Genomic DNA, 62,377 nt, shown 5'->3' with positions numbered 1-62,377 from the left:
ATTCTTCCTGTCGTACTGAAGGCTTGTTCGGATGAAATAGTGGAGACTGGGATCGAAAATATATCCATTACCAATCGAGTTAGGATTGGCCAAGTTAATGCCCGTGCCCTCCACCATTGAAATAAGTCAAATGATTCTGCTACATTGCCGACTACTAAGCCTTCACTGAGGTATGCCATAAGCTCATTGAAGCTGCTGCCGCCACTGCCACTTGTTGATGAAGATCCACTTCCACTCAGAGCTTCCGTTTGAGTTGTCTTCTTCTTCTTCTTTAACCTGAAAACATTTAAGAATGAATGTGGGTTTTCATCTTGTTGTTGCGGTTCCTGTACTCTAGAGTTTGTGCTTCTAAACCTAATCTCATATTTACTATAGATCTCATATATTTTTGCCTTTATTATTGAAAATTGGTCCGTACAAGTGATGCCTAAAAATTCACCTAAGTTTTCTAAACCACTTTCTAATCCGTCTAATTTTAATCTAGGATCAAAAATTGTACCTAAACCATATAACAAAGGCAACTTAGACCAATATTTTTTAAATTTTTTTTCCATAGACTGAATAGGAACTCCTAAGATTGGGTCCTCCCTATATTCGTGAAATAAAATACTAATTCTTAAAAGTTCTCCTAAAGCTAAAGGTGATGTTGGGTAGTATGTTCCACTAAGTTTTAGAGTAACTTCATGAAACCTACCTAAAAATTGATACAAAACTTCGGCAATTTGCCAATCAAATTCATCTATATGTCCTACTCCTAATTTTGCACACATATAGTTTGTTATAGCATTCTTATAAGGGATGCATTGTTGAAGCATAATATAAGTTGAGTTCCATCTTATAGGCATATCTAACGCTAATGCTCTAGGAGGTATATTTAATGCTTGTAAGAACCTAAACCAATCTTCTTGTCTTTGGTTACTACCTTGAATCCATGCAAGACTATCTCTAATTCTTTTAATGTGATTACCCATTTCTTTTAAACCGGATTTAACTATTAAATTGATTACATGACATGCACAACGTTGGTGGAAAATAGTACCGTCACCGAATAGACTTAAATCATTTTCAAAAAATTCAATTGCTTTTGTATTGGCACTAGCATTATCTAATGTTATAGCCATTACTTTATCTCTTAAACTAAATTCATCAATTACATTTAAAATTGTGTTATATATTAAATCCGTGCTATGTGATCCTAAAACACATTTAAAACCTAATATTCTCTTATCTAAATCAAATCCTTTAAAGTAATGTCCGGTTACAGCTAAATAATCTTTATTGGCAATGGCAGACCAAATATCTGCCGTTAACGCAACGCACCCGCTAGTCGAGTGTAAAAGGTTTATTAATGCATCTTTTTCTTTTTTAAATAATTTTAATAAATCTTTCCTAAGAGTAGTTTTTGAAGTGAACTGTGCATTAGGATTGTGTACAACCTTAATATATCATTGCCAATTAGGATGCTCTACAAAACTAAGTGGTTGATCTAAAGCAGCTATCATTCGCGCAACTTCCATACGATCTACTTGCGGATCGTATTTCTAAGTGGTTAGACCACCGGTTGCGTGATCAAAAGATAATTGTGTTTGGCGGAGTTCGAGTCCGCTAGATTGGCTAAGCTTTTGAAGACACTTTTCGGAGTGTCGTCTCAAGTGTGCGGTGTCGTGAATAGTATTGCCTTGTAATTTAGATAAACAATATTTACACTGAGCTATATGTTTAGTGTTACCTTCATTATCCACCTCGTCAATTATGTCAAAGTGATCCCAAACTGTCGAGGTACGCTTGCATTTCCTCCTGGAGGTTGCAACCCTTGCCGATGCAGACGCAGACGCAGTCGCACTCGCTGCTTCTCCACGCCCACTATTGCGACTACGACCTCCAGTACGTCCACCATGGCTCCGATTAGTAGATTCCTGCATAACAAACTCATTAGTGGGAAATTGCCCTTCTTCTACATTGTGTTGGGCATCAACGGGAATACCACTATAACCAAAAGGATCCATTATAAAAAAAATAAGATGAATTTGAGAGAGAGAGAGCTTTAGGATAATGTGATAGTTTTTAAAAAAATTGTGAGAGAGATTGAGAGAAATTGAGAGAGATTGAGAGAGATTGAGAGAGTTTGAGTGAGAAAAATGTGGGGGGGATGGGGGGTATTTATAGGGAAATTTTGGGGCCGGGCATGCAAAGGCCAACACTAAGTGAGAAAAAAAGGACTTTTTTTTTAGTTTTTGTTAATCTTGTCTGGTATGATATATAGAGGAAAGAAAAAGAGTGATCAAGTAACTTAATGCCTATTTTTCAAATTATTCATTAATATTATTTAGTTAAAAAATAGATTAAAAATGTATTGACTCTTCACGAAAGTTAGTAACAAGTTTTCTTCTTAAAAGTCTCCCCACTTTTGAATGGATAAGAATATGGTTGACTCCTGGGTCAATTTATACCTCCACATTTTTTCTTCAGTTTTCTCCCCTATGAACTGCCTACAACTTTATTTTCTTTAAAAATAAAATAAATAAAATCTTCACTCTTCTCTTTCATCCGATTGTTTACCTTGATTTACCAAACATATATACATATGTGAATTATTTATGCATTTGCATTGTGGCAATACAAAGCTCAAATATTTCTCTCTCCTATGTCAATGGAAATCCCTATTAGACGCCTTGTCCTTAATGTTGTTCTGATTATGATCATCACCATATTCCATGAAACCAGTCCTATCTCATCTTCTTCTTCTTCAGAAAAGCCTCTTCGCAATTGTTCTTCTTCCTGTGGTAATATCCCTAATATAACCTTCCCTTTCCGACTTACAACCGATCCTCAAAACTGTGGGGATCCACTTTATAAGCTCTCTTGCGATAACAACATTACTACAATGCCTGGTTATGCCAGACCATGCTACGTGAAGGCAATCGATTAGAGTCGCGTTGCGCGATGTCCAACAGGATGATCACTGCTCGTCATTCCCTTCAATTACATATTTCGCTGAAGAAGATACATATCCTTTTGAAACAGAAATTAGTTTTGAAAACTCTAGTGTTCTACATATTTCGGAGCGCATATTGTTCTTGAGCTGTAAGAAACCTGCAGTGAGTCCTTATATAGACACGGCTGCTTGCATAAACAGCTCTTCTTTGTTCCCAGAAAATAAAGGCAATAATTACTCTTATGTGGTGTATACTAATGGCTTCAAGTTCTCTGATTTGGAAGAGTCCTGCCAAGTTTACTACTCGGCTTTCGTATCACCACCGCCACAAGGGAAGAAGAAGATCACTTCCTACAAAGATATCCACAATGAGCTTGTCTATGGCTTTGAGCTTTCTTGGGTCTACGCTTTCGCGGAAGAAGATACATGTGGTCCTTGCTACGTGGATGAAACTTCCAACCAGGTTCACTGTACAAGTTGCTCCCGATCAATAAATTGTAAGGATTTCTAAATCTACTTAATACTTATGATCACTGAATCATTCCGCAGCACATAGTAAGCAAGATTGCTGCTAGCCCTTTTTCTTCGATACTTAATACTTATGATCACTAGATTGCTGCTAAAGCCCTATTTTCTTGTAGTGTTGTAATAACTTTTCCCTTTCCTAATAGACTTTCTTTTGCTTTATACACATATACATATATATAAATAATACATATATATACATGTATTTCCTTATTGTGTGTCATGCTTGGTTTGAAGAAACACTGGCAAAGATTGGCAGAAAAATTAGAGATTGTAAGGATTTCCAAAACTACTTAATACTTATGATCACTGAATCATTCCGCAGCACATAATATTTTCCCTTACATTTTTTCTTTTTTCTTTTTTTTCTCTTTGAACAATTTGTATTTTCCTATTTCATTAATAAAAGGTGCGGGCCCTTAAAAAAACCAAATAAAATAAAAGGAGAATGTCATAAATAGCATATTTTTTAAAATAAATTAAATAAATAGTAAATTTTAAAATTATTTGAAATAAATAGTAGTTTACCGTGTGAATATAACTGTTTCATTTACGGTCAATAATTTTGCCGCTACCGCTCTTTTTTTCTTGTAGTGTTGTAATAACTTTCCCCCATTTTTCTCATTTTTTCCTACAAGACTTTTTTTTTTTTTGCTTTATTAAATAATACATATATACACACATGTATTTACTTATTGTGCGTCATGCAGGGTTTGAAGAAACTCTGACAAAGATTGGCTACAAAATTGGTGATACATGTGAGAATACTCCCGTACTCAATCTCATCACTCCATGTTATTTCTTAAGTATACTTTAAATTTGCTCAGTTTTCTCTTTCTTTTTTCCCTAGGCGACTCCTCGTGGAAATGCTTACATATTCCAGAATATATCGCCGCTGCATACCAAGGGACAAGTAAGACCTTTTCTTTTACACATGACGTTAATTAGAGAGACATGAAAAGAAGGAAACAAACTATAGATTTTTAATTCTTATTATTATTTTTTTAAATGCAAAGAGAAGACAAAGAGTATCAAAGTAGACTTAACAAATTCCAACCATCATGCTGTCACCTGCGTACTAGAAACATCTTATCCCGTACTGAGGCCTCACCCAATATTATTAACATAAAACAAAATAAACGCAAAAGATTCTCAAAATAAGAAGAAAAAAAAAAAGAGAGAGATAGTAGTAATAAAAAAATCCAAAAAAATCTAAACAAAAACGCTTAAATTTAATAAAACTTAGTACAATAATTGATGTATTAATTATAAATTTAATATTTGAGTGTAAAAACATTATCTAATGCACTGCTATATGTTGTGCCAAATTTCTCATATGCTATAGTGATAAATTTCCCACTAGAACATCTCCAACCATGCTAGTTATTTCATGTTATTTCATGCTAGAATTTAGCTTTTCTCCACTCTAACCATTAGCTAAATGGTTAGCTATTTTAGAAACTAGCAAGAAGGGGCTAAACATTTAATTTTTTTCATTATTTTATTCTTTCAAACCATAACAAGTGCAAAGGTTCTTTATAAATTCAATAAAGTTATTTATATTTTTAAACTCAAGAAATATTAATATAATCTATGCTTAGCTAAAATAAAGAGTGTGGTTGGAGTGTATCACCCAAAAATTACTAGCTAAAATAGCTTTCTAATTAGCTAAAATTTAACTACAATTTAGATAGTTTCCTTAGAGATGCTCTAAGCATAGCATATGGGAAATTTGACATTTGATTGTTATTGATTAAAATGTTTACTTTTTTATATAATCATTACAACTTTTTCATTTTCCAATTATTTTAAAAATAAATGTTCACTTTTACAACTTTTAAAAGATTAATTGTGATTATGAAAAAAAGATAGATTTAACATTTTAAATAGCATTATACATTAGAGCAAAAATAAACATAACATACCATATCATATTTTTTTTAATGTTAAATATACAATTAGATCAGCATTTTTATTGAAAATGGTCTTAACTTAGGTGGAAAACGCTGAAAGGTAAAAGAATCGCCAACTACTCAACAAGACAGTCAACATGAACATCCCTGGCAAAATAAGCCTTAAAAATATAAAATTATAAATGTTGTTTATATGATTATAGATTGCTGTTATAGGTTTTGGCTATATGTAGAACAAAATGATGTTTATCTTGTGACTAGAGTAAATCCAATAGTGTACTTTTGTATATTATTAGAAATTAAATATGCGTAAGGAAAACACAATATCTTATTTATACGCGCCCAACATGTGGTTTTACCATGAATTGCCTCAACAAATAATGTTGCTAGTAAATTTTCACAACATAAATCACTTTCTCCGAAATCGGAACTAGCTGATATGAACTATATATATGAGAATCCCCAAAGGGCCAGATAATATGATACTATATGTTAGATTTCGGGTTAAAACAAAAAACAAAAACAAACGAAAACTTATGGCTCATCATCTTCTGTATTAATTTTTCCAGTTGGATTGCTAATAGAAGAAATGGGGAGAAAATTTGGAGACAACTGGTATAGCATGGAAATGCAATGTATGATGAACATATTTTCTATTTTTATTGTGTTAGTATTTACAGTACTTTAGGTTTTCTTGGAAAAAGAATAAATATTTTCCTAATTTAATTTACAGCTGTAGTGACACTACTGACAATACTAACACCAAGAACGATTGCTGGGATCTCCTTTCTGATTGGCCTTGTCATCTATAAGTGGAGAAGGCGAAACTTATCAATAAACAAGGGCATTGAAGAATTTCTCCAGAGTCATAATAACCTAATGCCTATAAGATATGCATACTCGGAGGTTAGAAAGATGACGGAAGGCTTCAAGACTAAACTAGGTGAAGGAGGCTTTGGCTCTGTGTTTAAAGGCAAACTTCGCAGCGGCGGTTTCGTAGCAATTAAAATGTTGGGCAAATTGAAAGATAGTGGACAGGACTTTGTCAACGAAGTCGCAACCATTGGTAGGATTCACCATATTAACATGGTGAGACTAATCGGTTTTTGTGTTGAGGGTTCAAAGCGCGCTCTTGTATATGACTTTATGCTTAATGGATCTCTCGAGAAATATATCTTCTTAAGAGAAGGAACAAATTGCTCTTTGAGTTTTGAGAAAATATTTGAGATCTCACATGGAATCGCTCGTGGTATCGAGTATCTTCATCGAGGTTGTGACATGCAAATTCTACATTTTGATATCAAACCTCACAACATTCTACTGGATGAGAATTTTATTCCAAAGATTTCTGGTTTCGGACTAGCGACACCATGTCCATTAGACAATTGCATAGAGTCCTTAACTACTGAAAGAGGAACTATTGGATACATGGCTCCTGAGTTGTTTTACAGAAACATTGGAGGAATCTCTCATAAAGCTGATGTCTATAGTTTTGGAATGTTGTTGATGGAAATGGCAAATAGAAGGAAAAATGGGTATGTGGGGGAGGATTCAAGTGCAACTTATTTTCCTTTTTGGATTTATGACCAATTTAGCCAGGGGAAGGACTTAGAGATCATAGAAGATGCCGCGGAAGAGGAATTGAAGATGATAAAAAAGATGGTAATAGTTGCATTATGGTGTATCCAGATGAGGCCTTGCGATCGCCCTTCCATGAGATTAGTCATAGAAATGCTGGAAACCGATGTTGATCACCTACAAATGCCTCCAAAGCCTTGCCTATATCCACAAGAGAACCACAATAGATCAGACGATGAGAGGGAGACAGCAAATGCAACATGCTCTTCATCACCAGAAGAGGACTCCACTGACGCTAGTTTAATCTCAAATGCAATTTAAATGATACAATGTATTGTAGGAATAGTACTTATGGTATGTTTCAGTTATTTGGAGTTGTTATTCTCTTTGGCTTATTGCTTGTAGCCTTCGGGCAGTAACTCAGAACTTCGTTTCATTTGATTTCCTTCGTTTGATAAGTTTAGAGTAGGAGGTTTAGTACTAGATATGAATGGATTTGAGTGCCAATCTAGTTGTAATGTTTTTCATTTCTTTGATGCTAGTTTTCTTCTCTCATCGTTTATGTAGAAGACAATGATTATGTTTTACAGCCTCTGATCTAAAATTTAGTTGTTTTTCTTTTAAATGAGATTAGAGATTGCAACTAGTTGTTTGGATATGAAATCTAAACGCATTGGAATGAGATTTTAAAACTTTCATATATAAAAAATATTGAATCAGATCACGACTGCAGCAAGAGGAACCATTGGCGACATAGATCCATAATTGTTTTACAAAAACATTGTGGAACACTTGAAGGTGTCTCCAACAAAGCTAATGTCTATTGTTTGGGAGTATTGTTAATCGAAATGGTGAATAGAGGGAATATCATGAACACATTAAACAGTTCTGGGCCGGGACGAGTTTTTGCCGTGCCTGCGGTGCACCAAAGCCTTGCATCTGTCTCCAAAGAATCATGATGCAGATGGCATTTTAGAGATATTAGAAACATGGTCATCAACACTATTTGACGAGAAGTCTAGCGATAATTATCTGAAATGCATGTCAAAAGATTTAAAAATTTTTCTATTTCTTAGTTTATAGGAGAAGGCTAAAATCCATCAGCTCCATTTTATTCACTAGCTTAATATTCTAGCTATTCGTTATGTACTTTATGCTTTTCTTTGTATTTATCAATATACTTTGATTCTAAGTCTTTAAGTTTGAAATTCTCTTAGACCTTCCTATGCTTGAAAAACAAGTTAAATTTGCTTCTGGGATGATAATTTTTTTATCAGCAATTATTTATAGTAGCATTTCCCCTGAAGTTCAGCAGAATAATTCTACTAACAACCAAGGCTGCAAAAGGAATTCCGCTTCAAGGGCGGGCCAAGATGGGGGTAATTTTTGTCTTTGTTATCGGTTTTTACCTAACACCAACTACTGCCTTTAACTGTTTTCTATCTTTCTTAAACCTACACAAGCTAATTAACTCCCCTGGTTCAGTTCCTCACAATATAATGGATACAATATACTAAAAAAATCCTTCCAACACATCAATTTCCAAGCATATGAATTTCATCTTATTTGAACTAAGTACTAATGAACTGATTCTATTCATTTGCAGCCATCTCCCAATTCACATCTGCGGAGTTCAAAATCGGCAAGGGTGTGTTGGATAATAATGGCATCGAGTGCACAGCGGAATTTTAAAAATTTAAATCAATGCCAAAGCCAATCAAGAACATGTTCATGATGCTATATAACATAAATACTAAAGATCTAAATCATACATTTTGAGATTTACGAAACTGCACGTCTGACAGATCAAAGCGTTCCAAACAGCAACCAGAAGAGCCTTAACCAACTGGTCTTCTTTGCTATTCTCGTTTCCATGATCGGAGTGCAGGTGGGCACACGTCGTTCAATCTCCTCTTGGTATCATTGATCTCCTTCCAATCACAAGAGAGCCAAAGAAAAAATTGTTCTTGAGAATTAAACAATTTTTCCTCTTAGAAATCTTATATCAATAGCCTCCAAAAAGTCTCTCAAGTGATCTAATGAGTAATGTGACTTAATAGGCTATTTATAGTGTTTAGGAAGTCATACTTCCATAATAATTAGGTTTCCTAAAGTTATAATCGCATCCAGAGTCAATTTTGCCACGTCAGCATGCATTTTACGTTACAACCGGTTGACCGGTGACAGAGACGTTATAACTCACCGGTCGACCTGTCCTTCATGAACCGGTCGACCGGACCGGTCGACCTGTGACCGGTCTACCCAACCGGTCGACCTATCTACACTGACGAAAGTTGTTTTCCAAGTTTTTTCAACACGGGAAACTTGCATAGAGCCTCAGTTTTGATTCAAGCAACCCAATAGAGAAATTGCTTGATCGAAACAGTCATATAATAGTCTTCCCATATTAAACAACTCTTAAAACAATAATTCAACCAATTTATCTAGAAATAATTTATCAATTAATTCACCCAATAAATCACCCATGAATTAACTTTGAACTTCTTTTACGGAAATAACACAAGTTACCAATGTGTAGGAAATATGCAGTATCGTTACAAGAAATTATGTGAGTTAGCAAAGGGACCCAATGGACATATATAGATCAAGCTCCTATAATCACAACGCTACTTGTAAACCAACAAGTCTGTCTCATGATTATAAAACTCTAGCGCTATTCCACTAAAAGCCTAGAGCTGCACTCTCGATTTATATAGCGTATTTACAAAGCTCTGATTAGCTCTAGTCCATGACTCAATATATTAGTGTATCATCCCCATAGGATATCCATAATCGACTTGAGGTCAAGTTCCGTTTTACTTTCCCGATTACATTTATCTCATGTTCCATTATCATACCATCAGAAAAATACTATTCATACCATTACAAACAGTAAACCATTAGATAACACAAAGTAGTCTACTGGCCGCGCGCTCGTATTTTCCAATCCATTGATAATGCATAAGAGGATATCATTGACTCTTTAGAGGAGCTATGGATTCCACTATCTATGAATAACGAATCTACGCATACACGAGTCATACCCCCAATGTACCGGCAAGCGTACCTTTACATAATGTCAGGATGTCTCCCTTTAGTACATTAAAGGATACAACTCAAGCATACGGGTTCATCATCCATCTCAGTATTAAGATGACAACATATAATTCGTCAAAAGTGAATTGTTTTATTCAAACAGAATTATTAATTAAAACAATTTAACTTTGGTCTGATCCAATATAGATTTCACCATTAAAAACTATATCAATGTCTCCACCAATACAGTTCTACCTCCGACGACCAAGACAAGCCGTCTCCGTTAGGAAGTAGATAACATAACAATCTTAACATGAATAAAGCGCCCAACTTTATTCACTCGATTGTGGATCATAAGATTTAGACTATCATCTTTAGATTCTTGTCTTCCGCATGTTCTTCACATTACATGCATGACCTAAAGATTTAGAATGACAGTCTCAGACTTTCAGTTTGCTTAAATAAATAAATCTTTATTAATAGTCAAAAATTTTGTTCAATATCTCTTGCAAGAACCGAAAAAGAACATTCAAAAGATAAAAAATCTCAAGAAACCAAGAACTGTGAGAATACATCCAAATCATGGTCCATAAATTTACACAAAGGTCTACTATGGCTCTGTTTTGGTATACTGGTTTGAATTGTATTACTTATTAGGGCTGCAAAGAGAATCTCATTTCAAGAGCAGACAAGTTCAAAAATCCAGAATTGTTTTACAGAAACATTGGAGAGATCCTCTATAAAGCTGATTTCTATAGCTTTCGAATGTTGTTGATTGAAATGGAAAATAGAAGGAAAAGTGTAAACGCATATGTGGAGAATTGAAAGCGAAATTTCTTTCCAACATGGAAAAGAAAGGGGATTGAAATAGATGGTGCTTTTGAAGAGGAACCGGAAGAAAAAAAGGGGGAAAAAAAGAAGAAAAAGATGAACCTAGTAGCATTATGGTGTAAAAGACTCAAACCTAGTAGATGAAAAAAGTGACAGAGATCATGCTGAAAAATAATTTGAATGCCTACAAAAGGCCTCAAAAGCCTTATATATATATATATATATATCCCAAGAGATTCATGATGTTAAAAGATATGAAAAAATTTTCAATTTGTGAGTTTACAGAAAAAATTGAAGCTAAAATCTAGCTCCATCTAATTATCCACTAGTCTAATATTCTAGCACCTAGTTTATGTACTTTATGTGTTTCTTTGTTTTTATCAATATACTCTAGTTCTGAACATTCTCTTAGAGCTTCTTATGCTTGAAACGTAAGATCAATTTGGTTTCTGAGATGATAATTTTGATTACCAGCAATAATTTATGGTAGCATTTTCCCAAAACTTCAACAGCATATGCTTATCTTGATAAACGTAAAAGTAAATTAAACTAATTTCCCTATTCATAGAAGTATGGTTAAAACGAGATACAAATTATAAACAGTAAAAAGTAAATTAAACTTATTCTCCCAAAGAAAGACAGTTTCATCTCCCGAAGAACACAATAAAAAAGATTCTCTCGAAGCCATTGGACTTGGATCCTCTGTCCAAAAAAAAAAAAAAAAAAAAAAAAAAACTGTCCTAAACCATGTCCACGAATCAAAACAAGCCATGTCATTCAATGTAGGAGAGTTTAACTCCGTCTGTTGTCTTCTCTCTCCTCTTGGCCTTTTCGTTTTCTCTTATTTTCCGTTTTCTCCTCCTGCCAAGAGCATACTTCCCCTATTTTTTTGAATAAAAATTTTTGAATCTCGAATCATCTTGGGCGTAGGAGAGAGGAGTTCATCGGACTGAAAGTATGAAATCATTTGCTTTTAGTTTCACATTTATGTGTTAATTAGATTATCACAGAGAAAAGGGTCACAAAGGGTTGAGTAGATTATCATCCATTTCCAGACGTTTCAGAGGGAAATAAAGAGAGAGAGAGAGGGAAAAAGTACATGGAAAGTCGGTTTGAGATAGCCTTTTTTGGACAGAGGATCCAAGTCCGTAAGAATTAGGCTCCGAAAACTGTTTTGCGGCCCAGGTTTTATAATGGAAAAATAAAACGTTTAAACCACAAAAACTCATATAGCAATTCTCTTTTTTTTTTTTTTTTTTTTTTTTTTCACGTAAGGCACACCACCTTCACGTATCTACATATTATTATATATACTGAAATAAAATAAAAGAAAGATTCACTATTTACACACTCACAATTTACTATTTATTATATACTAACATTCTTAAAATTCTGTTTCTGTCATTTTTCTTTTGAGTGTAAAATTGGACACAAATTATGCAAACAGGATTTAAATCTTGAATACCAAATCTTCAGGAAAATCTGATTTCAGATCTTCAATGTATCTTCAATGATCGTCACCTGGAACTCTAAAAGGTGATAACCTGTCATTAAAGGGTAGATATTATTTCTTAGTGGATGTCGCAAAGGGTTGTCATTTATTTTTACAAAATCTTATCAAAAAACATAAGAATGTTTATTTTTAATGTGTTCTTATTTTAATTTTAAAAGTTTGTAATAGGAAAAATTATATTTTAGTACTCTGTGTACAATGTGTCTTTGATAATTTTAGAATGATACATTAGGGCTGTTTTTGGAGACATAATGTGACGGCCCTAACTTTTGATCATCATCCTATGTTCATACTTAACATTTCTTAACCTCTACTACTCACTAGTTATAACCTCATAAAAATTCAGGCCGATTTTTTTTTTTTTACCATGTACGTTTAAATGCTGTAGCGGCTAGCATTCTATTTTCATTCGTAAAATGCTGCAACATTCTGTTTCAACTATTCGGGAAATGTTGTAGCATTCTGTTTTCAACTATTCATGAAATGATGTAGCATTCTCATGAAATACTGTAGCATTCTGTTTTCAATTATTCATGAAATGCTGTAGCATTCTCGTGAAATGTTGTAGCATTCTCGTGAAATGCTTTAGCATTCTGTTTTAACTATTCATGAAATGTTGTAGCATTCTCATGATATTTTTTAGCATTCTGTTACATTAACCATACCTTATGACTAGAGGTTGCTATACATAACCTCATTGTCTCATGAACTGTTCTTTTGTTACATAAGTCATCTATATTCATAAAACACTATCTCATTTTACACATAAAGTTCCGCAGCGTTCCTAAATACATGATACATCCACAACCCACTTGCCCACATTCCGCTGCTACATCCTCTCTACATGCCCCGCAACAAGTTTCAGGGAGCCGGTGCCTTACCCGAGCTTCCTACAGCACGAACAAACTTAATGAGCTTTCGTTCAGCAAATATCAATAGGTCATAATAGATGCCATAATTATGCATACCCATATATGCATTCATGTCATAAATCCTAATACATTCTGTACTACTAAAACATGTATCATTTATGTTCTTTTCATTCTTCTTTACAGATACCGTACCTTTATATGGAATGGTTCTGTGTTTCATTTTCTTGTCTTTTACTTCTTATGGGCCATGTCCTGTTGTACCATAGCGCGCATAACTAGTGAGGAGTGGGGTAGCTAACCAATCCAACTCAATCACAGTTTTATTTCTTTCATAGTCTCATATTAACCTTTCCTTCGAAGGCTGGTACAAACAGGATGTTTGGTCTCTTATCGTTTATCAATTTTCTCATTGAAATGGTAACTTTAGTTAAATCTTATGAATTTGTGCATTATTGAGCAATTTATCATGAGATTAAGTTTTCGTTAAAGTTTAACTCTTTCTCGTAACTTGACATTGACTTAACATCGATACAAACTAAACATTGTATCTATCTAACATTCACATTGTATCTAACATTCAAAATTCTAGCATATGCACAATTTTTGTGCAACATAGAAAAATAAGCTTGTTTGTGATATAGCCATAGAGAAACTATTGTACTTACCCAAGTTTCGCTAACGACGCGTCCGTTGTCTCACTTGACGCTTTCCGACTTCAATCGTTAATCGATCCTATTGCATAAATTTTTTGATCGTTAGATTCAAAATCTAAGATCAATAATTACATTAAAATTCACTTCGGAAAGGTCTACAATCCTTATGTTTGGTATTCTATCCCAAAATATTTCTTATCTCAAGAATTTGCACTAAAACCGTGCACTTTCCTCAATCATGGCCAAATTTTCAGTTTCAGTCCAAAACTTTGAATTCTCGTTGTGTTTGATTTCTATACCTCACCGATTATCAAAACACCTTCCCTTTCACACTTTAATCCTTTTTTCCTCTTGAGACCCGGTTTTACTTCAAATTACTCAAACTAAATTCCGGCAGAGTTCCGCCTATTTCTGCATGTTTCCCGAGCTAACCTTAGCTTATTTTATCTGTTGTTTCCACCACCAAACACCATTCACATACTTTCTCTTTCAATTACACAACAATTTCTAGGGTTTCCTCATATTTCCATAAATTTTCTCCATACCAAAAATTGATAGAAACAAAGATCAAATAACCTAGAATCTATCATTGATTCATCCATTTTAAGTTCCTTAACCATTAAAGACTAACCACCATACTTAAGTGAAATTTTCCTCATGCTTTCTACAACCTCCACGTGCAGCCATAGTGAAGAAATGAGAGGAAAAATTGTAAATCTCACCTTAGAGAGTGAAGAACAAGCTTCGGTGTTGCTATTCCTCGGTAGATTCGACAATTTCTGCTTAAATCTCGTTTCTCCTTCACTTTGGAATTTTTTTTTTCCTCTTTCTCTCTTGGCTGATGCTCTCTGTTCTTATGCATGAGAAATAACCATTTCTCACATAATATGCCTTTAACGAACCGACCATTACCTAAAGCAAAAGCCAAAAATGCAATTTTGACTTTTCCAAGGACCTTTGTGCAAAATTCCACAAAATATCCCAAAAATATCTTTCATTTTCTTCTCCATTAAGTCTTGGCCGGCCACCTTCTAATTTTTCACTTTTAATCTCAACCATTGATCATTTAATAATTATCCTATTTTGGTTCAGTTTAATTCCTATCCGGTACACGTTTTATATGCGTTTTTCGAACAGTTGGTCAACTTAGTCAACCTTGACCATTATTGACTAACTTTTCAAGAGTGATGTTTTGGTCAACTCTTGGTCAAAAAATTTTGAATTGGTCAACTCAAATCAGTCGAAACCCTAATTTTCTTGGTTCGGCCTTCCGAACCCCTTTTTCATCCGTTTTTCATTCCGATCGTTTTGAAAACCTTATAATTGATGTCTTTCAATTCGTTTCTATTTCTTAAACTTATCATTCATGTGTTTACCCACTTGTGGGCTTTACACAACATTCCATACTTCTTTCTTAAATACAGTCCAAAAATCGGTAACTGCATCGTAGTTCAGAAATTTATGAACTTTAACTTATAACTTGCTATTTCATACTTATATCAACAAATAGTTATCATGAAAATATTTATATTAATGATACAAAGGATTTTAAGAAATATTATCCTATACAATAATTTCGATAAATTTCTCGGTCATGACACGTGAAATGTATCTGCCATTATTAATAGTTTCTCATTTAGTGGACCAGAAACTTAAGGAAAAAAAAAAATACTAAACGTATGGGGTAAAACTTAAATATCTGAGAGAAAACTTGGAGAAAGTAAAAACAAAAAGAAAAAAAAAATAAGGTATGTATAGGGATGAGAATCGGGCAAGACGAGGAGGGCTGGAATACTCCCCCCACCCCCATACCCTACTCTTATTTTATCCCCCATACTTGCCTTCATACCCTTCTAATTTTAAGTAGGATCGGGGTCGAGAAATCCTTATTGAGGGAACTATTCCCATACCTTACCCAGAAAGAAAAAACTCAATGCAAACATCATTAAATTAATTATAAAATTTAGTAGCATACTCATTAATGTCTAATAAAAATTTGTTATTTATAATAGAAAAATATTATAATTTAAAAGGATTATTTCTCTTTTTCTTTTTGGTAGTTTCCCTTTTCTTTATTATTATTAGTTATTATACATAAATTTTAGGATTTTTGTATATGTAATATAAAATAAAAGTACGTAACATTCCCGATTCGGGGATTAGAATTAACCCCATACCTGCCCCCACTCCCCATATAGTATCCACCATATCCGCTCTTTTAGGAGCAGGTACCCATACATGACCCATTCCAACATAAAGTCAATCTATTGAAAAGTTGTTGATACGTAATAAAATCATGGACCAATTCTTGTAGCATAAATTGACATTTTGTTGATACGTATAAAATCAAGAGCCAATTCTTGTAGCAACGCTCTCTACCTGGCTTTCATGATACACCAATTTGCTAAAGAAGATATTGCGGAAGACCTGAAACGATTGTAATTTGTATATATGATTAATCAATATTAGATGTAAATCATAAGTATCGACTAAGCAAATTAAATATACAGAGGACTAAAAATTATTATTATTATAATTATTATTTTGCTGAAACTACAGAGGATTATATCATGCATTAATAGATAGGGTTCTTACCTACTTTTCTTAATGGGCATTTGAGACCAAACTCGGCTCTTTAGAATTCTATTATGATAATGTTGATGAAGATGATTTGTCCGCAGCATCCTCAACGTTGTGCCTCTCTTGTTCTTCCTCTTGCGGATATAGGTAAGGCTTTGGCGGCATTTGTAGGGATTCAAGTTCGACTTCGAGCATTTCTATGACTCTGTTCATTGAAGGACGATCACAAGGCTTCAATTGTATGCACCACAATGCTACTATGATCATCTTCTTTGTTGTTCTTGATTCCTCCTCTGTTGCGTCCGCCACTTCCATGTCTTTTCCTTTACTAAATTGATCATATATCCATGAAGGAAAGTAAATTTGGCTTGAATCCTCAGCATTTGCATTTAAATTTTTTCTTTTATTTGCTATTTCCATTAACAACATTCCGAAACTATAGACATCAGCTTTGTAAGAGACTCCTCCAATGTTTTTGTAAAATAACTCTGGAGCAATGTATCCGAATGTTCCTCTTGCCGCAGTTAAAGACACTAGACTATCTTCTAGTGGGCACATTTTTGCGAGTCCAAAATCTGAAATCTTGGGAATAAAGTTCTCATCCAAGAGAATGTTGTGAGGCTTAATATCAAAATGCAGAATTCGCATGTTACATCCTCGATGAAGATACTCAATTCCACGAGCAATGCCGAGTGAAATCTCAAATATTTTCTTGGAATCTAAGGAATAATTAGTTATTCCTGATTTTGGGAAAATGTACTTGTCTAGAGATCCATTAGGCATGAATTCGTAAATAAGAGCTCGCTTTGATCCCTCAACATAGAAACCGATTAGCTGCACGACGTTGACATGGTGAATCCTTCCGATAGTAGAAACCTCATTGATGAAGTCTTGCCCGTTTGCCTTGGATTTACCGGCCAACACTTTTATTGCTACGAGGCGACCATTAGAAAGGTTTCCCTTGTATACAGACCCAAAGCCTCCCTCGCCTAATTTATCCTTGAAGCCCCCGGACATCTTTCTAATGTCCCATGAAGAGTATCTTACAGGTATCAAATCACTATAGCTATGGAGAAATTCCTCTATGCCGTCATATACCGATAGATGCCGCCTTTTCCACTTGTATATCAAATAGGAAATCACAAGCATGGCAGCCATGATTCTCGGTGGTATTAGTATCTCTGTAAATTTACGAAAACAATTATGAACAATTTGTTCAAAAAAAACTATTGAAAGAATTATATACATACATATACGAATGTGGACGCGTGATATTGTGTTTCTTTTTTAAGTCTTTCAAAATTAAGGTGCATTCATGAAACCATAAAAGAATGTAATGGGAAACGTAATTGGATTAGAAAGAAAAATAAAGTAGTAGAATTAAGGGTCATTCATTCCCTTTCTAGTATTACTTTACTATTAGATAGTGTAATGGGAAACAATGCCATTCCCTTTCTTTGTTATTAATATAATCACTAAAATGCCCTTTTACCCAACTTAGTAATCATTATTCGTATAGTAATTCATTAAGACTGGGTAAGTAAATCTAGCATTCATTCCCTTTGACAAGGAATCAATACTAAAAGAGACGCAAGGATTGACATTTTTTTTTCTCATTTCCTATATTGTGTGGGGCTGTCACACCCTTCTAGATTGGCTATGGTCCGCGCGCGAGTGTGGACCAAGTGAGTGTCATGCCAAGGGGAGGCATGGCACTGGCATAGTGCACAGATAGTGCGCGCTGGCAGGAGGCAGCGCGCGCACATAGGCAAGACTGCACAGGCAGTGCGCGCTGGCAAGAGGCAGCGCACGCGCGCAAGGCAGGCTGCACGCACAGGTAAACCTCGGTGGGTTGATTCAGACAAGGGCTGAAATAGGCGCAGGTAGGCCACATGGCGTGCTGACTGGGCACAGGCATGGACCCTTGGTGCTGGTGCGAGATTTACGAGTGTGGGGACACTTGGCGGGAGTTGGTGAGCCAACTAAACCTAGGTGGCTAGGGTTGTCAGCCATATTCCGGCTATAAATAGCTAAGTTGAGAAAGGCAGAGGACACATTTTGAGCTTGTGTGATCCCTGCAGCAGACTTGTATTCCTTTTATGTGTGGATTAATAAAAGGTTGGGAGTTTTTCGTATATGTTGTGTTGCTTTGTGTTTCTTTGTGTTGCCTTTTGTGAGTTTGCTTGTTCTTTTTTTCTAAGTGTTGGGATTGGTTCTGAATACTTAGTGAGCGAGCAAGGTTTGAGTGGCTGGCTTTGTCTTGGTGACTTAGCGCCATCATAGGGCGAAAATATTCCGCTGAAAATTTGACCCTGTGACAGTTTGGTATCAGAGCCGCGTTCGAGGGAGGATGTGGTGATTGGCATTCGAAACTTCGTTCGAGAACAGACAAAGAAGAACATCCGATGGCGGGTGGTGGCATCGCTGAACTCAAAGAAAAGGTAGCACGGCTAGAGGAGATTATTGGGTCTCCCCAAGAGGATGAATCCATATCACTTGCAGCACGGGTGGAGTTGCAAGAGGCGGATTTGAGGAGCATCCAAGAGTCTATTGGGGACAGGCTCAAAAGTCACATCGAGCAGATGGACACTTTGCGAGGCGACCTTGTGTCTATGGTGGACAAGGTGACGGAGAGTGTTACTAGACTCGAGATGGAGGTATCTCTGGTCAAATTGGCAGTGGCCATGGTGTCAAAGAGCAGGGAGGGAACTAACCCCAAAATCAGAGTACCAGAACCAATTCCTTTCAAGGGAGCTAGGAATGCAAAGGAGTTAGAGAACTTCTTGTGGGATGGGGAGCAATACTTCCAAGCTACTCATATTCCCGAACATGAGCAAGTGACCATGACGAGCATGTATCTTGCTGGAGACAACAAGCTGTGGTGGCGAACTCATGTCCAAGATGATGTCAATGTTGGGTGACAACGGATTGAGACATGGAGTGCGTTGAAAAAGGAGTTAAAGATTCACTTCCTACCGTTGAATGCTAGTTAACTTGCGAGGGATGCCTTGAAGAAACTAAGGCATACGGATACGGTGCGCTCCTATGTGACGGAATTTAGTTCGTTGATGCTAGACATTCATAACATGTCTGAGGAGGACAAGTTGTTCAACTTCATATCGGGGTTGCAACCTTGGGCACAAGTCGAGTTAAACAGGCTGGGGGTCAAGGAGTTGGCTTCTGCCATGGCGGTAGCAGACAGTTTGGTGGATTATGGGCCTCCTCTTGCCAACGAGACGAAGGCAAGGAGCGAGGACAGAGGCAGTAGGGCAGGTAAACTTCAATCTTCTGTGATGGGGCAAAAATCTAGTGGCACACAACTGGGTTCTAAGGGGAAGGAACCTGAGAAGGTGGCGAAGCAGGGGTGCTTCATTTGTGATGGGCCACATAGGGCAAGAAAGTGTCCCAAGAGGCAGCAGTTGAATGCCATTGTTGTGGAGTCTTCAGAGGGAGACGATGACTCGGAGAGTCAGGTTGTGAGGGTGGGGGCTCTCACAATCATGGAGATGTAGCCTTGGTGGCGGGAAAACTTCATCAACTTCAAGCGGCATGCGACGGACGGCAGCGTTTGAGAGGTGGGTTGGTGAAGGTATTTGGAAGCCTCGTGGTGTTACTCGCTTGAGGGATGCGGGAGGCTTTAAGGAGTATGGGAAAAAGTGTGTTAGAGCACATGGTTAAGTCAACTTAGCCGACGGGGAAGTCGGCTTTCATTCGGCGGGGGTGGGTTTGTCAGACCCTTCTAGATTGGCTATGGTCCGCGCGCGAGTGTGGACCAAGTGAGTGTCATGCCAAGGGGAGCATAGCGCTGGCGTAGCGCACAGACAATGCATGCTGGCAAGAGGCAGCGCGCGCACATAGGCAAGACTGCACAGGCAGTGCGCGCTGGCAGGAGCCAGCACATGCGTGAAAGGCAGGCTGCACACACTGGTAAACCTGGGCGGGTTGATTCAGACAAAGGCTGAAATAGGCGCAGGTGGGCCACATGGCGTGCTGACTGGGCGCAGGCATGGACCCTTGGTGCTGGTGCTAGATTTACGGTTGTGTGGACATTGTGGCGCGGCACAACTGCTAAGCATGCGCGAGATCCGTGGGACTGGATCAGCGGGTGCGCGAGATTGTGGGGACGCGCGTGTGCCAGGTGGCATGACCAACAGAGGGACTTGCTGCCCATGATTGAGGAACATGGGGGAGTGGATCACTGGGTGCATGAGATCATAGGGCGCGCGTGTGCCAGGTGGCGTGCCCAACAGAGGGACTTGCTGCCCATGACCGAGAAACATGGCAGACTGGGTCAAACCGAGTTAGTGGCTTTGAGATAGGCCTGAGTGATGCTATCGCATGCAGGGGGACGTGTTAGGGGGTTTGGTATGCGCCCAAGTGTGGGAACACTTGGCGGGAGTTGGTGAGCCAACTAAACCTAGGTGGCTGGGGTTGTCAACCATATTCCGGCTATAAATAGCTAAGTTGAGAAAGGCAGAGGACACGTTTTGAGCTTGTGTGATCCCTGCAGCAGACTTGTATTCCTTTTATGTGTGGATTAATAAAAGGTTGGGAGTTTCTCTTATATGCTGTGTTGCTTTGTGTTTCTTTGTGTTACCTTGTGTGAGTTTGCTTGTTCTTGTTATTCTAAGTGTTGGGATCGGTTCTGAATACTTAGTGAGTGAGCAAGGTTTGAGTGGCTGGCTTTGTCTTGGTGACTTAGCGCCATCATAGGGCGAAAATATTCCGCTGAAAATTCGACCCTGTGACAGGGGCCCACTAAATCCACTAAATCTTCATTATTTATTTCGTAAGTAATCACATTATTAAATAGGAAAAGAATTACTCCTTACTTTCTCTTTCCATGTGATGCAAATTACTCTGAAAACAACTTTTCTTTTATTTTAGGAAAAACACGAAAACGCTTTTTATGTTTTGCCTAAATACTACTTTTTTATCTCATTATGCAAATGTCTAAAAGACCCCTTGTGTTTATAAAATAAATCTAAAAAAAGTCCACGAAGCAATTAAAATTTTTAAAATTTCAAGATTATCCTTCCCAACTTATATTAAATAACTTTAAAATAATTAAAATATTTGTTTGATTGAAAATATTTGTTTGAACATTTAAAAATTTTTCATTTAATTCATAGTTAAGTCATATTTAAAATAATTTAATATATATAGAAAATAGTAATTTTGGTATTTTCAAAAATTTAATTTCTCCAGGGGTATTTTGTTACTTATTTTACAAGCACTCATTTACAGACACATATAATGTTTTGTGCATTTGAATAATAAAAGAAGTGAAAAGGATATTTATGCAAAACACATGGAGTTGTTTAGGTATTTTTCTTTTATTTTATTGTTTTTCATAAAGACCCATAAATTGAAATTATGAAAAGTAGTCTAAATTAAAGCCTTTGCTTTCTCAAGTCATCATCTTCTCTGAGCAAAGTAGTGTTAGATCATGATTCTCAATGAAAGTTCACGCTATGGATAAATGATCTTACCAAGGAATCCTCTTACTGGCACGTGGAAACGTCCTATTGCAAGAAGAAGAAGAAGAAGAAGAAGAAGAAGTAGAAGGAAGGAAGGTAGGAAGAAAAAGAAAAAGAAAAAACAAACAAAACAAAGGGTCACTGATTTTTCTTTTCACGAGAATATATAGAAAATTTTCATTAAAACAGGAACTCTTTTATATGTTGGTTTCCTTTTCTATTGGAGACAAATCAGAATAAATAAAAACACTTGGCTTTTTTACTTGATTTAATAGATCTCTATATTGCATCTTTACTAATTAATAAAAATAAAATAAAAGTGGAAGCCTTACCGCAGTGAGTGAGGCATCGGACCTTGTTGAAGTCTTCATCGACGTAGCAAGTCCTAATGTATCCGTCTATAAAACTCTCCATTTCCAAGCCCGGTAACCATGAAAGCTCAAACCCGTAAACAAGTTCATTGTGGATACCTCTATAGGAACTTGTGTTGAGATTCTTTCCTTTCCTTATCAGAGTCATTGCATCTATTCGGCATGATTCTTCCAAATCTGAGAAACTTAAATTTCCATTGACAACAACGTAGGAGTATAGCCTTTTGGATTGCGACGAAGCGGAGTTGTTATTGTCGCGAGGAGTTCTGTCTATCCAATTATAAAGATGGGAACTATTCATCGGCTTTTCACATGCCAAGAATAGTACAGTCTCTATAAGATTGTAATCGAGCGGGAACTCCAGCGACCAACAACCATGAGCAACGCGATTATACTTGATTTTTGTTTCAAATTTATTTTCGAACAAAATGTCGTCTTTGCTAATGGAAATTTTAGGGATGGAGGAGCAATCATCCTTCCGAAGATCGGGATCAACAACTCTAATTGTAGAGTTTTCGTAATTAATTGCCTGTACATGGAACTTGTAATATCTGATTTCATGTGTGTAAGGCATACGCAAGTATAAGAAGGGAAGGTTGTTCTCGCATGAGAGCTCGTACCTTTGATCTCCGCAGTCTTGAGGATCGGTTGTAAGACGGAAAGGGTGGCTAATGCGATTGAGGTTGCCACAGGAAGAAGGTGGACAATTTTGCTTATTATGGCCGGCATAGCTTGTTTTGTGGAGTATGATGATCAGAACAACTAGGTGGGCAACGAATCGGAAAAACAAGGGTACTTTTCCGCTCGTCTCCATTTGGTTGCACTTTATCTGCCGCACAACTTCAGCAATATGAAGCTCAAGTGATAGTACTCATAACTATTTAATAGTAATGTGGAACTTGCGTTTATTTTACCCTTTACACTGTTAACTGCAATTAAAACTTGTCGCACCTTGGCACTTTCAGTTTTTTGGTCTTTTCTATATGAAGAATCTTAATCGAGCATTTATTAAAGATGGTTTCTCCTGACTTGTTATCCATCCTACACGCAACTTGCCATGACCACACAAGTCATCATCTGTTTTGGAACAAAAATAAAAAATAAAAAAAAGTCAATTTTCAGTCATTCTCAAGCCCGTTCTTTCCACAAATTTCTTACTTTAGTTTCATTTTTTATGGATGCGGGTAAGGTTTTTATAACTAAATTAATTTACAACACATAAAAGACAGGCTACCTAAGAAGCAGTCTGAATTCTGGTCTGCAATAGCAGAGATTTCCGGTTCGTCACAAATGGCCATATCTTCTCTTCACCTTTTCGTCTTCATAGTCAATATTGTTAAAGTCATAGTAGCAAGCCAATATGATCGCACAAAATCATCATGGTGTGGGAAACAATTGACACCTATTAAATTCCCATTCAGACTCAGAGACAGCCAGCCTAAGAGCTATTGCCGCACTGACTTTGATCTATTTTGCACTAGTAAGAACGAGACGGTGCTTCATCTGCCGTTTGTTCCAATTAATTTTTATGTATCTGGTATAGATTATCATTCACAAAAAATTGGAGTATACATCCCAGATGATCAATGGTCTCGTAAAAACCCCGGCTTAGAATTCATCAATCTGTCAAGTTCTCCTTTTCGATTCACTCACGGGTTCTCTCACGTTACGCTACTGAATTGCCCTTCACAACCATCTCCTTCAGGGATACCCTGCCGTCCTGGTGGGCATAGCCATAGCATTTGTCCCGTTTTTTCCAATAGCCATATTGAGTACTACCGGCAGTTCGTTTCTTGTAGCAAGATGTACGACTTTGGCTCACCAGTTGATCCTAATGACATGAGCAAACTCATGGGTCCATTTTCACTGACATGGTATTATGAAGAACAACACAAGAAAGAAAATGGCTCTGGACAGGAATTCAAATGTCAAAATAGAGTCCAACAAAGAAAAGGTAAGCGCTTTCTAACTTTCACCTTAAAGAACAACAAAATTATTCACTTCAATATCTGCTCTCTTATTCACTTCAATTTTTAACTTCGAAGATCGTATGTAATATGTTTCTTGACTAATTTGTTTTGACTTAATTTCTAGGCCCATCTAAAAAATCAAAAGCGATCGCAGGTGAGTTGTCTACTTATTTAAGCCTTTGATGATTATATCCGTAGTTATGCTACAGAGTACCACAATGGTTCTAGTTGAGTCAGATTAGTATAAAATCTATGCAGGTTCAACAGCAGGTTCATTTGTTATCCTGATGATGGTAGTTATCGCAATTCTTTATGCGTATCCTTCAGACAAAGATGCAGAAAACCGACTGCGAATTGAGAAGTTTCTAGAGGAATACAGGGTTTTTCAGCCATCAAGATATGCCTATGCAGACATTAAAAGAATCACAAATAAGTTCCAGAAGAAGTTAGGACAAGGAGCTTATGGAACAGTGTTTAAAGGGAAGCTTTCCAATGACATTCTTGTAGCAGTGAAGGTCCTAGACAATAACACAAGAGGAAATCGGGTGGAGTTCATCAATGAAGTTGCAATAATGGGACGGATCCACCATGTCAATGTGGCTCGCTTGGTTGGTTATTGCGCGGATGGATTAAGAAGAGCTCTTGTTTATGAGTTCTTATCAAATGGTTCACTAGAGAAGTATTTATCATCCAAGGCCAGCAATAAAAAGTGCTCGCTAAGCTGGGAGAAACTGCAGCAGATTGCCTTAGGAATAGCCAAGGGAATTGAGTATCTCCACCAAGGCTGCGATCAACGGATCCTTCATTTCGATATCAAACCCCGAAACATTTTGCTGGACCGAAACTTCATTCCAAAAATTGCCGATTTTGGTCTTGCGAAATTGTGTTCTAAGGACACGAGTATCGTGTCAATGACTACGGCACGAGGGACCAAGGGATATATTGCACCGGAAGTGTTCTCAAGAAACTTTGGAAATGTATCTTACAAGTCAGATGTTTATAGTTTTGGGATGTTATTGCTTGAAATGGTAAAAGGAAGTTGGAAATACAATAGTGGCTGGAAAGTGGAGAATGCAGATGAAATATACTATCCCGAGTGGATCTATAATATGCTAGAAGAAGGAGAGCTTATGATCAAAATTCAAGAAGAGCCTGATGCTAAAATTGCGAAGAAACTTGCATTTGTCGGACTTTGGTGTATCCAGTGGCATCCAGTGAGTCGTCCGACCATGAAGTTTGTTGTTCAAATGTTGGAAGCCGGAGAAGAACTAACCATGCCGCCGAATCCGTTTGCCTCTGTTGGTCTAACAAACCCAAATAACAAGATTCCGACAAGGGTGCCTATGGCTATGGAGTTGGAAACTATTGATGAAAGAGTATAGGATTTATATTCACTACCAATTAAAGTCTAAGCATTATAAATGTCCCTATAAAAATCACTATTATTTTTTTTTTGTTCTAATAAATTTGTGTATCTAGTTCAAGTGTAACTTGGATAATGAAATTTTCTCGTGTGATTTGTGATACACGTCTTTTTAAGATGAGAGAGGATTATAATTGCACTCCAATAAACGGGGGTCTTAATTACTCTGTACTACGAACTCATAAATTAAAATTAGTACTTACATATTAATGTTGGAAGTTAAACTTATTTTTGTGACCGTCGTTGTAGTTGATTTTAACTTATATTATTGAAATTTCTTAAAATTTGCATAACATTTAAAAAAAAAAAAAAACACTATTATGAGCAAACATCAATTTTGAATTGCTTTCTCGATTATAACAAAATATTAATACCTTAACAAATTCATCTCTCAAATCATATGTATGTATATACTTGGTCCTTAAGTCTTATTTACTTAGATATGCTTAGCAGTTAAATATAACGTAACTATTTAACAAATAGTTCTAGAGTCATAATTAGCAAAATTATATATGAAAAATAATTGTGAGCGGTGTCCATTCCATGATCTCCGCACCGTTCGTCTGCCGCTTTGTCGTCAGTCCATCAAGCACTAGGTGCAGGTTGCATACCTACTGTATAAATATTCTACAATGAGATTTTGGTCAGTAAGTAGGAACTTGCAAAACAACTAGAAATTCATATGAATAAATATGCATGAGCCAGTTATGCTTACTTATGATCATGTCTTTTAAAATTTTATTGACTGATCTTATCTTACTTATCATGGTGGGTTAGAGTGTTCATACCCGTTGCACACAATCATCGGGAAGTGAGGGTTTGCCAGGTTTCTAATGACACCGTGATAAAAAATTTTCTTAAAATGACTAGTTTCACTGGACTTATTCATGAGTATGCAGAATGACATGACATAGCATACTATAACATAAAGCATAGACATGCATCTACAACATGTGAACATTCTTATTTGAAAACTATTCATACTGTAGGTGACATTTCTACTTACCTGTTATACAGAGCTGGAAATCACTAATCGCCAGACAATCTATTCTCTTACTTACTCATTTCTAAAAATGGGCACCTATTAATAGTGTGAGATTAACCGATGTTTACTATTCTAATTTAGCATAGTTATAAGGAATCTAATTCTTTTCTTAAGACATGTTTTCCCTTTCTTTATTAAAGGATCGTAAAAATTTACATTAAGGGTCAGTTTATTAAATCCTCAAAAACTTATTTTCCTTAATTGCCCTTAACATGCATATGTCTAGGTTGAAAATCAATTTTTGTTTAATCAATTATTCAATCTAGTAGCTAATTCTCCATAAATTACCTTATTGGGCTTGTTATGGTATTAACGCCCAATTGGCCTAAAGACTCAATAAAGGCGTTCTAACTCTAGACAGTCAAAATTTATACTTGAGCAAGGGTTCTTGAACCAGTACCGGCATTGGACCTGCATATAACCTCATAATTCTAAAGGCCTATCGTATTGGGCTCGTAAGTTCCTGTTTGGATGTTTACTCAAAAACTACTAAGGTTTTTAAAGAAACTGTTGTTAAATTTTGTATTAAAAATCACAGTGCTCAATTTAATAAAACCAATAACTCATTTATTTAGTTACGAGTACTAAAATCTCATTATCGATTCTAAATTAATTTTCTGTCAATAATTACTTTTGATACTATTGAAATTAGTCTTTCTACTGTTAGTTTGTAAATTTACCGTAAAATCTTAGGGACAATTTTCTCTAAAACTTTCCATTGAAGTGTGGTATAAAACTATTATAGTTTTTAGAAATCACGTCTCGGGTTCTTTGATGGACTTTTTTTGCTAAAAACCCAAACTATTTCAATTTTTTTCGGTTAAAACTATAAAGTTTCATAAATCTACGTTTTACTGTATCTTAAATTCAGATTTTCAAAATCTGTTTTCCACGAGAATTCTTTGCCTTGTCAAGATTTAAAACTTTTGTATTTGGAGGAAACTACGATTCGGCCTCTAAAGGCCCCGTTTGGCAACAAACAGCGGCTGTCCAGTTTTGGGACAGCTTTGCAGTGTTTTGGAAAACAACTTAAAACTTGTATTTAGAGTTAAAGTTGAGTTTATTCACAGTCACAGAAAAACGTTCAAAACATGGAAAACTATAAATTCAACCTTAAAATAACTGAAAAATCTCGCTCTACAATCCTCATTTTCGTGTTCAAAGTAGCCGAAAAAATTTTACCTCAAACTAAAACAAACAAAATTTAAACCAACACTCTCAGAAGATTCCGCATAGACGAGCTTGATCTAAAATGCATATGTTAACGGTGTTGTAATTGTGTGATTAAGTCATTATTGTGTCGATTAAATGTTTAATTTACTACTTTGAATGGGTTATCAGGATCAGTCTTACACATTTAATAAATGTATTTTTACAGAAGCAACCATTTTACATTAATTGCCAAACCCCAAATATCGCCTAATTAATGGTTCCAGTCTTGTTCACGGAGTAGATAAAGGTATACAACATCATCATACTTTGTTAAAGACTTTAATTACTTCTTCCCCTTTTATTCGTAACTGCTTCTATTCACTAAATGGAGTAGATCTTGTGTGAGACTTGAGCTTTACTTGTTTCTGCCAACGAAACTATTGTTTTTTCTTCTTTTTTTTTTTTGGGTTCACGAAGTTTTGTATGTTTGACATTAATTAACCTTTGTAAAAAATAAATAAATAAGTAAGATGAATGTAGCTTGTGTAAAAGGTATGACTAATGTTATATGGCATTGGTTAGCACTCCACACTAATAAAAGAGGGATTTTTACAAGAATATGGGTCCATAAATGAGGTATACCTTATATTAGTTGTACTTAACACCATGTGTAACACCTCAATCCTCTATGAGATCTACCTTGCGGGACTCCCAACATAGGTTAATTAGTATCAACACTTGATTTAAGAACTTTAATTTGGGGGACGTGAAGAAATTCCTGAGAGCCGCTAGGTGCCCAGAGAGGACTGTACATATGAGTAACGAGTATAAGACCTGACTATGCCGAAGATCCTACAAGGTGGATCCCTTGGGGGGTTGAGGCATTACACCAGTAGTGTCTCTAAGCATTTTTCATATTTTTCGATAAGAAACATTGAAAGTTTAGGAAGAGAAATTTCAAACTTTCTCTTATGATCACAAGCTACTGAGGGGTTGTTTGGAAGTTATATTTAAACTCAAATTGTGATTCTGCTACAGTATTTTATATATAACAAAGAATTTAAATTTTAAAATTTCATCTCTTACAAAATTCCCGTTAATGAATCTAAATCATCATTTGAGTTTACATTTCAAACGGGGCCTCAAAGTTTCATTCAATATGACATGAGAAGCTAGCAGATAGCTAGGCATGACTTAAAGAGCATATTGCAGTTTCCAAGATTAAGATTGCTAGAAGCTAACTAGCAAAACTTATTCAAAAGAAGAAATGGAAGAAAACGACCTTGTCACCATCATTTGTTTCTAGACAACCTATTTTTGAATATGACAAAAGCAGATAAGAGAAAATTATTGAAGGAAGCATTCAAAGGGTAGCCCACATGTTGATCACATCTTGATAGAGAACCAGCCATATCTAATTATCCTTGGAAAAAGAATTAATGAGACGTTCTTTGGAACCCACAACGTAGTCTTGCTTGAAGATGTCTGAAAGATTCTTTGAAGATCTTAGTGAAGACTTGGATATTTAGACATCTAATCTCGTGGGGTCCATAATATTATTTTTCCATCGCCATTTATACAAGACTTGGAAAAGTGAATATGGCAAAAGCAAAATTTTATTTTGAATATACTTAATTCGCTTCTGTCTTTTTTTTTTTTTTTCAAGCGTAGAAAAAAGACAGATGCAAATTAAGTATCAAAAGAGATATTTATTGCAGACTTCCCTCTGAAAAAAGATATGAGCAAAAAATTCAAAAGTAAATGTTATATATCTATAAACATCATGGCTTCGTTCGCTTCGCGGATTCAAATTTTTAATTTGAGCTAAGATGTGACATTTTCTGAGAGTTTTTAACTGTAGCAGAAAAAGTTAAATGTGACATTTTTTTGTGAGTTTTTAACTATAAAAACTTAAAATTGAGAACTCAAATCGATGAAATAAACGAGGCACATATCTGTGAATACGCCACCTCTTTATCAATGATTTCCAAGTCTTCAAGTCTATAAAAAGACTTTATTATTATTATTATTATTATTATTATTATTATTATTATTATTATTATTTTAATTATTATTATTATTATTATTATTATTTTAAAAAGGGGCTACTTTCTGGCCATCTTCGGCCTTGAGGCAAAGACTAATAGTGAAGACTTGGAACTTTCCTTTAAAAAAAAAATGACATGAAAAGAGTACATTCATTGCAGCTTCCATAAAGCATTGCAGTTGGGACCACTAGGCAATTGTAGGTTTTATGGGCATGGTTGAGAATCTGTGAACGAAAATCCCACGTTGACTAGACATGAAAATGATAATGGATTTAAAAGGACTTGGATTACCTTCTTAAGGTTAACCTTTTAGATAGAAGCCCGAGTGGCTTTCATCTTAAAAGATTAATTCGTTTAAGTAGAGTAGCCCAATATGCTTATATAGTTGTGATTATATTTGTATTCAGACGATGTGAGATTCGAACATTTTACCATTAACAAACTCTTTCCTCCCTTGTTCATATAGGAATTAGTGTGTACCTATTTCAAATTGTAAATAAAGTTAGCAGTGTAATAATTCAGGCCCTGTTTGGTATGCTAATGGCGAAGCTTTTTTTTTTTTTCCCCCTAGTGGTGGCAATATTGGTGAAAAGAAAAAAAACAGAGGTAACTTAATACCTTAAATAGAGAGATAATTAATTATTTCAATTTTTTCATAAGAGCGTGGTTATAAATCTTTTTATAAAGTGGGGCACAACTAAAAGTTTAATTTTATAAAATATAATTTTAAATACTTGCGTAGGGATACATTATAATTTCATAAAAACTTTAGAGATTATGTCAAATCCTATCTAATATTTAGACGTGATCTAATCTCGTGAGATCTATAGAATTAATTTTTCATCGTCAAATACAAGAACTCTTATACTGAAGACTTGGAAAAGAGAACACGACAAAACTAGCAAATTAAGTATATCGAAAAAGAGACATTTATCGCAGCTTCCATGAAGCTATAGCTCTGAAAAACGAGATGAGCAAAGACTTCAAAAGTAAATGTTATATAGATCTAAAGGCATAATATAGTTTAGGCTTTCATATCAAAGCCTACTAATTACGTTATGGTGAAATTATTTGGATCAGACTACTTTTCTTGGAATTATATCACCTTCCAAAATTTAAATGTTTAAAATATTGTTCAACCATCCAAATTATATGCTGTATTATTTGTTTAAATTTAAATATTTTTTACCTCAATTTTTCATATTAATATTGCAGTCCATCAAATAAAGTGGTGTAATGCAATTAATTAGATACCAAATAGGGCACGAAACGCGTGATTTGCCTCCCTTTTCTTACATATCAAGTTGAAGTCTTGTTCTAACATTATCGTTTAATGTACGTCCAATGATTTCACAACCTAGTCTGGCATGAAGATATCTTTAAAGATTCTTTGAAGACTTATAGTGGAGACTTGGAACTTTAGAGTTGATATAATTATCTCATGGGGTCCATAAAATTAAGTTTCATTATCAAATACACGAAGACTTATATGAAGACTTAGAAACTTTAGATGTGATCTAATTTCATATATATTTTTATATATAATTAGTTTAGGATTTATATTCACTACCAATTAAAGTCTAAGCATTATAAATGTCCCTATAAAAATCACTATTATTTTTTTTTTGTTCTAATAAATTTGTGTATCTAGTTCAAGTGTAACTTGGATAATGAAATTTTCTTGTGTGATTTGTGATACACGTCTTTTTAAGATGAGAGAGGATTATAATTGCACTCCAATAAACAGGGGTCTTAATTACTCTGTACTGCGAACTCATAAATTAAAATTAGTACTTACATATATATTAATGTTGGAAGTTAAACTTGTTTTTGTGACGGCCCTCTACGTGGCCGTCGTTGTAGTTGACTTTAACATATAGTTACTAAAATTTTTTAAAATTTACGAAACATTTAAAAAAAAAAAAAAAACTATTATGAGTAAACATCAATTTTGAATTGCTTTCTTGATTATAACAAAATATTAATACCTTAACATATTCATCTTTCAAAGCATATGTATGTATATACTTGGTCCTTAAGTTTTATTTACTTAGATATGCTTAGCAATCATATTTAACGTAACTATTTAACAAATAGTTCGAGTCATAATTTGCAAAATTATATGTGAAAAATAATTGCGAGCGGTGTCCATTCCATGATCTCCACACCATTTGTTTGCCGCTTTGTCGTCAGTTCATTAAGCACTAGGTACAGGTTACTTACCTACAGTATAAATATTCTAGAATGAGATTTTGCTCAGTAAGTAGGAACTATATATTGCAAAACAACTAGAAGTTCACATGAATAAATATGCATGAGCCAGTTATGCAAGACTTGGAAAAGTGAATATGGCAAAAGCAAAATTTTATTTTGAATATACTTAATTCGCTTCTGTCTTTTTTTTTTTCAAGCGTAAAAAAAAGACAGATGCAAATTAAGTATCAAAAGAGATATTTATTGCAGACTTCCCTCTGAAAAAAGATATGAGCAAAAAATTCAAAAGTAAATGTTATATATCTATAAACATCATGGCTTCGTTCGCTTCGCGGATTCAAATTTTTAATTTGAGCTAAGATGTGACATTTTCTGAGAGTTTTTAACTGTAGCAGAAAAAGTTAAATGTGACATTTTTTTGTGAGTTTTTAACTATAAAAACTTAAAATTGAGAACTCAAATCGATGAAATAAACGAGGCACATATCTGTGAATACGCCACCTCTTTATCAATGATTTCCAAGTCTTCAAGTCTATAAAAAGACTTTATTATTATTATTATTATTATTATTATTATTATTATTATTATTATTATTTTAAAAAGGGGCTACTTTCTGGCCATCTTCGGCCTTGAGGCAAAGACTAATAGTGAAGACTTGGAACTTTCCTTTAAAAAAAAAATGACATGAAAAGAGTACATTCATTGCAGCTTCCATAAAGCATTGCAGTTGGGACCACTAGGCAATTGTAGGTTTTATGGGCATGGTTGAGAATCTGTGAACGAAAATCCCACGTTGACTAGACATGAAAATGATAATGGATTTAAAAGGACTTGGATTACCTTCTTAAGGTTAACCTTTTAGATAGAAGCCCGAGTGGCTTTCATCTTAAAAGATTAATTCGTTTAAGTAGAGTAGCCCAATATGCTTATATAGTTGTGATTATATTTGTATTCAGACGATGTGAGATTCGAACATTTTACCATTAACAAACTCTTTCCTCCCTTGTTCATATAGGAATTAGTGTGTACCTATTTCAAATTGTAAATAAAGTTAGCAGTGTAATAATTCAGGCCCTGTTTGGTATGCTAATGGCGAAGCTTTTTTTTTTTTTCCCCCTAGTGGTGGCAATATTGGTGAAAAGAAAAAAAACAGAGGTAACTTAATACCTTAAATAGAGAGATAATTAATTATTTCAATTTTTTCATAAGAGCGTGGTTATAAATCTTTTTATAAAGTGGGGCACAACTAAAAGTTTAATTTTATAAAATATAATTTTAAATACTTGCGTAGGGATACATTATAATTTCATAAAAACTTTAGAGATTATGTCAAATCCTATCTAATATTTAGACGTGATCTAATCTCGTGAGATCTATAGAATTAATTTTTCATCGTCAAATACAAGAACTCTTATACTGAAGACTTGGAAAAGAGAACACGACAAAACTAGCAAATTAAGTATATCGAAAAAGAGACATTTATCGCAGCTTCCATGAAGCTATAGCTCTGAAAAACGAGATGAGCAAAGACTTCAAAAGTAAATGTTATATAGATCTAAAGGCATAATATAGTTTAGGCTTTCATATCAAAGCCTACTAATTACGTTATGGTGAAATTATTTGGATCAGACTACTTTTCTTGGAATTATATCACCTTCCAAAATTTAAATGTTTAAAATATTGTTCAACCATCCAAATTATATGCTGTATTATTTGTTTAAATTTAAATATTTTTTACCTCAATTTTTCATATTAATATTGCAGTCCATCAAATAAAGTGGTGTAATGCAATTAATTAGATACCAAATAGGGCACTAAGAATGAAACACGTGATTTGCCTCCCTTTTCTTACATATCAAGTTGAAGTCTTGTTCTAACATTATCGTTTAATGTACGTCCAATGATTTCACAACCTAGTCTGGCATGAAGATATCTTTAAAGATTCTTTGAAGACTTATAGTGGAGACTTGGAACTTTAGAGTTGATATAATTATCTCATGGGGTCCATAAAATTAAGTTTCATTATCAAATACACGAAGACTTATATGAAGACTTAGAAACTTTAGATGTGATCTAATTTCATATATATTTTTATATATAATTAGTTTAGGATTTATATTCACTACCAATTAAAGTCTAAGCATTATAAATGTCCCTATAAAAATCACTATTATTTTTTTTTTGTTCTAATAAATTTGTGTATCTAGTTCAAGTGTAACTTGGATAATGAAATTTTCTTGTGTGATTTGTGATACACGTCTTTTTAAGATGAGAGAGGATTATAATTGCACTCCAATAAACAGGGGTCTTAATTACTCTGTACTGCGAACTCATAAATTAAAATTAGTACTTACATATATATTAATGTTGGAAGTTAAACTTGTTTTTGTGACGGCCCTCTACGTGGCCGTCGTTGTAGTTGACTTTAACATATAGTTACTAAAATTTTTTAAAATTTACGAAACATTTAAAAAAAAAAAAAAAACTATTATGAGTAAACATCAATTTTGAATTGCTTTCTTGATTATAACAAAATATTAATACCTTAACATATTCATCTTTCAAAGCATATGTATGTATATACTTGGTCCTTAAGTTTTATTTACTTAGATATGCTTAGCAGTCATATTTAACGTAACTATTTAACATATAGTTCTAGAGTCATAATTAGCAAAATTATATGTGAAAAATAATTGCGAGCGGTGTCCATTCCATGATCTCCACACCATTTGTTTGCCGCTTTGTCGTCAGTTCATTAAGCACTAGGTACAGGTTACTTACCTACAGTATAAATATTCTAGAATGAGATTTTGCTCAGTAAGTAGGAACTATATATTGCAAAACAACTAGAAGTTCACATGAATAAATATGCATGAGCCAGTTATGCTTACTTACGATCATGTCTTTAAAAATTTTATTGACTGATCTTATCTTACTTATCATGGTGGGCTAGAGTGTTCATACCCGTTGCGTGTAATTATCGAAAAGTGAGGGTTTGCCAGGTTCCCAATGACACCGTGATAAAAAATTTTCTTAAAATGACATGAGCCTCCTCTTGGTATGACACCCATGTTTGATTTTATTAGTTTCACTAGACTTATTCGTGAGTATGCAAAATGACATGACATAACATACTATAACATAAAGCATAGACATGCATCTATAACATGTGAACATTCTTATTTGAAAACTATTCATACTGTAGGTGAGATTTCTATTTACCTGTTATACAGAGCTGGAAATCACTAATCGCCAGACAATCTATTCTCTTACTTACTCATTTCTAAAAATGGGCACCCATTAATAGTGTGAGATTAACTGTTGTTTACTATTCTAATTTAGCATAGTTATAAGGAATCTAATTCTTTTCTTAAGACATGTTTTCCCTTTCTTTATTAAAGGATCGTAAAAATTTACATTAAGGATCAGTTTATTAAATCCTCAAAAACTTATTTTCCTTAATTGCCCTTAACATGCATATGTCTAGGTTGAAAATCAATTTCTGTTTAATCAATTATTCAATCTAGCAGCTAATTCTCCATAAATTACCTTATTGGGCTTGTTATGGTATTAAGGCCCAATTGGGCCTAGAGACTCAATAAGGGCGTTCTAACTCTAGACAGTCAAAATTTAGACTTGAGCAAGGATTCTTAAACTAGTACGGGCGTTGGACCTGCATATAACCTCATAATTCTAAAGGCCTATTGTATTGGGCTCGTAAGTTCCTAGTTGGATGTTTACTCAAAAACTACTAAGGTTTTTAAAGAAACTGTGGTTAAATTTTGTATTAAAAATCATAGCGCTCAATTTAATAAAACCAATAACTCATTTTTTTAGTTATGAGTACTAAAATCTCATTGTCGGTTCTAAATTAATTTTCTGTCAATAATTACTTTTGAAACTATTGAAATTAGTCTTTCTACTGTTAGTTTGTAAATTTACCGTAAAACTTTGTCTCCATTTTCTCTAAAACTTTTCATTGAAGTGTGGTATAAAACTGTCATATTTTTTAGAAATCGCGTCTCGGGTTCTTTGATGGACTTTTTTGCTAAAAACCAAAACTATTTTAATTTTTTTTCAGTTAAAACTATGCAATTTCATAAATCTGCGTTTTACTGTATCTTAGATTCAGATTTTCAAAATATGTTCTCACGAGAATTCTTTGTCTTGTCAACATTTAAAACTTTCGTATTTGGAACAAACTGCGATTCGGCCTCTAAAGGCCCCGTTTGGCTACAAACAGCAGCTGTCCAATTTTGGGACAGCTTTGCAGTGTTTTGAAAAACAACTTAAAACTTGTATTTAGAGTTAAAATTGAGTTTATTCATAGTCACAGAAAAACGTTCAAAACATGGAGAACTATAAATTCAACCTTACAATAACTGAAAAATCTCGCTCTAACGATCCTCATTTTCCTGTTCAAACTAGCCGAAAAAAATTTAAACTAACACTCTCAGAACATTCCGCATAGATGAGCTTGATCTAAAATGCATATGTTAATGGTGTTGTAATTGTGTGATTAAGTCATTATTGTGTCGATTAAATGTTTAATTTACTACTATAAATGGGTTATCAGGATCAGTCTTACACGTTTAATAAATGTATTTTTACAGAAGCAACCATTTTACATTAATTGCCAAACCCCAAATATCGCCTAATTAGTGGTTCCAGTCTTGTTCACGGAGTAGATAATGGTATAGAACATCATCATACTTTGTTAAAGACTTTAATTACTTTTTCCCCTTTTATTCGTAACTGCTTTTATTCACTAAATGGAGTAGATCTTGTGTGAGACTTGAGCTTTACTTGTTTCTGCCAACGAAACTATTGTTTTTTCTTCTTTTTTTTTTTTGGGTTCACGAAGTTTTGTATGTTTGACATTAATTAACCTTTGTAAAAAATAAATAAATAAGTAAGATGAATGTAGCTTGTGTAAAAGGTATGACTAATGTTATATGGCATTGGTTAGCACTCCACACTAATAAAAGAGGGATTTTTACAAGAATATGGGTCCATAAATGAGGTATACCTTATATTAGTTGTACTTAACACCATTTGTAACGCCTCAATCCTCTATGAGGTCCATCTTGTGGGACTCCCAACATAGGTCAATTAGTACTAACACTTGACTTAAGAACATTGAGGGACGCGAAGAAATTCCTGAGGGCCGCTAGGTGCCCAGAGAGGACTGTACGTATGAGTAACGAGTATAAGACCTGATTATGCCGAGGATCTAACAAGGTGGATCCCTTGGGGGGTTGAGGCATTACACCAGTAGTATCTCTAAGCATTTTTCATATTTTTCGATAAGAAACATTGAAAGTTTAGGAAGAGAAATTTCAAACTTTCTCTTATGATCACAAGCTACTGAGGGGTTTACTTGGAAGTTATATTTAAAATCAAATCATGATTCTGTTACAATATTTTGTATATAACAAAGAATTTAAATTTTAAAATTTCATCTCTTACAAAATTCCCGTTAATGAATCTAAATCATCATTTGAGTTTACATTTCAAACGGGGCCTCAAAGTTTCATTCAATATGACATGAGAAGCTAGCAGATAGCTAGGCATGACTTAAAGAGCATATTGCAGTTTCCAAGATTAAGATTGCTAGAAGCTAACTAGCAAAACTTATTCAAAAGAAGAAATGGAAGAAAACGACCTTGTCACCATCATTTGTTTCTAGACCAACTATTTTCAAATATGACAAAAGCAGATAAGAGAAAATTATTGAAGGAAGCATGCAAAGGGTAGCCCACATGTTGATCACATCTTGATAGAGAACCAGCCATATCTAATTATCCTTGGTAAAAGAATTAATGAGACGTTCTTTGGAACCCACAACGTAGTCTTGCTTGAAGATGTCTGAAAGATTCTTTGAAGATCTTAGTGAAGACTTGGATATTTAGACATCTAATCTCGTGGGGTCCATAATATTATTTTTCCATCGCCATTTATAGAAGAAAACTTAAAGTGAAGACTTGGAAAAGTGAATATGGCAAAAGCAAAATTTTATTTTGAATATACTTAATTCGCTTCTGTCTTTTTTTTTTTCAAGCGTAAAAAAAAGACAGATGCAAATTAAGTATCAAAAGAGATATTTATTGCAGACTTCCCTCTGAAAAAGGATATGAGCAAAAACTTCAAAAGTAAATGTTATATATCTATAAACATCATGGCTTCGTTCGCTTCACGGATTAGAATTTTTAATTTGAGTTGAGATGTGACATTTTTTGATAGCTTTTAACTGTAGCAGAAAAAGTTAAATGTGACATTTTTTAAGAGTTTTTAACTGTAAAAACTTAAAATTGAGAACTCGAATCGGTGAAATAAATGAGGCACATATCTATGAATACGCCACCTCTTATCAATGATTTCCAAGTCTTCAAGTCTATAAAAAAACTTTATTATTATTATTATTATTATTATTATTATTTTAAAAAGGGGCTACTTTCTGGCCATCTTCCGCCTTGAGGCAAAGACTAATAGTGAAGACTTGGAACTTTCCTTAAAAAAAAAATGACATGAAAAGAGTACATTCATTGCAGCTTCCATGAAGCATTGCAGTTGGGACCACTAGGCAATTGTAGGTTTTATGGGCATGGTTGAGAATCTGCGAACGAAAATCCCACGTTGACTAGACATGAAAATGATAATGGATTTAAAAGGACTTGGATTACTTCTTAAGGTTAACCTTTTAGATAGAAGCCCGAGTGGATTTCATCTTAAAAGATTAATTTGTTTAAGTAGAGTACCCCAATATGTTTATATAGCTGTGATTATATTTGTATTTAGACGATGCGATATTCGAATATTTTACCATTAACAAACTCTTTCCTCCCTTGTTCATATAGGAATTAGTGTGTACCTCTTTCAAGTTGTAAATAAAATTAGCAGTGTAATAATTCAGGCCCTGTTTGGCATGCTAATGGCGAAGCTTTTTTTTTTTTTTGTTTCCCCCAGTGGTGGCAATATTGGTGAAAAGAAAAAAAACAGAGGTAACTTAATACCTTAAATAGAGAGATAATTAATTATTTCAATTTTTTCATAAGAGCGTGGTTATCAATCTTTTTATAAAGTGGGGCACAACTAAAAGTTTAATTTTATAAAATATAATTTTAAATACTTGCGTAGGGATACATTATAATTTCATAAAAACTTTAGAGATTATGTCAAATCCTATCTAATATTTAGACGTGATCAGATCTATAGAATTAATTTTTCATCGTCAAATACAAGAACTCTTATACTGAAGACTTGGAAAAGAGAACACGATAAAACTAGCAAATTAAGTATATCGAAAAAGAGACATTTATCGCAGCTTCCATGAAGCTATAGCTCTGAAAAACGAGATGAGCAAAGACTTCAAAAGTAAATGTTATATAGATCTAAAGGCATAATATAGTTTAGGCTTTCATATCAAAGCCTACTAATTACGTTATGGTGAAATTATTTGGATCAGACTACTTTTCTTGGAATTATATCACCTTCCAAAATTTAAATGTTTAAAATATTGTTCAACCATCCAAATTATATGCTGTATAATTTGTTTAAATTTAAATATTTTTTACCTCAATTTTTCATATTAATATTGCAGTCCATCAAATAAAGTGGTGTAATGCAATTAATTAGATACCAAATAGGGCACGAAACGCGTGATTTGCCTCCCTTTTCTTACATATCAAGTTGAAGTCTTGTTCTAACATTATCGTTTAATGTACGTCCAATAATTTCACAACCTAGTCTTGCATGAAGATATCTTTAAAGATTCTTTGAAGACTTATAGTGGAGACTTGGAACTTTAGAGTTGATATAATTATCTCATGATAAAATTAAGTTTCATTATCAAATACACGAAGACTTATATGAGGACTTAGAAACTTTAGATGTGATCTAATTTCATAGGGTCCATAAAACTAATTTATCATCTCCTTTACAAAAAAACTTACATATTGGAGACTTAAAACTTTAGACGTGATCTAATCTTGTGGGGTCTGTAAAATTAATTTTTCATCTTCAAACACAAGAACACTTATTAGTGAAGACTTGAAACTTTAGACATGATCTAATATCATGGGACACGTAAAATTAATTTTTTTATCGTAAGAAATAATGTCTTATAGTGAAACCTCAAAACTTTAGACGTGATCTAATCTCGTGGGGTGTATAAAATAAATTAATTTTTCATCACTAAATATAAGAAGACTTTGTAGACCTGGAAAAGTGAACATGACATAATTAGCAAATTAAGTATAGAAAAGACACGTTTATTGCAACTTCCATTAGCTTCAACAGACGAGATGAGCCTCGAAAGTAAATGTTATACGTTATATATAGATCTAAAAACACAATATTAAATGAATACCCCGCCTCTTATCAAAATTCCAACTCTTCACTAAGAACGAAACATATGTTTTGTCACCGTTTTCTTACATATCAAGTTGAAGTCCATTTCAAACATTATCGTTCAACGTACATCCGACGACACCATATGTAATACCCGAGATTTAATTAAGCCTTAAACCAATAATAAATAATTTAGTAAATTAAAATCATGCACCACATTTACCATTTATCTCAAAGTTATTTGTTGACATTATATTTTATTATTATAGCTATCATATGATTTTATTAAACCTATAGCTTTACTAATCGAGTTTTTAGTTTTAATGTGCAGTACAACTAGCTCGATGTGGGAACTCAATGTGTTAAACTTATGAAGAAAAATGATATTTATTATGATTATTGGATATAATATTTTACCTCTATTATGATTTATTTAATGATGAATCATTATTTTATATTTTTATTATATGGTTTTATGTAAATGTGTTGAGGACTTAGTTGTTATTTTGAGTTTTTGGTGAGAGAAGTCTATGTTAGCAAATTGAATAAACTTTAGGCACCTAATTGAAGAAGAAAAATAGAGACTTTATAGCTTATTTTATGAGGTTAGGATAGCTATTAGAGGCTTAGAAAAATCTAGGCCCTTATTCTATTATTAGGCCACTTTATTTTTGTTTAGTTTCTATCAAGTTTAGACTTCATTTTTGGGTCTATTTCAGCAAAAAACCCTAGAACTCCGACCATAGCACTTTCTTCTCTCTTGTCACTCCATTTCTCACCCAAAACTTAGAATCAAACCTAGGTTTATTAAGAGAGAAAGAGCTAAAGACTCAACCAGCCCATTTCAACTCGTTTTAAACCTAGAACCAAAAATAAGCACCAAGTTTTGAGCTTCTATTCACTTGAGAACACGTTTTTCTTTAAGGTAACTTCTTTCTTATGTTAGGAACTAAGATTTCAGAGATTAAGATGTTGAAATCCTACTTGAGATTCGGATTTTTGATGGGGTTTATCATGCATGTTGGTTGTAGACTCTTAAAAATGAGTTTCTTGAGGTTTTGGTTCAAATATTGGTTTTTGGGTGAAACTGATGATTTTAGCTTGATATTATTGATGATTATTTGAAGATAAACTCTTATTAAGATGATGGTTCATGTATTTGAGAGTGGTCTTTGAAGATTAAGATCTTCATGCTAGGTATTTGATGAAATGTTTAAATATAAGTCCTCTGTACAGCCTATGTAGATTCTGTTTCCGTGCTATATATACTTATGATTTTGACAGATTTTATATTTTTTTATTAAAGTATACATCTCAAGCTTTACGTGAGTTTTTGAATCACTCCAAACGGATTTTTCTACATTTAGTTATGAATTTTATAAGTTCAGTTAAAAAGCTTTCATTTTTCTGACGAGATTATACTTCAATCTGGATTTCAGGCAGTTTTTGGTTAGTTTGAAAAATCTGAAACCTATAATGTAGTTGCTGTAAAAAGAGAAAAAAATTTGAAACCTATCATGTGGTAGCTCTAAAAAGAGGGTTTTGAGTATACTTTTATTTGCCATATGTCTCATAATATTTTGTATTTTGATGAATTTGTTATGAATATTTATGTAACAATACGCAGTTATGTGTTTTGTTAAATGATGATATGAATGTGATTTTTGAAAGCTATGGTTTTTAAAGGATAATTAGCACATTGAAGGCTCTCCACAACCAGCTAGTCTGTGCTTACAAAGTGGTGATCAAAATTCAGGTAAGTAGAGTTAAAGCATTTTCAAAACTGCATCACAATACCTATTTGACTTAACTTGTTCAAAATTATGATTATGCAAGTTTATTCTCTTATGAAATTCTTATATATTTATGTTCAAAGAGTATTCATGATTAATTATTTTGAAAGAGATTATGATTTATGCTTATTATGTTTTTATGCTTTAAGAGATTTTATGGTATGGTATATCGATGAGAGGCTGGGTAAGCAGGGGGGCGAGGGACCAGTGCCCCAAATAAGAGAAACTATCTTTTTGAGACAACTAGAGAAAAATGCTAGTGGGAAGTCCCTTGTTGATCATAAGAGAAAGAGATTCCAAAAACCCCGCTTAGTATTTAAGAGAAGAGAATTTGTCAAAATTAGAGAAGGTCCTGTATAGAGAGGCTTACTTAGAACCGAAGTTATGTATCATACCTAAACTAAGAATAAGTATGAACGTTTATGAACAATGATTAACAAAGAAATTTTAGCCACAGAGATTTTAGATACTTACTTTATTTGAAATCTACTTACTGAGTTCTTACTCATTAGTTTTACCTTGTGATGCAGATGATGTTGTTGTAACACCCATTTTTCTAAACCGATAAAATTATTAGAAGTAGATGTTAGGAGTTAACTTCAATAATGTTATGGTTTTATATATAGTTAATTCTAACATTACATTGAGCTATATTTTACAAGTGAACGCGACGAGGACTCGAGGCGCTAAGAACAAGTTCATGTCATGTTATAGAAATTATATATATATGTTCAATTTTTTTTAATGATTTGATAAATGAATATATGTTCATGATATGATGCACTTCATGTTATAATGCATGGAATTAAGTATCTTAGGAAAATTCTAAGTTTTTTCTTGATTTTTCTTTTTAGAAAAAAGAACCATTTCCATGACGTTAATTTTCAGCCTTATTTTGGACCTTTAAAATTCTGAAATTATTCCATAGTCTATATTTGTAGATCTTTTCATAAGCTTTTCAACGCCTTCTCATTTGCGCAAATCGGACATCGGAGTAAGAAGATGTGGCCAGTATACCATCAGGATACCCAGCAGTCTCCGACCAGGTTACTGCATGCGAACAAGAATGGAAATTCTAGAAATTGACCTAACTCTTCTATTTGTCTTCCACACGAATTTACACCCTAATGACAGCCACCCTCAGCTGTTAAGGGGTCATTTAATCATAGGATTAAACCCTAATCAATCCTAAATCAATCACATTAATTTTTTTTACATATTAAAGAGTCATTCAATTCCCCTTCTCTTCCTCCTTATTTCTCACGCTCAAAAGAAAAAAAAAAATCAGAGAAAGCCTCCAACACCAGCCACAAACCTCACCTCTTGATTCTTTTTGGATTCTTCAATCATTAGAGGTAAAATAAAGATTGTCGAGGTATGATTCTTTCTTGTTGTTTAGTTTGTATGTCTATGAGAGTTTGGATGATTTTACTTTGGGTTTGATTATAATGGTTTGAGAGAATGATGGAGGATATTTATTGGTTGATGATTGAGGGAGGATATATGTATTTAGGTGATGTTTAATGACCATGGCAGCATGTGTTTATTTTGGATTGGAATGCATGATCCGGTTATTGTTTTGGGTGTTTTGGTGTCTTCATAACTTGATAAATTCTAGAGAGGCATGTTAGGAATTATGTTATTTTCTTATATTGTTGTTTCCTTTTTATGTTATAAATTGTGATTTCATAGAAACATGAGTTAGCATATTGTTTTGGATTCAAGTTGCAAGATATGTGAATTTTGATAGTCATATTGATGTTTCTAGTTCGCTTTGCCTGAGAATTTTTATAGAATGTGTAATTTGAATGTGTTAGGAACACGTTTTAGGGCTGGTTAAAGTATACATATGGTTGGAATTGATTTTTATCTTTAATGAATTTATTTTGGTATTTTCGGAGTTTACTGTGCTGGAATTTTCCAACTAATATGATCTGTGTTCAAAACAGTGTTTGAGGGACCAAATGAACTCCATTTTTAGTAAATTAGATATCGTCGCAAAGCTCTAGATATCTACTTTAATTTAAAATTAGTTTCAGGTCATTTGGAGTTCTATGTGAATTGTCATGAGTTTTTAAAGGAGTAAAGGTCAGGCTGTCAGTTTTTGTAAAGTTTTGTGTTTTGGGTAATCAGTGGGTTTTTATGTCTTGACATTAAACAATAGTGAGAATGGAATATTAAATATTGTTTTAATGTGATTAATGTATTTGATGAGATGTTAAGGCTTTTTAGTAATCTTATTTATGATTTATGGCATGAACGGTTCAAGAGGCGAGCACCCGAGGACCTCATTCGTCACGTCACCGTTGTGAAATTTAAAAAAAAAATTAAGTAAGGCGCTCAAGTAAGTACACTCTCACCTGCAACATGAATTGAAGAATTGAAAAGTATATGATTTTGATGTTTATGATGATGTTATGACATTTTTAATATTTCATATGTTGACGTTTGAAGAAAAATGTATATATGTATTTTTATGTTTTTAAATGGCGTTGTACACTTTGATGGTGACCGGTGAGCGGTCTTATTGTCACGGTTGGTATGGGATTTGCTACCCCATGCTTTCCGTGGCTAGTGCGCTATGATGGTACAACGTCGGGCCCAATATATGATGGATTTTAAAGTTTAAAGATGTTCAAAAATAATTATTCTCATGATGAAGTTTATTGTTGATGAATAAAAATGTTCATTTAAATTTGTAAGAATTAAGTGTCTTACTAAGCCCTTACTTATATAAGTTATTTCATGTTGCAGACAATCTAAAGGGTAAGATGTAGCCATGGAGAATATTGGAGTGGATGCAAGCTATGTGTGATAGGAAAACGGGAGAAACAATCATGGGATGAAAGTGTTTAAGGTTAAACAAAGTTTTTAGTTTTTACTTTTATTGTTTTGAAACTTCGGTTTATGGTGGTTTTGATTTAAATAATATTTTAGGCTCTATAGATTTTAATAACTAAGTTGAACCGAAGGTTGTTTTATTTTTCTTGAGGAAGTTCAAAATTTAAAGATAGTATGTTTAAAAAAAAAAATCTAGGCTTTTCTTTAAGTCGTTCAAAGTAAAGTATTTTAAGTTTATCGATTTTCCGCATTCTTTAAGAGGTAAATGTTTGAAAGTTAAGATAACTGTGACAGTCCGTCAGGGGTCGTTACAGTTGTTGTTACCGAAGAGTAAAAAGAAAAATGATTTCTAAGGTTGACTGAGTACTCCAAGTCTTACATCTTGCATCTTGCTTATATGTACTTCCAAACAATAGATGGGCTCAAAATATTTTGTTTTGTTACTATGTCGCTTTTGAATAACTATTTAATGTTTAAGATTTGTGGTTGCGCACTTACTCATTTTGTTTAAAAACTTTTAAGAAAATTTTGTGATGAAATCAACCACAAGTTTCCGCATCTTAAAAATGACATTGTTTTAAGTACAGAAAGTACGTATTAAGTAGCACCACCTCGCTAAATTCGGCCTTAGACCGGTTTAGCATTGGGGGGTGTTACACCATAGCCTAGTCTTGTGTCTTGCTTGAAAACATCTCTAAAGATTCTTTGAAGACTTATAGTGAAGACTTTAAACTTTAGAGGTGATCTAATTATCAGGTGGGGTTCATAAAATTAATTTTCATCACCAAATATACGAGGACTTATATGAAGACTTAAAACTTTAGGATCCATAAATTTAGTTTTTCACCGCCTTTACAATAAGAGTTACATTGAAGATTTGGAACTTTAGATGTGGTCTAATCTCGGGTCAGTAAAATTATATTTTCATCGAAGACTTACTACTGCAGACTTGGAATATGCACATTTCCTATGTGACGAGAAGTCCTCTCCAGAAATCTCTTCGGTCTCAAATAATGCATATTGTGATGTTGACCCCGGTACTTAAAATACAACTTTCCTTAGTGTAATATCTAATGTAAGGCAATATATCGTGAAAAGTGAGAACTCTGCCACTCAGTAAAATACTATGTTGGAGACCATGCCATTGCCGGAGCTTGTTTTGAATTCGCTAGCAAGTTGGTAAGACTTTCAGTGAAGACTTGGAACTTTTGCTGTTTGTAGATATATAGAGATGACAGAAGCAACAAAGAAAAGAGAATACTTATACATATTTTGAAAAACAAAAAAGAAAGTCTGTCTACAAAAAAATAAAAAATAAAAAATAAAAAAAAGAATGAAAAATTTGGAGGAGAAGACTTTAAAGGAAAAAGAAGTATTGATGTTATTCTTTATTTGAGTTTATTTACTAATTAGAAGCACGCTTCATAAATTTACACAACATCACAAATGTCTTTTACTAACAAACAAGGCTGCAAAAGAAATTCCGCTTCAAAAGCGGGCCAAGATGGGGTTAATTTTTGTCCTTGTTGTCGATTTTTACTCAAAACCAACTGCCTTTAATTGCTTTTTCTCTTTCTTAAGTCTACACAAGCTCACAAACTCCCCTTGTTTAGTTTCTCACAAGTTCCAATCATATGAATGTCCTCATAATCGAAATAACTACTAATGGAGTGATTCTATTATTCATTTGCAGCTATCTTTTAATCTATGTATATGGCGTCATATTTTCTCCTAATAAATGATTTTGATAGTCAAAAATTTGTTTATGAGACCAAAATATTGGTACCAAAAACATACCTTCTTGCTATTAACTATTTTTTTTAGCCAAAAGTCTTTACGCCAAGACTTTTGGTTTCGCATGTTTTCTGCTACTAAATGATTTGGTAGCTTAAAATTTGCCTAAAATATTGTTGAGTATGGCTTTAATTAAGCCCGTTTGCTTGTTTTGGGTTTTGGGCCCAGGCACATATCCTTCCCTATCAGCAAGTCTTGCCGACATTTACCTAAGCATATACATTGATATATGCATGCGGTTTAGCAGGGGCAGCCGCAAGAGTATAGAGCATCCGCACGTTTGGTTATCCCCATTGATATACAGTTTTCTCTCTTTTGTTTCTTTTGAGTGAGATTTGATCAGAAAATTTAATTCTTTGGTATTTAGTATTTTTGCTTTTGGGTTGAGAGATTTTGGGTGTATTCAGAATTTAGGTGGTGAGAGATATTTGACAAGCTTTTATAGTCTCCTTTGGTTATAATGGAATTTCTTCACCGTTTCTGTTCATGGACGTAGACCAAAAGCCGAACCACGTTAACTCCTTTTCTCTTTTGGATCTTTCTGTTATTCATATTTTATTTTGAATCCCTTTAATTTGACGTTTGACACAACAACTGGTATCAGAGCATTGGTTTATTTTTCAAATTATTTTGGGACTTATAACCTCCAAAATGACGACAAAGTATGAAATTGTAAGATTTGACGGGAAGAATGATTTCAGTCTTTGGCGTGTCAAGATGTGAGCCCTATTAGTTTAGCAAGGGTTGCTTAAGGCACTAAACAGCAAGGAGGCTTTACCGGCAACGTTGTCAGATGATGCGAAAGTAGACCTCTTAGAAAGGGTACACAATGCTATTCAGTTGTCGTTGGCAGACGAGGTGTTGTGTGAGGTTATTGATGAGACAACTGTTGTTGGGTTGTGGCTGAAGCTTGAAATTTTGTACATGACTAAATCTCTCACCAATCAGCTCTATCTGAAACAGCATTTGTACACTCTTCACATGTCAAGGTACATCTATTCAAAGTCATCTTGATGAATTTAATAGAATTATTCTGAATTTGAAGAATATTGATATGAAAATTGATGATGAGGATCAGGCATTAATTTTGTTGTGTTCTTTACCTCGTTCGTATGAGAACTTTGTTGATACTAAGCTATATAGTAGAGATACTATTTCTTTAGAAGATGTTAAGGCGTCTTGAAATTTCAAAGAACTGAAGAAAAAGTTGTCTAAAAATTGGGATGAAAATCAATCAGATGCATTAGTTGTTAGAGGTAGAGGAATTGAAAAAGGTAAAAACTAAATTCATAGAGAAATGTCTAAAAATAGAGAAGGCAACTGCAACTATGTCTCCAACCATGGCATTGGAAAGTTGATTGCCCAAAGCGCAAGAGAAATAAGAAAACTGGTGAAGGAGCATCAACTAATATTGCTGAGTATTTTGAAGATGATGATTATGTCCTATTTGTGTCTGGTGATTGCATAGGCTATTCTTGGATTCTTGATTCTGGACGTTCTCAACATATGTGTTCTAATAGAGATTGGTTTATTAACTACCAGTCTATTGATGTGGGTGTTATTTTTATGGGAAATAATATGTCTTGTAGAGTTGTTGGGGTTGGAACAGTCAAAATTAAGACGTTTGATGGTAGAGTTATGACCTTTACTGATGTTAGACATGTGCCAGAGTTGAAGAAAAGTCTTGTTTCTTCGGGGACTCTCGACTCATAAGGTTAAACTTTTGGGTCAAATTGGACTCTTAAAGTGTGTTGGGCCAGTTTCGCATATAGTGTCTCCCCAATAAATATTGATAGCAAAAACATACCTTCTTGACAAAATTACCTTATTTGGTATTGGAATAACACAAAGCGCCATAAAAGCTAGTCCACAAACACCACAACACATCACCACCTAATATACTTTAGGCTTTGATATCAAAGTCTAATAATTACATTAAGCTGAAATTATTTGGATTAGAGTAGTACTTTTCTTAGAATTATATATCACCTGCCAAAATTTAAATGTTCAAAATATTGTCCAACCATTCAAATCATGCCGTATAATTTATAAAAATTAAAATATTTTTTAACTCAATTTTTCATATTAATATTTCGGTCCATTAAATCAAGTGGTGTAATGAAATTAATTAGATGCCAAATTAGGCACTAAAAATGTAATACGTGATTTTCCTCCCTTTTCTTACATATCAAGTTGATGTCCCTTTCTAACATTATCATTCAACGTACGTTCCACGATTGCGCAGCTTTGTCCTGCTTAAAGATAAGATTCTTTGAAGACCTATAGTGGAGACTTGGAACTTTAGAGTTGATCTAATTATCTCGTGGGGTCTAAAAAATTAATTTTCATCATCAAATACTCGAATATTTATATGAAGACATAAATTTTATATGTGATCTAATCTCATAGGGTCCATAAAATTAATTTTTCATCACGTTGAAGAATTAGAACTTTAGACGTGCTCTAATCTCGTGGGGTCTGTAAAATTATTTTTTCATCTTCAGACACAAGAAAATTTATTAGTGAAGACTTGAAACTTTAGACGTGATCTAATCTCATAGGACCCATAAAATTAATTTGTCATCATCAAAAACAATGTCTTATAATGAAACCTTAAAACTTTAGATGTGATTTAATCTTGTGGGGTCTATAAATTTAATTAATTTTTCCTCACCAAATACAATAAGACTTTGAAGACATGGAAAAGAGAACATGACAAAATTAGAGAATTAAGCATGGGAAAAGAGACATTTATCGCAACTTCCATGAAGTTATAGTTTGGAAAGGCGAGATGAGCGAAGACCTCAAAAGTAAATGTTATATGATATATAGATATAAAAAACATAATAGCAATGAATTCCCCACCTCTCATCAAAGTTCCAAGTCTTCACAAAGAATGAAACATGTGATTTGCCACCCTTTTCTTACATATCAGGTTGAAGTCCCCTTTCTAACATTATCGTTCAACGTACATCCAACGACACTACAGCCTAGTCTTGTCCCTTTCTTGAAAACATCTCTAAAGATTCTTTGAGGACTTATAGTAAAGACTTTTAACTTTAGAGGTGATCTAATTATCTGGTGGGGTCCATAAAATTCATTTTCATCATCAAATATACAAGGACTTATATGAAGACTTGAAACTTTAGGATCCATAAAATTAGTTTTTCATCACCTTTACAAGAAGAGTTACTATGTAGTCTTGCAACTTTAGATGTGATCTAATCTCGTGGGCTTTGTAAAATTATTTTTTCATCAAACACTTATTAGTGAAGACTTGGAATATGCACATTTCCTATTTGACGAGAAGTCCTCTCCAGAAATCTCTTTGGTCTCAAATAATGCATATTGTGATGTTGACCCCGGTACTTAAACTTTCCTTACTGTAATATCTAATGTAAGGCTATGGTGAAAAGTGAGAACTCTGCGTTTTTTTTCTTCTTTGGATTTTTTTTTTTTTCCGATCTTCTCCCACTCAGTAAAATACAATGTTGGAGACCATGCCATTGCCAGTGCGTGTTTTGAATTCGCTAGCAAGTTGGGAACACTTTCAGTGAAGACTTGGAACTTTTGGTGTTTGTAGATATATATTGATGATAGACGCAACAAAGAAAAGAAAACACTTATATATATTTTAAAAAACAAAAAAGAAAGCCTGTCTACAAAGAAATAAAAAATAAAAAAATAAAAAAAAAATGAAAAATGTGGAGGAGATGACTTTAAAGGAAACAGCAGTATTGATGTTATTCTTTATTTGAGTTTATTTACTAATTAGAAGCACGCTTCATAAATTTACACAAAATCACAAATGTATTTTACTAACAAACAAGGCTGCAAAAGAAATTCCGCTTCAAAAGCAGGCCAAGATGGGCTAATTTTTGTCTTTGTTGTCGATGTTTACTCCAAACCAACTGCCTTTAACTGCTTTTTATCCTTTTTAATTCTACACAAGCTCGCAAACTCCCCTTGTTCAGTTTCTCACAAGTTCCAATCATATGAATGTCCTCGTAATCGAAATAGCTACTAATGGACTGATTCTATTATTCAATTGCAACTACTTCCAATCCATATATATGGCGCCATAATTTCTCCTACCAAATGATTTTGATAGTCAAAAATATGTTTATGAGACCAAAATATTGGTAGCAAAAACATACCATTTTGCTATTAACTATTGTTTTTAGCAAAAAAATCTTGATGCCAAGACTCTTTAGTTTGCCACTGTGTTTTCTGCTACTAAATGATTTAGTAACCTAAAATTTGCTTTTGGCACTAGAATATTGTTGAGTATGGCTTTAATTAAGCCCGTTCGCTTGCTTTGGGTTTTGGGCCAAGGCCCATATCCTTCCCTATCAGCAAGGCTTCTCGACATTTACCTAAGCATATACATTGATATATGCATGTATAGCAGGGGCAGCCACAAGAGTATAGAGCATCCGCACGTTTGGTTATCCCCATTGATACACAGTTTTCTCTCTTTTATTTCTTTTGAGTAAGATTTGATCAGAGAATTTAATTCTTTGGTATTTAGTATTCTTGCTTTTGGATTGAGAGATTTTGGGTGTATTCAGAATTTGGGTGGTGAAAGATATTTGACAAGCTTTTATAATCTCCTTTGGTTATAGTGAAATTTCTTTGCCGTTTCTGTTCATGCACGTAGGCTAAAAGCCGAACCACGTTAAATCATTTTGTCTTTTGGATCTTTCTGTTATTCATATTTTATTTTGAATCCGTTTAGTTTGACGTTTGGCACAACAACTGGTATCACAATATTGGTTTAGTTGTCAAATTATTTTGGGATTTATGACCTCCAAAATGATGACAAGGTATGAAATTATAAAATTTAATGGGAAGAATGATTTCAGTCTTTGGCGTGTCAAGATGCGAGCCCTATTAGTTCAGCAAGGGTTGCTTATGGTGCTAAACGGCAATGAGGCTTTACCGGCAACATTGTCAGATGATGCGAAAGAAGACCTCTTAGAAAGGGCACACAGTGCTATTCAGCTGTCGTTGGAAGACGAGGTGTTGTGTGAGGTTGTTGATGAGACTACTGCTGCTGGGTTATGGCTTAAGCTTGAATGTCTGTACATGACTAAGTCTCAAACCAATCGGCTCTATCTGAAACAACACTTGTACACTCTTCACATGTCAGAAGGTACATCTAATGAAAGTCATCTTGATGAATTTAATAGCATTAGTCTGGATTTGAAGAATATTGTTGTGAAAATGAAGATGAGGACCAAACATTAGTTTTATTGTGTTCTTTACCTCGTTAGTATGAGCACTTTGTTGATACTATGTTATATGGTAGACACTATTTCTTTGGAAGATGTTAAGGCACCTTTGAATTCCAAAGAACTAAAGAAAAACGTGCCTGAAAATTAGGATGAAAATCAATCAGGTGCATTGGTTGTTAGAGGTAGAGGAATTGAAAAAGGCAAAAAAAAATTAATAGAGAAAAGTATAAAAGTAGAAAAGGAAATTGCAACTATTGTCGCCTACTAGGGCATTGGAAAGTTGATTGCCCAAAGCTCAAAAGAAATAAAGAAATTGGAGAAAAAGCATCAACTAATATTGTTGAGTATTTTGAAGATGATGATTATATTCTATTTGTGTCTGGTGATTGCAAACGCCGTGGAATATGGACGCGTAATCTGTTTCACATCTCGATATAGAATCAGACATATGGGGTTAATTTTTGTCTTTGTTGTCGATTTTTACTCAAAACCAACTGCCTTTAACTGCCTTTTATCTTTCTTAAGTCTACACAGGCTCGCAAACTCCCCTTGTTCAGTTTCTCACGAGTTCCAATCATATGAAAGTCCTCGTAATCAAAATAAATACTAATGAAGTAATTCGATTATTCAATTGCAGCTATCTTCTAATCTATGTATATGGCGCCATAATTTCTCCTACCAAATGATTTTGATAGTCAAAAATATGTTTATGAGACCAAAATATTGGTAGCAGAAACATACCTTTTTGCTAGTAACTATTGTTTTTAGCAAAAAATCTTGATGCCAAGACTTTTTGGTTTGGCACTGTTTTTTTTTGCTACAAAATGACTTAGTAACCTAAAATTTACTTTTGAGACTAAAATATTGTTGAGTACGGCTTTAATTAAGCCCGTTAGCTTGCTTTGGGTTTTGGGCCAAGGCCCATATCCTTCCCTATCAGCAAGCCTTGCCGACATTTACCTGAGCATATACATTGATATATGCATGTGGTTTAGCAGGGGCAGCCGTAAGAGTATAGAGCATCCGCACGTTTGGTTATCCCCATTGCTACACAGTCTTCTCTCTTTAGTTTCTTTTGAGTGAGATTTGATCAGAAAATTTAATTCTTTGATATTTAGTATTCTTGCTTTTTGGTTGAGAGATTTTTTATGTATTCAGAATTTGGGTGGTGAGAGATATTTGACAAGCTTTTGTAATCTCCTTTAGTTATAGTGGAATTTCTTCACCGTTTATATTCATGGACGTAGGCCAAAAGCCGAACCACGTTAAATCCTTTTGTCTTCAGGATTTTTCTGTTATTCATATTTTGTTTTGAATCCGTTTAATTTGAGGTTTGATACAACAACTAGTATCAAAGCTTTGGTTTATTTGTCAAATTATTTTGGGATTTATGACCTCCACAATGACGACAAAGTATGACATTGCAAAATTCGATGGGAAGAATGATTTCAATCTTTGGCGTGTCAAAAAGTGACCCCTATTAGTTCAGCAAGGGTTGCTTAAGGCGCTAAGCGGCAAGGAGGCTTTACCGGCAACGTTGTCAAATGATGCGAAAGAAGACCTCTTAGAAAGGGCACGCAGTGCTATTCAGTTGTCGTTGGAAGACGAGGTGTTGCGTGAGGTTGTTGATGAGACTACTGCTGCTGGGTTATGGCTTAAGCTTGAATGTCTGTACATGACTAAGTCTCAAACCAATCGGCTCTATCTGAAACAACACTTGTACACTCTTCACATGTCAGAAGGTACATCTAATGAAAGTCATCTTGATGAATTTAATAGCATTAGTCTGGATTTGAAGAATATTGATGTGAAAATTGATGATGAGGATCATAAATCAACTTTGTTGTGTTCTTTACCTCGTTCGTGTGAGCACATTGTTGATACTATGTTATATGGTAGAGACATTATTTCTTTGGAAGATGTTAAGGCGTCTCTGAATTCTAAAGAACTGAAGAAAAATGTGTCTGAAAATTATGATGAAAAGCAATCAGGTGCATTAGTTGTTAGAGGTAGAGGAATTGAAAAAGGCAAAAACAAAATACATAAAGAAAAGTCTAAAAGTAGAAAAGGCAACTGCAACTATTGTCGCCAACTAGGGCATTAGAAAGTTGATTGCCCAAAGCTCAAGGGAAATAAGAAAACTGGTAAAGAAGCATTAACTAATATTGCTAAGTATTTTGAAGATGGTGATTATGTCCTATCTGTGTTTGGTGATTACGTAGGCAATTCTTGGATTCTTGATTCTGGATGCTCTCAACATATGTGCCATAGTAGAGATTGGTTTATTAACTACTAGTCTATTGATGTGGGTGTTGTCTTTATGGGGAATAATATATCCTGTAGAGTTGTTGGTACTACTATTCTTGGAATTATATATCACCTTCCAAAATTTAAATGTTGAAAATATGGTCCAACCATCCAAATCATGCCGTATAATTTACAAAAATTGAATATTTTTTAACTCAATTTTTCATATTAATATTTCGGTCCATTAAATAAGGTGGTGTAATGTAATTAATTAGATGCCAAATAGGGAACTAAGAATGTAATACGGATTTCCCTCCCTTTTCTTGCATATCACGTTGATGTCCCTTTCTAACATTATCGTTCAACGTACGTTCGACGATTGCACAGCTTAAGGTCTGTTTAGTTCGCTGATTCGAGTTTTTAATTCGAGTTTAGATGTGACTTTATGTGAGAGTTTTTTACTGTAGCAAAAAAGTTAGATGTGACTGTTTCTAAGAGCTTTTTACTGTAACAAAACTCAAATTCTCAATTCGAATCAATGAAATGAACGGGACCTTAGTCTTGCTTAAAGATAAGATTCTTTGACGACTTATAGTGGAGACTTAGAACTTTAGAGTTGATCTAATTATCTCGTGGGGTGTAAAAAATTAATTTTCATCATAAAATGCTCGAATACTTATATGAAGACATAAATTTTATATGTGATCTAGTCTCATAGGGTCCATAAAATTAATTTCTCATCACGTTGAAGACTTAGAACTTTAGACGTGATCTAATCTCGTGGGGTCTGTAAAATTATTTTTTCATCCTCAGACATAAGAAAATTTATTAGTGAAGACTTGAAACTTTAGACGTGATCTAATCTTATGGGGCCCATAAAATTAATTTTTCATCATCAAAAACAATGTCTTGTAATGAAACCTTAAAACTTTAGATGTGATTTAATCTTGTGGGGTCTATAAATTTAATTAATTTTTCATTACCAAATACAATAAGACTTTGAAGACTTGAAAAAGTGAACATGATAAAATTAGAAAATTAAGTATAGAAAAAGAGACATTTATTGCAAGTTCTATGAAGTTATAGTTCGGAAAGGCGAGGTGAGCGAAGACCTTGAAAGTAAATGAGTTCCAAGTCTAAAAACATAATATTAAGAAGTACCCCACCTCTTATATATCAATGAGTTCCAAGTCTCCACTACAATTCTACAAATAAGTCTACAAAATGGTCATTCTGGCCATCTCCAGGCAAAAGGACATGTAACTTTAGGTGAACATGATAGAAAAAATAACCATGACAAAATTTTGCATGTTTCCCGAGCTAACCTTAGCTCGTTTTATCTGTTATTTCCATCACCAAACACCATTTACATACTTTCTCTTTCAATTACACAACAAATTTCTAAGGTTTTCTCATATTTCCATAAAATTTCTCCATACCAAAAATTGATAGAAACAAAGATCAAATAACCTAGAATCTATCATTGATTCATCCATTTTTAAGTTCCTTAACCATTAAAACTAACCACCATAATTAAGTGAAATTTTCCTCATGCTTTCTACAACATCCACGTGCAGCCATAGTGAAGAAATGAGAGGGAAAAATTTGAAATCTCACCTTAGAGAGTGAAGAACAAGCTTCGGTGTTGCTATTCCTCGGTAGATTCAACGATTTCTGCTTAAATCTCATTTTTCCTTCACTTTGGATTTTTTTTCCTCTCTTCTTCTCTTGGCTGATGCTCTCTGTTCTTATGCATGAGAAATGAATATTTCTCATGTAATATACCTTTAATGAACCGACCATTACGTAAAGCAAAAGCCAAAAATGCAATTTTAACTTTTTCAATGACCTTTTTGCAAAAATTTCACAAAATATCCCAAAATATCTTTCATTTTCTTCTCCATCAAATCTTGGCCAGCCACCTTGCATGCCACATGGCTCAATCTCAGTCCTTCATCCAATTTTTCACTTTTAATCTCAACCATTGATCATTTAATAATTATCCTATTTTGGTTCAGTTAAATTCCTATCTGGTACTCGTTTTATACGCGTTTTTCAGACAGATGGTCAACTTCGTCAACTTTGATCATTCTTAACTAACTTTTTGAGGGCGACATTTTGGTCGATTCTAGGTCAATAAATTTTGACTTGGTCAACTCAAATCAGTCAAAACCCCAATTTTCTCGGTTTGGCCTTCTGAACCCCTTTTTCGTCCGTTTTTCGTTCCGATCGTTTTTAAAACCCTAGAATTGATGTCTTTAAATTCTTTTCTGTTTCTTAAACTTATCATTCACATGTTTACCCACTTGTGGGCTTAACACAACATTACATACTTCTTTCTTAAATACAGTCTGAAAGTCAGTAACTGCATCGTAGTTCAAAAATTTTTGAACTTTAGCTTAAAACATATTATTTTATACTTATATCAATAAATACTTATCATAAAAGTATTTATATTGATGATATAAAGGATCTAAGAAATATTATCCTATACAATAATTCTAATAAATTTCTCGGTCACGACAATTTAGCTTACAAAGAGGGTGTTAATTGGACTTGGCAACTGAATTGCCTTTTCAATCCCATTGTAGAATAGATCGAACCCGCCCAGATAGCCACGTGAGTCGTTGTTTGGCTGAGGCTGATCATGACTATGGTTGTTTCTGAGTCGAAAGGGAATCTGATTCGGGGCCCCTCATTAGAACACTTTGCTCCCCTGAAGGGGGACTCGGCCGGGAATTCTTTTCCTGATCCTAAGATGAGATAGTATCATGATGAAGAACATGTAACATCTAAGAAGAGAGGTCCTCATGTATAAGATTTCCAAGAGAAGACTGCTCAATATTGCTTGATTCTTGGATTCTTTCGAGAACATATATACATGCATATATATGTACATATACATATACGTGTATATATTGCATAATTTTTGGGGCTTGTATTTCTTATGTAAGATTCTTAGTTGATGTTTATATTGTTATGAGTGAATGTTTGTTATATGATTATGTCGTCTAAGTGAGAGACTGTTGGAATATTTTTGTGCACTTCCATAATCATAAGAATTCACTCTGTAATTAATTAAAACATCTTATGGACAACTGTGTTAATGTGAATTAATTAATGCATGTATATTAAATATTAGTCTATAATGAGATAGAAACTTATTTTATTGGCTCACTTGAGGCATATGAACTCACTCTCTCTCTAAATATTTAGTCAACCCATTAGACTAAATTTTGCTTTCTATCAATAATTTTGATTGAGGCCCAACAAGGCCCAATTGCCTAAGGTTGCAGCACAAAACCAGAGGGGAAAAATTGTTCCCCTGCCGTGTATGTGTGTGCCCGTGGGAGTGGAGAGAGGCAGAGAAGAGAAAAAGTTAAGAACTCTTCAAGTCCTTTCGATTTTTCAGGTCATTCAAACACCAATGTCGGCCGGTCTTGAACGTTTTCCGGCAACCATGAACGACCCCGTTCTTATGCCATGTGGAGGAGGTACTCCCAGAACCATATACTTCAAAATCCATACGACAATGTATTTTTTAGGTTTTATTGTTGTTTGATCTCATTAGTATTGAGAGCCCATTATTTTTAACAGTGAAGACTTGGAAAAGTGAACATGACAGAAGCAAAATTTTATTTTGAATATACTAAGTGTCCGTTTGTTTCCTGTATTCGTTCCTGATTCGGAATCATGATTCATGATTCTCTACAGTGTTTTTCTCTCACAAAATACACACGTAAAACGAGAATGATTTTGAATCATGATTCTAAATATATGAATCAAATATCACCTAAATTCGCCTGTCTTTTTTTTTTTTTTCAAGCGGAAAAAAGACACATACAAATTAAGTATCGAAAGAGATATTTATTACAGATTTCCCTCTGAAAAAAGAGATTAACAAAGACTTGAAAAGTAAATGTTGTATATCTATAAATATCACATCTATGAATACCCCACCTCTTATCAATGATTTCCAAGTCTTCACTACAAGTCTACAATTAAAAAAAAAAGGGCCTACTTTCTGGCAATTGTACATTCATTGCAGCTTCCATGAAGCGTTGCTGTTGGGACCACTAGGCAGTTGTAGGTTTTATGGGCATGGTTGAGAATGTGCGAACGAAAATCCCACGTTGACCAAGACATGAAAATGATAATGGATTTAAAAGGACTTGGATTACTTCTCAAGCTTAACCTTTTAAATAGAAACCCAAGTGATTTTCATTGGCTGAATATATTTATATGACTGTAATTATATTTACATTTAGACAATATGAAATTTAGACATTTTACTCTTAACAAACTCTTTCCTCCCTAGTTTATATAAGAATTTGTGTGTGCCTATTTCAAATTTTAAATAAAGTTAGCAGTGTAATAATTCACGCCCTGTTTGGCATGCTAGTGGCGAAGCTTTTTTTTTTTCCAGTGGTGTCAATATTGGTAAGAAAAAAAAAAAGAAGAGATAACTTAATATCTTAAATAGTGAGATAATTAAATATTTCAATTATTTAGTAAGAGCGTGGTTATAAATCTTTTTATAAAGTGTGGCACAACTAAAAGTTTAATTTATAAAAGATAATTTTAAATACTTTAGAGATTATGTCAAATACAATCTAATGTTTAAACTTTAGAGATTATGTCAAGTACTATCTAATGTTAGTGTAATATCTAATGTAAAGCTACAGTGAAAAGTGAGAACTCCGCGTTTTTTTTCCTTCTTTGGTTTTTTTTTTTTTTTTTTTTTTCAATTTTCTGCCACTCAGTAAAATACTATGTTGGAGACCATGGAGAAGACTTGAAAGTAAACGGTAGTATTGATGTTATTCTCTATTTGAGTTTATTTACTAATTAGAAGCACGCTTCAAAAATTTACACAAAATCACAAATGTATTTTACAAACAAACAAGGCTGCAAAAGAAATTCCGCTTCAAAAGCGGGCCAAGATGGGGTTAATTTTTGTCTTTGTTGTCGATTTTTACTCAAAACCAACTGCCTTTAACTGCTTTTTATCTTCCTAAAGTCTACACAAGCTCGCAAACTCCCCTTGTTCAGTGTCTCATTGGTTCCAATCATTGAATGTCATCGTAATCGAAATAAGTACTAATGAAGTGATTCGAATATTCATTTGCAGTTATCTTCCAATCCATGTATATGGCGCCATATTTTCTCCTATCAAATTATTTTGATAGTCAAAAATATGTTTATGAAACCAAAATATTGGTAGCAAAAACATACCTTTTTGCTATTAACTATTTTTTGTAGCCAAAAAAATCTTGACGCCAAGACATTTTGGTTTGGCGCTGGGTTTTCTGCTACCAAATCATTTGGTAGCCTAAAATTTATTTTTGAGACTAAAATATTGATAGTAAAAACATGCCTTCTTGACAAAATTACCTTATTTGGTATTGGAATAACACTAGCGCCATAAAAGCTAGTCCACTAGCACCACACCACGTCACCACCTAATATAGCTTAGGCTTTCTTATCAAAGCCTAAAAATTACATTAAGCAGAAATTATTAGGATTAGAGTAGTACTTTTCTTGGAATTATATCACCTGCAAAATTTAAATGTTCAAAATATTATCCAACCATCCAAATCATGCCGTACAATTTACTAAAACTAAAATATTTTTTAAGTCAGTTTTTCATATTAATATTTCGGTCCATTAAATAAAGTGTACTGTAATTAATTAGATGTCAAATAGGGCGCTAAGAATAAAACACGTGATTTGCCTCCCTTTTTTATCTATCAAGTTGATGTCCCTTTCTAATATTATCGTTCAATATACGTCCGACGATTGCACAGCCTAGTCTTACTTGAAGATAAGATTCTTTGAAGACTTAAAGTGGAGACTCAGAACTTCAGAGTTGATCTTATCTCGTGGGGTCTAAAAAATTAATTTTCATCATCAAATACTCGAATACGTATATTACATTATCTAATCAATAAATACTTATCATAAAAGTATTTATAGCAATGATACAAAGGATTTTAAGAAAGCTTATCCTATACAATAATTCTGATAAATTTCTCGGTCATGACAATTTGGCTTATGAAGAGGGTGTTAATTGGACTTGGCAGCTGAATTGCCGTTTCAATCCCATCGCAAAATAGATCGAACCCGCCCGGATAGCCACGTGAGTCATTGTTTGGCTAAGGCTGATCATGAATATGGTTGTTTCTGAGTCGAAAAGGGAATCTGATTCGCGGCCCCTCCCTCATTCGAACACTTTGCTTCCTTGAAGGGGGACTCGGCCGGGAATTCTTGTCCTGATCCTAAGATTAGATAGTATCATAATGAAGTATCATAATGAAGAACATGTAACATCTAAAAGGAGAGGTCCTCATGTATAAGATTTCCAAGAGAAGACTGCTCAATATTGCTTGATTCTTGGATTCTTTCGAGAACATATATACATGCATATATCTGTACATATACATAAACGTGTATATATATATATATATATATACATGCTTGTGTCAATACGTTACTATGCATAATTATTTTGGGTTTGTATTTATTATGTGAGATTCTTAGTTGATGCTTATGCTGTGATGAGTGAATATTTGTTGTATGATTATGTCGTCTAATTAATGCATGTATGTTAAATATTAGTCGATAATGAGATAGAAACTTATTTTATTGGCTCGCTTGAGGCATATGAAGTCACTCTCTCTCTAAATATATAGTCAGCCCATTAGACTAAATTTTCTCTCTATCAATAATTTTGATTGAGGCCCAACGAGGCCCAATTGCCTATGGTTACAGCACAAAACTAGAGGGAAAATTTTTTTCCCCTCCCGTGTATGTGTGTGTTCGCGGGAGTGGAGAGAGGCAGAGAAGAAAAAAAGTTAGGAACTCTTTAAGCACTTTTGATTTTTCACGTCATTCAAACACCAATTTCGGTTAGTCTTGAACGTTTTTCGGCAACCATGAATGACCCCGTTCTTATGCCATGTGGAGGAGGTAATCCTAGAACCATATGCTTCAAAATCCATACGACAATACATTTTTTAGGCTTGATTGTTGTTTGATCTCATTTATGAGTATTGAGAGTCCATTATTTTTAACAGTGAAGACTTGGAAAAGTGAACATGACAGAAGGAAAATTTTATTTTGAATATACTTATTTTTTTCAAGTGGAAAAAAGACAGATATAAATTAAGTATTGAAAGAGATATTTAGTACATATTTCCCTCTGAAAAAAAAAAAGAGATTAGCAAAGACTTGAAAAGTAAATGTTGTATATCTATAAACACCACATCTCTGAATACCCCACCTCTTAACAATGATTTCCAAGTCTTCACTACGAGTCTACAATTTAAAAAAAAAAAAAAAAAAAAGGCCTACTTTCTAGCAATTGTACATTCAATTATGTCAATATTGGTAAGAAAAAAAAAGAGATAACTTAATATCTTAAATAGTGAGATAATTAAATATTTCAATTATTTAGTAAGAGCGTGGTTATAAATCTTTTTATAAAGTGTGGCACAACTAAAAGTTTAATTTTATAAAAGATAATTTTAAATACTTGCGTAGGGATACATTATAATTTCATAAAAACTTTAGAGATTATGTCAAATACTATCTAATGTTTAGACATGATCTACTCTCGTGAGGTTCATAAAATTAATTTTTTATCGTTAAATACAAGAGGTATTATACTGAAAACTTGGAAAAGAGAAGACGACAAATTTAACTACCGAATTAACTATATCAAAAAGAGACATTTATCGCAGCTTCTATGAAGCTATAGCTCTAAAAAACGAGATGGGCAAAGACTTCAAACGTAAATATTATATAGATCTAAAGACATACTATAGTTTAGGCTTTCATATCAAAGGCCTAATAATTACGTTAAGGTGAAATTATTTGGATTAGAGTACTTTTCTTGGAATTATATCACCTGCCAAAATTTAAATGTTTAAAATATTGTTCAACCATCCAAATCATGCTGTATAATTTACTAAAATT

At 33.9% G+C, this 62,377-nt stretch overlaps 3 protein-coding genes and 1 pseudogene across 4 annotated transcripts; 3 read left to right on the top strand and 1 right to left on the bottom strand.

Moving 5' to 3' along the window:
* The first annotated feature begins 2,622 nt into the window (after positions 1-2,622).
* LOC112092259 lies at positions 2,623-3,547 on the top strand (annotated as a pseudogene).
* LOC21397193 (rust resistance kinase Lr10) lies at positions 3,362-7,329 on the top strand. The gene is made up of 5 exons (XM_024167917.1): positions 3,362-3,432; positions 4,171-4,218; positions 4,311-4,373; positions 5,943-6,008; positions 6,107-7,329. Exons 4-5 carry the CDS (start codon positions 5,963-5,965, stop codon positions 7,270-7,272), a joined length of 1,212 nt encoding a protein of 403 aa, XP_024023685.1. The 5' UTR covers positions 3,362-3,432; positions 4,171-4,218; positions 4,311-4,373; positions 5,943-5,962; the 3' UTR covers positions 7,273-7,329.
* An 8,785-nt stretch (positions 7,330-16,114) lies between these two features.
* On the bottom strand, positions 16,115-23,229 carry LOC21397191 (rust resistance kinase Lr10). Of its 2 annotated transcripts, none has more exons than XR_002902511.1 (4): positions 22,249-23,229; positions 21,929-21,961; positions 16,452-17,617; positions 16,115-16,283 (listed from the first exon to the last, which is right to left on the bottom strand). XR_002902511.1 is itself a non-coding variant. In XM_010101699.2 (4 exons), exons 1-3 carry the CDS (start codon positions 23,099-23,101, stop codon positions 16,503-16,505), a joined length of 2,001 nt encoding a protein of 666 aa, XP_010100001.2. In that variant the 5' UTR covers positions 23,102-23,229; the 3' UTR covers positions 16,115-16,283; positions 16,456-16,502. The 2 variants fall into 2 exon arrangements, 1 of the variants encoding a protein (XP_010100001.2); XM_010101699.2 differs by having other exon boundaries at positions 16,456-17,617.
* A 315-nt stretch (positions 23,230-23,544) lies between these two features.
* LOC21397190 (rust resistance kinase Lr10) lies at positions 23,545-25,825 on the top strand. Its single transcript, XM_024167916.1, has 3 exons — positions 23,545-24,241; positions 24,382-24,411; positions 24,516-25,825. Exons 1-3 carry the CDS (start codon positions 23,578-23,580, stop codon positions 25,637-25,639), a joined length of 1,818 nt encoding a protein of 605 aa, XP_024023684.1. The 5' UTR covers positions 23,545-23,577; the 3' UTR covers positions 25,640-25,825.
* Positions 25,826-62,377: the final 36,552 nt, after the last annotated feature.

This window comes from Morus notabilis, unplaced genomic scaffold (genome assembly GCF_000414095.1).
Source record: "Morus notabilis unplaced genomic scaffold, ASM41409v2 Scaffold148, whole genome shotgun sequence".
NCBI lineage: Eukaryota > Viridiplantae > Streptophyta > Magnoliopsida > Rosales > Moraceae > Morus > Morus notabilis.
This window is presented reverse-complemented; position numbering and strand designations above follow the sequence as displayed.

What these genes read in the sequence shown, in the direction of transcription:
- LOC21397193 (XM_024167917.1), top strand. Translation starts at nt 5,963, where the DNA reads ATGGGGAGAAAATTTGGAGACAACTGGTATAGCATGGAAATGCAAT. An exon ending in GTATAGCATGGAAATGCAAT is followed by an intron (nt 6,009 to 6,106) that starts GTATGATGAACA and finishes TTTAATTTACAG; the next exon opens with CTGTAGTGACACTACTGACA.
- LOC21397190 (XM_024167916.1), top strand. Translation starts at nt 23,578, where the DNA reads ATGGCCATATCTTCTCTTCACCTTTTCGTCTTCATAGTCAATATTGTT. An exon ending in TAGAGTCCAACAAAGAAAAG is followed by an intron (nt 24,242 to 24,381) that starts GTAAGCGCTTTC and finishes CTTAATTTCTAG; the next exon opens with GCCCATCTAAAAAATCAAAA. An exon ending in AAAATCAAAAGCGATCGCAG is followed by an intron (nt 24,412 to 24,515) that starts GTGAGTTGTCTA and finishes AAATCTATGCAG; the next exon opens with GTTCAACAGCAGGTTCATTT.
- LOC21397191 (XM_010101699.2), bottom strand. Translation starts at nt 23,101, where the DNA reads ATGGAGACGAGCGGAAAAGTACCCTTGTTTTTCCGATTCGTTGCCCAC. An exon ending in CCGATGCCTCACTCACTGCG is followed by an intron (nt 21,962 to 22,248) that starts GTAAGGCTTCCA and finishes TTCTTGCAATAG; the next exon opens with GACGTTTCCACGTGCCAGTA. An exon ending in GCCAGTAAGAGGATTCCTTG is followed by an intron (nt 17,618 to 21,928) that starts GTAAGATCATTT and finishes GTAAATTTACAG; the next exon opens with AGATACTAATACCACCGAGA.